At 42.1% G+C, this 72,089-nt stretch overlaps 7 protein-coding genes across 7 annotated transcripts; 1 reads left to right on the top strand and 6 right to left on the bottom strand.

Annotated features, from left to right (window-relative positions):
* Positions 1–7,047: 7,047 nt before the first annotated feature.
* Positions 7,048–7,650, bottom strand: LOC139106703 (uncharacterized). The gene has a single exon (XM_070663641.1). It carries the CDS (start codon positions 7,648–7,650, stop codon positions 7,048–7,050), a length of 603 nt encoding a protein of 200 aa, XP_070519742.1.
* Positions 7,651–22,311: 14,661 nt separating this feature from the next.
* LOC139106701 (uncharacterized) lies at positions 22,312–23,645 on the bottom strand. The gene is made up of 2 exons (XM_070663640.1): positions 23,407–23,645; positions 22,312–22,957 (listed from the first exon to the last, which is right to left on the bottom strand). Exons 1-2 carry the CDS (start codon positions 23,643–23,645, stop codon positions 22,312–22,314), a joined length of 885 nt encoding a protein of 294 aa, XP_070519741.1.
* A 12,343-nt stretch (positions 23,646–35,988) lies between these two features.
* LOC139106700 (uncharacterized) lies at positions 35,989–36,618 on the bottom strand. The gene has a single exon (XM_070663639.1). It carries the CDS (start codon positions 36,616–36,618, stop codon positions 35,989–35,991), a length of 630 nt encoding a protein of 209 aa, XP_070519740.1.
* Positions 36,619–37,140: 522 nt separating this feature from the next.
* On the bottom strand, positions 37,141–38,067 carry LOC139106699 (uncharacterized). Its single transcript, XM_070663638.1, has one exon. The coding sequence runs from the start codon at positions 38,065–38,067 to the stop codon at positions 37,141–37,143; it is 927 nt and encodes a 308-aa protein (XP_070519739.1).
* A 132-nt stretch (positions 38,068–38,199) lies between these two features.
* Positions 38,200–39,492, bottom strand: LOC139106698 (uncharacterized). The gene has a single exon (XM_070663637.1). The coding sequence runs from the start codon at positions 39,490–39,492 to the stop codon at positions 38,200–38,202; it is 1,293 nt and encodes a 430-aa protein (XP_070519738.1).
* A 78-nt stretch (positions 39,493–39,570) lies between these two features.
* On the bottom strand, positions 39,571–40,947 carry LOC139106697 (uncharacterized). The gene has a single exon (XM_070663634.1). The coding sequence runs from the start codon at positions 40,945–40,947 to the stop codon at positions 39,571–39,573; it is 1,377 nt and encodes a 458-aa protein (XP_070519735.1).
* A 2,248-nt stretch (positions 40,948–43,195) lies between these two features.
* Positions 43,196–44,529, top strand: LOC139106696 (uncharacterized). The gene is made up of 2 exons (XM_070663633.1): positions 43,196–43,434; positions 43,884–44,529. Exons 1-2 carry the CDS (start codon positions 43,196–43,198, stop codon positions 44,527–44,529), a joined length of 885 nt encoding a protein of 294 aa, XP_070519734.1.
* The last annotated feature ends 27,560 nt before the right edge of the window (positions 44,530–72,089 follow it).

Raw genomic sequence — 72,089 nt, 5'->3', positions numbered from 1 at the left:
CGGAGTGGCTCATACGGAAACACGCACCCCGACGTCTCCGAAAAGCGGATATTTATTATCAGCCCACCCGAAAAATGGCACACAAAAAAAGAATCAGGCAAAAATAATCAGGCAAATAATTCAATTTCCGGCGCACAACCTTCGTACGCCGGGAGGCTCAACAAACGCAAGACAATAATACAACACAATCGCGCTCAACCAAATTAAAATATATTATAGAGAAAAGAAAAATTCACACATGCAAAATAATATCGATGAATAAATTCAACTTATTAGTACACCCGGTATATAGGGCGGTATGCGCGAGGCAACACAAAGCAGCGCGATAGTTATCAAAACAAAACGCTGATCGTAAATACGGCTTGGAATCTTCCGCGACCGCGAGTCGAAAGCACGCGGCCGGCACACCAAATAAATATTCTTCCGGAATGCGAAGTCTCAAATTTTCCGTCAATTGAGTATTCCGTCTATCCACCGAATTTCCCGTTTGGCGGCCCCACGTTGGGCGCCAAATTTTGTCACGATATTTTCTCTCTTCCGCGAGAAGCGGAATCGCGAGCAAAAAGAAACGGCCGTGCACGGATCGAAAATCCGTGCACCGTCGTGACACGAGGGATAGGGAGGGAGGAGGGGTCGCAGTACCTCGGCCGTATCCCGGCGCGGGACGGCGTAAGCCGATAACGCGATAGTTTTGGGCGCCAGGCACGGGCCCAGCCGTGTCGATTCTATTCACGAATGTTTTGTTCTCTTAATAATTCACGGCAAACTCAAACGGCCGTCACGCGCGGGGGCTAGCTCATCCGAACGGAGAGGGGCGGGGTATCACAGACGGAATTTTTGGCAGATGGAGACGACGACACAAAATCAAGAGGCGGTAGTGCCTCGCGCCAAGTATAGACGCAGCGAGGCACTATCGTTCCTCTATTACGCGAAACGACGTTTTGAGAAATCCGTAGATTACCGGATTTCAATAACGGCTCAACCAATCGCTTTCTTAATAGGCATATTGTATAGATTAGGGTCAATTTATATTGTTACGCCGGGAACGGGTCGGCGAACGTCTCCGCGTTCGCGTCTCTCACACACTCACACACACTAACTCGCGGCGCCTGAGCTCCGCGAAAGAAAGAGACGATTTATAAAAAGGAACGTGAACAATTTAATTAGAGCATGCAAAGATACAGCGACTGCACCGATTCAAGGCACGGGCAGAACTGTCATTTAGTCAATAAATAATCTTCGTTCCCCTGGCAACGGGGAACCGAGACTTCAGAGCGAGCCGGCAGCTTCACGCTGCTCCGTGTACCGGGCGTAACAATATAATAAAAGTCTTTTTATTATTTCGCTGCGTGGTCTATAAATAAAGATATCGCGATGTTAATTTTGGTTACAAGAGTAAAATTATTAAGATTCTCCGTCGTCATTTTTACGTCTCAAAAAATGTCCCTTTCGTTTTCGCGTCGCTAGATGGTGCAGATTGATTTATCGGTTATCGACTCTGTTGATTGACGTGTGAGTTTGACGTGTGAGGTTAGTGATCCGCAGTGATCCGTTAATTAAGGTAAGTGTGACTAATATTATTTAAATGTTATTTATAGTATATATATTATATCAAATATAATTTAAATGTTATTATTAATAATCTTATATTTCAGAGATGGCTGAATCAAGAGATGACAAGATATATAGCGACAGTTAGCGACAAAAAGCTCTTAGAAAAATGTCAGGAGTGTGTGAAAGTAAAAAAGAGCTGCCAAAGAAACACAGGGTGCTAAAGCGAATAAAAATGCCACAATACTATTAGAAGAACTTGATATGAAAAAGACAAGAGAGGAATCGAAAAAGGCGGCTGCTGCGCGAAGACGAGAGAGAAAGAAAAAGAAAAAACTTGAGAAGAAGGAAGAAAAACGTAAACTTCATGAGGAGTACAAGAAAAATGAAACCACTTTTGAGGATAAGGAAGAAAACGGAAAAAAATCAGATGAGGAATGCGATCGAGCAGATGACAGCGAACATGAGGGCGGCGATGAAAGAATGGAGAGTACCATCTCTTGTGAACAGAAGCCGGGAGGATCTTGATAGAGAAGAGGGTGATAGTAGAATAGATGCAAACAGTCAGGGAAGTTACAGTAGCAATGATGTAAAAGCAAGAGAAAAAAAGAAGGAAAAAAGAAAAAGAAGAATAATAATAGTTTGTTCTTTACCTATTTTTAAAATATTAAAATTTAAAATATCAATAATTTTTACAGGTCCTTGAGGCATTCTGCTGATAGAGAAGATTTTTAAGCAACTGGTAATGAAACTTATGTTCCTGGCAAAGGAAAAAAGTCTTATAATAATCAATACGATGGAGATACTTTAAACACGTCATCGAAAGCGAGTAATACCAGCCCCAAACAAAGTGGAAAGCGTGAAGAAGGATGGAAAGAAGTTGTACGTTTAAAATTTAAAATAATATTTTGTTATATATCAATAATTTTTACAGTTAATATTATTTACGGCTATCTAATGTAATTGTGGTTTACAGGGGACAGTCTGATGATTCGGGAAGATTTATGAATTCACCGTTTCGTTCTAAAAAAGTGTCCGTTCCCACAAATGCTATCAGCCGAGTAATAGGCAGAGGTGGCAGTCATATAAATGCTATTCGTGGTGCTACGGGTGCGCACATCGAAGTAGAAAAGCAAAGTAAATGTCAATTGGAAAGAGTCATTACCATTAAGTGAGTAATTATAAATCTATATTAATTGTCTTTTGATGAAATATAAATATATATATATATATATATATATATATATATATATATATATATATATATATATATATTAATATGTAAGTGTTATATTAAAATATATAAACAAGAATATTAGGAGAAAATAATCATGCAGCGTGCTCGAAAATAAATTCCATTAAGTCATAGACCACAGAAAACCCATGCAAAGAAAGTAATCTGAAAAAAAAGTTAGCAATTAAATAACTTTACATCTTCGTAATAAATAAATATACATTATACTTATTAAAAAAAAATTACATTTAACATAAAAATGTATAAAATACTTTTTTAGTCGTACAATCTTACCTGTTCTGTGATGTTATAATTTTCAGTGTAGTCGATTGCTTGTTCTTCTTGTACTACAAAAAAACTGTGTTTGGCTTCGTCACTTGGAGACAAAAATTCTGGATACGTAGCATTATGATTCATGTTCTGAAAATAAAATGATATATTGAAATATAAGTAGAATGTAAAAAATAATAATTATGTTTATGAAAAATAATAGTAAAAAAATATATTATTAATATTTAGATATACACAATATTATTACTTACCTTCTTAATATTACCTATTACTTACCTATAATCTCTTTATAATTAATGTATTCTTACTTAATTATTTTTAAAATCTTATTAACGTTTTCAAACTTTCACTTATTAATTGTATCATACTATCACACTATATGTAACACTATCACACAGTGTCGAATAAAAATTTGACAGTGTACAAAATTAAAGAATTAAATTAATTAAAGTATATACAAATATATGTATAATAACATTAATATAAAAAATATATACAAAGTATAAAATTTTATAAAAATATACATTTTTTTTTTTAATATGTTGGCTTATTTGAATAAAATTAATTGTGAATTTATGTTTAAATATATATGTATATGAATACTCACACATCTAATTTCTCACACTATTTTATGTTAAATGTTTGATAAAATTTAAATTTATAGGCTGTGGCTTTGAAAAAAATAAGAAGCATACCTGTGATAAATGTTGTAAATTGTCGGTCATCATTTCGATAAAATTTTTGAAACGTTGGCAAACGACTTGTGAGATCCTCCCATTTGTTTTTCTTCTTCTTCAGTTTTTGCTGTTGTTTTTTAATAATTTTCCTCTTCTTATATATTGTCTTCTTACATTTACGTAATTCCTTGCAGCATTCTTCATGTTTCTTCTTTATTTCTCTTATTTTTATTTCTTCGGATGTTGGCACAAACCTTTCATTTGCCTCTACATTTTCAGGTGTATTAAATGAAATGCTACTACTACTAGCAGCAATAGTACTAATAGTACTAATAGTAGTATTAGTATTATTAGTACTACTATTTTGAAAACTAATATGCATAGACGGATATGCATTTTCTTTAAAACATCGCCGCGACCTATCAATGAAAATCATGTCGTCTGAAAAATGTAAAGCGCAAATTCTTAGGCCATCTAAGTCTTTGTTAGGTAAACGTGAAACAAACATTTGAAATTTAATATATAACATTAAAATTAAGAATAGAGACAGAAAAAGGAGCTAACACAATGGCTACATTCAGTAGAAAAGCTGCTTTGCAACTGTTGTAAAAATGGTGAATCTAATTAGGTATACGTCTACATTCTGTCAAAGTGAAAATAATATGTCAATCAAATACACCATTTTTACAACAGTTGCAAAGCACCTTATCTGTTAAACATAGCTAATGTTCTTTACGAAATATAACTTACCAATTAATTCATCACGTCTAATCGCTTTTAACCACGTTTCTGCCTTCATTACATCCTTTGGCAGTTTATGTCGTGGTATCAGTTTTTCTGATGTGCATCCTGGCACACAACACGCTCGCACCATCTTGTATACCTGAAATCTAATTTCTCATATTAGAAAAATATTTATTATTTAATATTAGATTAATAATTTACCAAACACAGAATATTACAGCAATATTTCAACATCGTCGCAGATTGCTATAATATTCTGTATTTAATGGGAATATTATAATATATTATATTAATTGTTCTTATAGGGGGGAAAGATTCCGTGCAATAACAAACCGGTGTGCAAAATTTAGGTATAATACTTATAATACTTACCAAAAATATATATATATATATACAGGGTGTCCGAAATATTATTAGCAATATTTAAACTGTGGGTAGGGAATCAGATTTGGAGACGAAAAGTCCTTTACGAATTTGTAAAATTCGTAACCATTATTGAAAAAAAAATTAATTTGTCTAGCGCATGAGCGACAAGGAAGCTACGCGTGAGTAAGCGCGACAGACGACGGCGCCATTTCTAACCATTCGCCTGTCGCGCTCACTCACGCGCAGCTTCCTTGTCGCTCATGCTAGATTTTTTACGAACTTTACAAATTCGTAAAGGATTCCCTCCATATTTAATATTTTATTTTATATATATATATATATATATATATATATATATATATATATATATATATATATATATATATATATATTGTTCAACGAAAATAATTTGTTCAACGAAAGTGCTTCTAATACTCTGAAGTGCTTCTTGGTGCTCCTCTTCCCTCTTTTTGTTACTTTCTGTTTACGTCTGTGACAGTGACAGGATAGTGAAAGTGATAAAAATTGTTTGCATATACAGGACCGTGGATTTAAGGCCACATATAATATATATAATATATATATATATATATATATATATATATATATATATATATATATATATATTATAATTATATGTGGCCTTAAATCCACGGGTCCTATCTGCAAACAATTTTATCACTTTCACTATCCTGTCACTGTGAAAGAAGAGAAGAAGCACCAAGAAGCACTTCAGAGTACTTACTTTCGTTGAACAAATACACTGTTTCAATATGGCGACTGATCGTGCTGCCTCTATCGTATGCTCCCCTGCATTAGAACTTCCGTCGCTCTAAAATGGTAAGAGTGCGCCCACCCTGGTGACAGGAAGCCGTCCCAGCTACTTCGCCACATGCGAACTCTGGCTGGTGACAGGGCTACCGAGGCTGTTCTGCGCGTCAAGTGGCTTGATTTGCTTCCGGCCAGCTCGCAAAGACTTTTACGCATATTTCATGCTTCAACGCTTGACGAACTCGCGACAGCGGCTGACGAAATGATGGATAGTGGCTCTCAAGTTATGTGGTGTGTCCAGTAATAATAATTAAGCACGGTAACTTTAATATATTTATTTCGTATAAGCAGTTCGACGGCTGAACAATCTCTGCGGTCTGGACCGCAGATTTGCAAGCACAAAGCCTGGCCTTCCAGTGAAGGTTAGCCAAGTATAAAGTTACAGAGTTACTGGAAGCACCAAGTGATAAGATATAATTGCGGGGATAAAGTTACTTAGAAATAAGAAGTAAATACATTACAATTCTTTTTCCCTTAAAGTTTATGAAGACGCGGTGAGCGACGCAGATATAATGGAGATGAATCATCTTTAATAATTTGATCCACATGTCTCTTCTGTGTAAGGTTGTCATACTGGACGATATACGTGGAGGGTGACGCTCGCCCAATGATTTGACCCTGGGATCTTTTATCCGATCTAACACCGAAACTATCAATTAAAACTTTATCTCCGATTTTTAAATTAACATTACGCTTTCCAGAATGATTAATAATTTGGGCACGTTGACTATAATCTATATTCTTAATAATATTATCGCTTGGTTTTAGTAAATCAAAACGGGTACGAAGTTCGCGGCCGAGAAGCATAAACGCCGAGCTTCTGCCAGTAGAACAATGACTTATGCTACGATAATCAAATAGGAACTTATCAATAGCAGAGTCTAGCTTTTCTCCCCCTTGTACAATTTTTGTAATCTTGTCTTTAAATGTATGTACAAAGTTTTCAGCCGCACCATTAGTTGCAGGATGATAAGGGGGGGGGGGAGATGTGTGCTTGATCCCGTTATTTTGTAAAAAGTCATAAAATTCTTTACTGCGAAATTGGGGCCCTCCATCTGTTACACAATGCATAGGTAAACCGTGGCGTGCGAATAATGTTTTCAATTCTTAAATTAAACGATAAGCTTTAGTATTTTGTTTAAAATTTATAATATCAGGCCATTTTGAATGAGCATCGATAATAATAAGGTACATATTACCAAAGAAAGGGCCCGCAAAATCACAATGGAAGCGACTCCATTTATTTAATGGCCAAGGCCATGTAGTAAGAGGTGAGTGTGGTGGCTTTTTCTGAAGTGTTGCACAAATTTTACAGTTTTTAATAAGAATTTCAATGTCTGATTCAATTTTAGGTCACCAAACATAAGAACGTGCAAACATTTTAACTTTGACAATGCCTAAGTGTGAGGCATGTAATTCTTTTAAGATTAAATCTTGTAAGGAAACAGGAATGACTGCTCTTAAGCCCCAGAATAAACAATTTTTTTCTACCGAAAATTCTAATCGCTTAGAATAAAAATATTTTTCTGTTTCAGACAAATTAGTAACAGACGGCCAATCGGTTACCACATATTTAATGATTTTAGAAATAACGGGATCTTTTCTGCTTTCTAAGGTTAATAATTTGGCGTCGAGTACTTGGACTCCTTCTTCCAGAAAATTAACGTGCGAAAACTCTGTTTCTAAATCTAAAAATAATAAACGGTTATCTTCGTCATCAATAGGAAGGCGTGAAAGCGCATCGCAGTTTGCATTAGCCTGTGAATTGATATGCTCAATAACGTATCGGAAACCCGAAAGAAAATACGCCCAACGTTGTAGCCTGTTATCAGCTGTTAGAGGAATCCCCTTACGAGGTCCCAGAATGAGATGTAATGCTTTATTATCCGTTCGGAGAATAATCTCCTTGCCAAAGATAAACTGATAAAATCTTTTGAAACCAAATACAATTGCCATTGTCTCTTTATCTAGAATAGCACGATTTAATTCTTTTTGGCAATTTTTGAGACGCGTAAGCAATGGGTTTTTCCGTTCCATCCTTAAACTTATGTGAAAGAATAGCTGAAATACCTTTATCCGAAGCATCACAGGCTAAAACAATCTGTTCATTTGGATTAAAATGAGCTAGAACTTGTGGTGATATTAACTCGTTTTTAAGCCATTCAAGAGCCTTAGTGCAATCTTGAGTCCAATGAAATTCTTTCTGGCTTAATAAATCATAGAGCGGTGCTAATTTAGTAGCTCGGTTATCGATAAATCGCGAATAGAAAGTCACAAGGCCCAAAAATGATGCTAACTCTTTGTGATTTGAAGGCTGCGGAGCATTGATCATAGCTAAAATTTTGGATTTGGCTTTATGAAGCCCATTTTTATCTATAACATAACCCAAAATCTCAATTTGTTTTTGCATTAATTTACATTTATCTTTATTTAACCGTAATCCACAATCTTGGAGTCTTTTGCAGACTTTATCTAAATTTTCTAGATGCTCCGCGTCTGAGCGACCCGTAACGTAAATATTATCTAAATAAGCGATTGTGCCAGGAATACCTCTAAGGCACTCATCCATTTTCCGTTGGACGTCCGGAGGAGCGCGCTAGATTCCTTCTGGAATGTTTCGATATCTTAAAAGCCTTTATGCGTTACAATTGTAAGCAAATTTAAACTTTCATCGGCAACGGGAAACTGCATATAAGCATGCTTAAGATCTAATTCCGAGAATACTACGCCGCCTTGTAAATTTGCAAAAACTTCATCAATTGTGTGGAGCGGATATTTATCAATTACAATGTGAGGGTTTAAAGTAACTTTGAAATCACCACAAATTCTAATATCGCCATTAGCTTTAAAAACCGGAACAATGGGGGTTGCCCATTCACTTATTTCTACCGGCTCCAGATGTTTTAATTTAACTAAACGGTGTAATTCTCTTTCGATTAATGGTCTTAACGCAAGTGGTATGTGGCGACATTTCATAGCAACAGGGTGTGCAGAATCTTTCAATTGAATTACAGTTTTACTTTTATTGTAACTTCCCGGGGTTTCGCTAAATAAATCATGATATTTTTTTGACAAATAATTAAATAGATTGGAAACATCAATTTTGTTTATATGATTATCTTGTGATTTATTTAGATTTAATGGCCACAAACCAAAAGCATTAAGCCACTCTCTTCCGATTAATGCAGGGCCTGTACCTGGCAAGACAAAACAATCTAATACTCTTTTTTCAGTATTTAATTCGACCGTTATATTGGCAAGTTTTCCTAATGGATACAAAGTATTTCCGTTATAAACTTTGAAATTTCGCTTGGTTTTAATTAAATTTATATTTTTGAAATGTTCATTAAATAATTTTTCAGGTAAAATCGTCGCGAATGTGCCTGTATCAATTTCCATTTTTAACTTAATGCCATTAACAACTATTTCTAAAACCATTGGTTCCGCACTATCCTTATTAATTAGATGAACAACGCTTTTAACATTACTTTTAATATTATCATCAATTTTAAGATTATAAAAATTATTACAATGCGATGGAGACTCCTGGTGTGTTGTCGCGATGCCGTCATCCGGTTGCACACATTCTTCTTGAATCCGCTTGACTTGCTGTTGCGGGGAACCTGTAAGACCTTTTTTTCTGCAAACCGTCTTGAGGTGTCCCTTCCGACCACACTCATGGCACGAATAATTCCGGAAACGACATTCCTTGTTAGTGTGATTAAGCTTGCCGCAACAAAAACATACGAGACGTCGGCCTTAAAAATTTTTATTCGGATCACGTTGATTTCCGGGTCAAGAGCACTTTGAATTTTCCTGCCTCTTAAATGAAGAGTTGATATGCTTATTCCATTTATTTTTCTGATAGGCCGGCTGAATCGCGAACATTTCATTTTTTGTAACCCGTTTTTCAAGCACTTGTCGTGATTTCGATGCGTTTTTATCCGCGGCTTCACGTGCAACGGCTTCTTTAAAAGCCGTATCAAAGTCTAATTTTTCCATGCGAAATAAAGCTGCTTTAATATCAAGATTATGGAGGCCACTAACAAACTGGTCACGTAAAGATATTTTAATTTGCTCGAAATCACAATGTGTGGCCAATTTCTTTAAGCGGGCTGCAAAATCCGCCACCGATTCATTTGCTTCTTGTTTAGCAGCATTAAATTTACACCTTTCCATTATTTCTGAGGGTTTAGGCGTTAAGTGAGTTGACATAAGTATAATGAGCTCAACGTAAGATTTAGAAATTAATTTGTCCGGTAAGGTCAATTGTTTAATTAAACTAAAAGCCTCCTCGTCAAGACGAGTCAAAAATTGAGCTGCCTTTTTTTCATCTCTTATGTCCTTTGCAACGAAGTACAATTCTAAACGTTCCAAAAAATTTTCCCAATTGTCCGTTTGTAAGCTAAATTGAAGCTTAATGCCGTCGTTGGACATTGTGTCTTCTTCGTCTAAAACACTTTCTTCTAGCACGGAGACACTGGTTTTCACTACAGGGTTTGAATCGTTAAGTGATTTTCTTGATATTTCCTTTTTCACAAATGTCCTCAATAGCTCACGCAGGCTATCGTACGAACTAAAACTTTCACAAACAATGTTTCTTTTTTTAAGTTCCGCAAGAACTTGGTTTTTATTTAATTGCTGAATCCAAGCCGTTCCTTGTTGGGACATGAAAATACCGTTAACTGAACGTATTAAATGACGGACAATACTGCACCTTGCTGCAGTTTTATATTAAAAAAAAACTGAGAGATCAAAACTGCTTGACGAAACGGCGTAACACGCACGAAAAAAAGTGTTTTAATCCTCGTCGTCAAGTTGGTGTGTCCAGTAATAATAATTAAGCACGGTAACTTTAATATATTTATTTCGTATAAGCAGTTCGACGGCTGAACGATCTCTGCGGTCTGGACCGCAGATTCGCAAGCACAAAGCCTGGCCTTCCAGTGAAGGTTAGCCAAGTATAAAGTTACAGAGTCACTGGAAGCACCAAGTGATAAGATATAATTGCGGGGATAAAGTTACTTAGAAATAAGAAGTAAATACATTACATTATGGCTATCTCTCAGCTACCTAAAAAGATTGTCAAGACCGAGACAATCGCGACACCCGCGCCTGCGACTTTCGAAGCTGTTCCGTCGCCTTCTTCCGCCGCCGATTTAGCTGATGCAACTTCCGCCTGTCGCGTCTCGCTTTCTAAGCTAATCTCGCTGAATCGGAACATTTTTGATTTACTGATGGCCAACCCTTCTTCCGAACGTCGCTCTCGCTCGCGTGAACGCCCGCGATCGCGATCTGTGTCGACACCTCCCAGCACGCGCTCGGATAAAGTGTGCTACTATCATCGGCGCTGGGGAAAGGCCGCGAAAAACTGTCAGCAGCCCTGCGATTTCCAGGCGGCCTCGTTTCCGGTACCCTCGGGAAACTAAGTCTCCCAACGTCGCAGGCGGTCCACGTTGGCAAACCAAATTCTGAAAACCGCCTTCATGTGTTTGATCGTCGCTCGCATTTATACTTTCTGGTGGATTTCGGTTCCGCCATCTCTCTTCTGCCGCGCTCATTTTGTGAAGATTCGCGCCCGTGCGGACTAAAACTTTTTGCGGCAAAACGCGTCGCGAATTGATACCTACGGCCAAAGATAATTAAACCTTAATCTCGGGCTTCGCCGCGATTTTGCGTGGGACTTCACGATAGCCGACATCTCGACGGCTATCCTGGGGGCAGATTTTCTCTCCCACTACGGTCTCATTGTGGATCTCAAGAAGGAACGTCTGCAGGAACCGCTGACTTCACTGTCAGTCGGAGGATCTCAACATCCGGTCTCCTTCTTTAACATTTCGCCGATCTCTCGGAAACAGCTACCGACCGGCTCCATTGCGCGTGATTACGAGAAACTCATTTCCGGCTTCGCTGACCTCACGGCGCCTTTCTCCGTCGTCTTCGTGGACAGCAAAGAAGCGGTGCAGCATCACATCTGCACTCAGGGACCCCCGATTTCTGAACGACCTCGCCGTCTGATCGGCGAGAAATTGGCTGCAGCTCGCAAGGAATTTAACACTCTTCTTGCCAGGGGCATTATCCGTCCCTCGGCCAGCCCTTGGGCAAGCCCTCTGCACCTCGTGCCGTAAAAGTCAGGAGATTGGCGAGCATCGGGGGATTACCGGAAAATCAACTCCGTCACAATACCGGACAGCTACCCGCTGCCTATTATAGAAGACCTGTTGCAAGAGTGTCACAACAGCACTGTCTTCTCCAAGGTGGATCTGCAGCGGGCTTATTATCATGTGCCTGTGACTCCGGAGGATATCCAGAAGACTGCGGTGACAACGACGTTCGGTTTATTCGAGTTCTTGGGTATGCCACTCGGCCTGCGGATTTCATCGCAAACCTTCCAACGTTTGATGAACCGGCTGTTGGGTCACCTGCCTTTCGTCAAGTGCTACTTGAACGACGTTTTGGTTTTCTCCAAAACACACAAACAACATCTTTCCCACTTGAAAGACTTGTTCACGGTTCTCCGCTCTGCTAAACTCTCAATTAATTTTGAGAAATGTCTCTTTGGAAGAGAGAAAATAGATTTTCTTGGTTTCACCATTTCCAACAACGGGTACGAGCCTCCGGAAGCTAAAATTCAGGCGATCAAAGATTTTCCGCGACTAGAATCGCTGGAGCAACTGCGGAGATTCCTGGGAATTCTGAATTTCTACAGGAAATGCATTCCGCATGCCGCGGATCAACAAGCGCCACTCACTGAGCTTCTTAAAGGAACTCCCAAGAAATATAAGAAGCCTATCAGCTGGACTTCATAGTTGGACAAGGCTTTTCAGAAATGCAAGGAGAGCATTTTTCGTGCGTGCAAGCCTTCATTTCTCAACACGGATGCACCTCTTCGTCTCACAACGGATGCTTCAACAACCGCGATCGGATCTTCTCTGGAGCAATTTTCCAGCGGCGCCTGGACACTGCTGGGATTCTTCTCCAGAAAACTCAGCCCCACGGAACGCAACTACAGCACTTACGATCGTGAGCTCCTCTCGATCTTTGCTTCGATCAAATTTTTCCAGCGCTTTCTGGAAGGACGGAAGTTCTCGATCAGAACTGATCGCAAGCCTCTGGTGTACGCAGCAGCGCAACGTTCTGACAAGGCTTCGCCTCGGCAAGTCAGACAACTGGACTTCATACTTCAATTCAACGCGGAAATTTCGCATATCAAGGGAGAACTCAATCCTGTTGCTGACGCCCTTGTACCACGAACTTGTACCATCTCCATGCCTACTCAACTCGATGCTGGTACCATTCAACGAGCTCAGTTCTGCGACGACGAGCTGCACACCATTGAAGAAACTACTTCGCTGAAGCTTCAAGATCTCACCATCGACGGTCACAAGATAGCTTGTGACGTGTACAACGGCATCGTTCGTCCATACTTACCTGAGCCTCTACGAAGAACGGCATTTGATGTGCTACACAACCCGGCACATCCGAGCATACGAGCTACTACGAGACTGCTCGTTTCAAAGTTTTGCTGGCCTAACATCAAAAGAGACGCCTCTCTCTGGGCGCGTTCCTGCGAGGCTTGTCAGCGTTCAAAGATCGGAAAACACAACCGTGCTGCTCTTGAGGAGTTCGATTGCCCGGACAATCGATTCGAGCATGTACATGTTGATCTCATCAAGCTTCCTCTGTGCCAAGATTTTCAGTATTGTCTTACTATTATAGATCGTTTCACCAAGTGGCCCGTGGCCATTCCACTTAGGAATATGACAGCTGATACTGTCGCGGATGCCTTCTTCAACCATTGGATCTGCCAATTCGGAACTCCGCTAACTATTACCTCGGATCAAGAGACACAGTTCGAGTCATCCCTCTTCAGCTCTCTCGCTCAGATCACTGACTCCAAACGGATCAGGACAACGCCCTATCATCCGCAATCCAACGGTATGATTGAACGCTTTCATCGAACCTTGAAGGCAGCCCTGATGTGCAACAATCAGCGGCCTTGGCCAGAAGTCCTCCCGACCGTACTTCTTGGCTTGCGGACTGCTATCAAGAGGGACTTACAAGCTTCTCCATCGGAGATGCTCTTTGGAACAACCTTACGCTTGCCAGGAGAATTCTTCACCTCTCGTTCTCTTACTGCTAATCCCCGTGTCTTTCTTAATAGATTTCAGAATCTCATGCAAAACATCCGCCCGATTCCAGCCTCGGACCATTCATCAAGACACCCGTTTCAATTCCGAGATTTGGAGACCTGCTCTCATGTTTTCAAGAGAGTGGACACCATCCGGCGACCTCTCGAGCCTCCTAACACCGGACCTCATTCGATCGTTTCTCGCCTTAACCCCAAGGTCTTTGTCATCCTTGTCGACGACGTAGAAAAGACGGTCTCAACGGATTGCCTGAAGCCCGCCTTCTCTGACGTCGGCGACGCTGAAAACGAGTCATCCTTCTCAGCTCCGGATTCTGCTGGCTCTGAACCATCTCAGCTCTCTGAAAGTGCATTATCGGCCCCTTCACCACCTTTAAGAACTGTTACTTTCGCTTCTCCCTCGGAGCAGCTCTCTAGGGGCGGAGTGGATGTGGGTGCAGATTTGCCTGCACCCCGGCAGATGACGGGACCGGTATTACCTGCGACCGGCCGTCGTCGCAAGCAATTGCTCGTGCCGCGCACTATCTTCCCCATTGTCTCCCTTACCTAGCAACAGACCGGCTTGGCAACGGGAGCTCTTGCGTCAGCTTCCGCTGACGCAGCGTTGCATCATCTCCTGGATGATGCACCGGGAAGTCCCGTCTTAAAGACAAAGGGCTGATAAGCCACAAAGGAACTTCCTTCGTGCTTTCCTGCTGGCGACGCGTCGGAGCGTCAGTCCAGCACCAGAAGTCGTACCTCGCGCACGCGACTAGTCTTATATCGACTCTTACCATTCTTTAATATTTTGTAATTTTCTTGTAATTTTCTTTTATTGGGTTTAAAATTATATTTTATTATTCTCGAATTCTTGGGTATTTTACTGAGTTTCCTGCGCGCTTCCTAACCCGCGAACTTGTGAGATTCCCAAACACATCTTATTTTTTTCAAATACATTCAACATGTTCGAATAACTAATAGTTTGTCCAATGACTGTGTAGGGGATAGGTGCCATGAAAGAGACAGGTTTTGAATGAGACAAATTGCATTGCAAAATGTCTGTACACATTGCATTTGCAAATTATTTTGTATTTTATTATGTGTCTCTATCTAATTATTTGTTGCAAATGTTACAGCACAATAAAATAAAAAATAATTTGAATATGCAATGTGTACAGACATTTTGCAATGCAATTTGTTCCATTCAAAACCGTCCCTTTCATGGCACCTATCCCCTACTTGTTAGATAATTGTTATCAAACAGATTTACTTATTTGTTTATTTTTACAGGGACAAAGATTCAAGAATGAACAAAAGACCCTTGCGCTTACTCTGTATATAACAATGGGAAAACGTGTCTACACGCGGTTACGCGAAGTATTTTAACATTTACCGGCAATAAAAACTTTGCAGTTGGCGCTCCACAAGATACCTCTTTCCCCGGGGTTGAACACTTTTATTCTGAGACATTTGGAAAAAATTGTTTCCCAAATATTGATGAAGGATAAAGTGTGCATCCTAATGTAGGATGAGATGTCAATAAAATCAAAACTAACATACGATATTTGAAAGAATAGATAATGTGGTTTTGAAGACTGAGGCAACAACCGCATAAGTAAAATTGCCGATCACGCGTTAGTTTTGATGCTTCAGGAGTTGAATACGGGTTGGAAAATGCCGATCTTGTATAGTTTTTGCTCGAAACAAACAAATACATTTCAATTATTACGACGCGTTAAAGAACATATTGAAAAAATTAATGAGGTAGGTTTTCACATTAGTGCTACAGTATGCGACCAAGGATCGTCCAATGTTGCAGCTATTCATGAACTGCTGCAACAAACTGATAAAAAAAGAAATTTGAAAAAAAGGCAATAACGTAAGTAAGAACAAAAAGACATTTTTTAATTATTGTTTAAAGTTAAAATAATATTACATATTTTATTTTACTAATTTTTTGTTCACAAGACAAACATTTGAAATTGAAGAAGAAGAAATTGTGCCATTATTTGATCCACTACACTTAATTAAGAGCGTTCGAAATAATCTTATCACAAAAGATCTTGCGCTTAATTGCCAAGACAAAAATAATATTAATGACAAAGAAGTCGCATCGTGGGAGATTATTAAACTGGCATGGTTGATGGACAGAAAAATAAATGCTATTCGCCCGCAATTGAAGAAACTTCTTTCTCAACATATAATGGAAAAAAAAATTAATAAGATACGTGTAGAAAATGCCACGCAGGTATTAAGTGGGACACTAGCCAGTTACATCGAAACATTAACGAGAACTAAATGTAAGTATAAATACAAAATGTAAAAATATATTAATAAATAAAAGTAAAAATAAAAAGAATATTCTTGTTGCAGGTACTGTAACTGTCGACGGCGAAGATATGAAGATCTCTAATGAAGAAGGCATCGCAACAGCAGAAGCTATTAATTTTTTCAACGATCTCTTCGATTCGGTGAATAGTGATGCGGTCAATATTGATGACAATTTATTACGGGTCCTGTTACGGAAAACAGTGAACACCACGAACTATGGGTAAGCGCTAAACGAAAATTAAAACATATGTTTTACATTGATAAAATTTCCCGCGAATATGTAACAATTCCAACCTTGCGTAATTGGATATTAACTATAGACGGCTTTCAAAAACTTTAGCAAATTTTACACGTAAAATATAAATTTAATAAATTAGTTACCAGTGTTTGCTGTAGATAATATTAAATTTATCTAGATAAAGATTAACATAAAGTACATAAAATTTATCTCTGATGAGATTGAGATAATTTGTTTTAAATTTATCTAGATAATAGATAATATTATAAATCTTTTTATCTAGATGATTTTGAGATATTTTAAAAATAAATACAAAAATTATATATTTATTTATAAGTCTTTATTTTTCAAAAATAAAAGTTTTTCAAACATAATATCTGATAAACGATTTCTACGAGGAGTATAAATTTGTTGCCCACAACTAAAAAGACGCTCAACTGCCGCTGAAGAAGGTAGCGATGTAATATACTTATTAAATATTTTTTTTATATTTGGGTAATTATGAAGAATGTCTAATTCTTTAGATTTGCAATCTAAATATGTAAGGGCTTTGATATTACTGCTAATAACAGGTTGAACTAAATTTTGCGCATTACTTTTTTTATCTATATCACAAAAAAATGTTCGTCACTACTACTAGACGTCGGTTTATCTTCCAAAGAGTTACATGTTAAATGAAAATAATCTGCGTCTTTTAAAAAAAGGTCTTTAGAAGACTCTATGTATTGTTCTGGTATCCAATTTAACTTAAATCTAGGTAAACTTATAGCGGATATAATGTACGGCTTACTACTAGATGAATCAAAATCTATAACATGTTTAAAACGTTTTTCTATAGCTATTAATATTCCATCTACTAATACGTTACAATATAATAAATGTGTACATTTTTTAAGTTTTTGTTGCAGTACAATTATTGTAGGTGCTATTGAACCTAAAAATGCCAGTTTTTCTTCTTGTAACATATCTAAACTTAACGCTAAAGGTGTTATAACTGTTATAAATTTTTCTAAGAAATCGATTTCATCAGGAGTTTTGGAAGCTTCAATGAGTCAAAAAGTGTATTAAGTTTATTTTTATGAATCAGAATTTTTTTTATTGCATTAAACTAAAAATTCCATCTAGTAATAACAGGCACAGGAAACTTACAATTGCATTGTTTGAAACAAATATCTGATGCAAGTGTGCTGCGACTAAGAATATTCCAAAATGCATTTAGTTTTCCAAAAGCAGAGCGATAGATTCTTTTCAAAGTGGTATTATGAGGATTATTCAAAATTTTTTTGCAATCTGTCGTAGCAATAAGATTTAATATATGGAAACAACATGTCAACTGTGGAGGCAGAATTATTTCATTTCCCAATTCATCTGATAAATTATTCATTTTATGTGCACTGTTATTAGTGTTTGAAAATCTTTCAATCTCGTTAATTTCAATATCCGATTCAGATTCTGATTCATCCGCTATTACATTGTTCATATCCTTATTTGCTTCTAGTATAGATCGATTTCGATCATTGTTTTCATATCTTGTAACACCAAAACACCTAAATGTTTTACCAAAATTTGTAGCGTTGTCTGTTATTATGTGAGTAATTTTAGATATATCTAAATTAAATTCTATTAATATATAATGCATAATTAAAGCAATATTTTTATAAGTATTTTAGGTATTGTTGTACGCTGGGTAGGATAGAACGTTGGCTTATTAATAGAAGAACGTATTCTTTTCTATATACAGTATATTTACAGATCTTATCTATGTACACTATGTTTGAGTTCGTTTAAATCGCACCTACTGGTGCTTTTACAAAAGAACGCTTTAGCGCGTTACAATCTGCTTTCGCGATACGAAATGTGGGGTGCGGTGAGCGTAACCCTTATGGGCCCCCACTTGTCATCGCCGAGCAGGATCGGAGGCTGGGCTTCGGAGGATGATGTGGTAGCCCAGGGATCACACTAGACTCCACTTTCGGTGACCACTGGGGCGTGTTGGATAGCCCTCTCAGTGGTACTGGGTCCGCACTGGACTCCTCGCTCTATCCGCACCGGTGGTGTTGGTGGGATAGGCGAGAGTAGCGTGTTAACTTGATTCCACTGGAGACTGGTATAGCGCCAAACGCGTATGTCTCCCGGTGCTAGATAGATCCTCGGTGGCCTCGTTAAGCGTGGAGGCGTGAAGTTAGCCAAAGGTGGTTTCCACTCAAGGAACTGGAAATGCGTATGACGAGGTGGCTTCTTCAGTCCCGGTGGTCGCAGTATCCCCGCTAGCGGCTGCTGCGGCGGGAAGACTTCCACTGATAAGATCTTCGGCGTCCTTGCTTCCTCGACAGGCGGTGATGGAGGGCTGTCGGGAACGGTCTCCGGTGTGAGTATGGACCTCTTTTTTCGGCGACTCCTCCGAGTCCGTTTCTGCGGAGTCCCTGTATCCGGACTCTGACTCTTCACGGCCGGTGGTAGCGGCATACGTCTTCTCTCTCTGCTTCGCGGCAACGATTACTGCCTCGTCTCTCAGTTTGGTGTGCGTCGGCTGAGCACTACTTCGTATACTGCGAAGTGTGCGTCTATTCGAGCACTACTGACTGTATTCAAAAAGCGATCTCCTTATCGGGTAAGGCGATATCGCAAGCTCTCTCGGTGCCGCTTATATAGCGGTCCTTGCCGCATCTGACTTTCGCGAAAGCTTTTCGTCTTTCGCGACGCCTGGCGGCCGCGGCTGTTATCAGTCGGGCCCGGAGCTTTTCTTCTACCGAGCTTTTGGACCTTCCGGCATACGCTTGTGTACGCCGGGCTGCATCTGTCGTGGCGCGCCGAGTGCCAATTTACCGGATTGTCATCTCGGCCGCCACAGGACCCCCTTGCTAGTTTTAGACTCCCGCCTGGAATCGTACGGTGGCCTGTTTCTTCCTGGTGCTGGTCCTTCTTTCCTGTTGCGGTTTTTTTTCCTCGTTGCTGTTCCTGTCTTCCGTCATTAAGTACGGGGCCTTTACTCTGTCCAGGCTGACCGTGGTCTCTCGCGTACCCTGTTGTATCTTCATGGTTTTGTCCGTCCTTTGTAAAACTTTGTACGGTCCTTCATATCTGGGTTGTAGCGCTCCTGTCGGTACCTCTCGCCGGAGGAATACGTGGCTGGTTGATCCTAGGTCTTTTGCTACGAAGGTTTGCCTTTGTCCATGCCTTCGCACCGTGGGACGCAGTCGTTGCATGTTTTTTTTTAACTCTGTTACGAACCTCTCTGTTGCGTCGCTCTATCTTTTAGCTTCCTCTTCTAGGAACTGTCCGGGCAGCCGTAGTCCTTTTCCGTATGTAAGCTCCGCGGGTGTCGCGTCTAGGTTTTCCTTGTACGCTGTTCTCACCCCCATTAGGATGACTGGTAATACCTCGACCCAGTCGGTGGTTTCATGGCATTTGATGGCGGCTTTTAATTGTCTATGCAGCCTTTCTACCATGCCATTTGCTGCGGGATGGTACGCAGTTGTCCTGATGTGCTTCATGCCCGTGATCTTGGCCAGTTCCCTAAACGTCTCGGATTCGAATTGCCTTCCCTGATCCGTTGTAATTCGTTCTGGTACTCCGAATCTTGCGATCCATCCGGTGAATATGTGTCGTGCAATGGTGTCAGCTGTGATGTTTTCCACCGGGATTGCTTCCGCCCATCTTGTGAATCTATCTATTATTGTCAGACAGTATTTATAGCCCCTTGATGTGGGTAATGGACCTACGAGGTCCGTGTGGATGTGCTGGAATCGTCCCGTCGGAGTTTGGAAGTTTCCTACTCCCGTCTTCGTGTGCTTGTTCACTTTGCTCTTCTGACATGCTATACAACTCTTTGTCCATCTCTTGCAGTCTTGCTTCACGTCTGGCCATACGTATCTTTGTGTGACAAGCCGCATAGTTGTCTTGATTCCTGGGTGCGCCAACCCGTGTAGGCTTAGGAATGCTTGTAGGCGATACTTTTGCGTGACAAAAGGTGTACTATTTTCTGTGCTCGTGTCACAGTATAGCACGTTTCCTGTCACTGGCAACTGTTTGGCTTCTAACCTCAGACTTGTTTCTTCATCGTTTCTGTATCTCTCTAACTCTTCGTCCTTTTCCTGATCTTTCGCCAGCTCTTCTAGGTCGACGCTCTTTGTTATCGCTTCGACCCTTGACAATGCGTCTGCTATGACGTTGTCTTCCCTTGGGATGTGACGCAGGTCCGTTGTGAATTGTGCTATGAATTCTAGGTGTCGAGTCTGTCTTGGTGATGTTTTACGTGGATCCTGCGCGAAAGCGAATATCAGTGGTTTGTAGTCTGTTAGTACGGTGATACTTCGCCCTTCGATCATATGCCGGAAATGTTTGACTCCCGCATAGATGGCCATTAGCTCCCTGTCGTACGGGGAGTACTTCCTTTGTGCCGCGGTTAGCTTTCTACTGAAAAAGGCTAGCGGTTGCGTTTGCCCGCCTTTCTCCTGTTGTAGTACCGCTCCGAGTGCAGTGTCCGATGCGTCCGTGACTAGCGTAAGTCTTGCTTGCGCATCTGGATGGACTAACAGTGTGGCCTTCGCTAGGCTGTCCTTACTCTTGTTGAACGCTGTTTTCACGTACTTTGTCCACTGGATTCTCTCGTCTTTCTTTTTCTTTGGGCCCTTGAGTAGTTCGTTGAGTAATGTTTGTTCCTGGGCTGCTCTTGGAATAAACCTCCTATAGAAGTTTAGCATCCCTAAGAACCTTCGTAGCTGCTTCGTTGTTTCGGGTAACTTGTATTCCCGTATGGCTTCTACCTTCTCGGGTAGTGGCTGTATGCCCTGCTCGGACACTTTATATCCCAAGTATTTTACTTCCTTGCTGCCGAACGTACACTTTGCGGTATTTATCTTTACTCCGAAAGTCCGTAGTTTTTCGAATAACTGCTGTAGGTGTCGTTCGTGTTCTTCTGGGGAGTTAGAAGCTACCAGAATGTCGTCGATGTACGCGTGGCAAAATTCCATTCCCCGTATTGCCTCGTCGATAAACCTTTGGAAGGTTTGGGCTGCGTTTTGTAGCCCGAAAGGCATGTATAAGTATTCGAATAGCCCGAAAGGCGTCGTGATTGCCGTCTTCGGAATGTCTTCTTCCCTAATCGGGATTTGATTGTATGCTTTCTCAAGATCAATCGTAGTGAATATTTTCCTCCCGTGCAGGGCTTGCGTGAAATCCTCTATATGTGGTACGGGGTACCGATCAGGTACTGTGCGGTCGTTAAGCCTTCGGTAATCGCCGCATGGCCTCCACTGCGCGGTTTTCTTGGGTACCATATGTAATGGCGCTGCCCAGGGGCTCTTCGACGGTCGGATGATGCCTTCCTCTAGTAGTAGTTGAAACTCTTGTTTTGCTGCCTTCATTTTCTCGGGATCCAACCGTCGCGGCCTGCAGTACTCAGGTGATTCGGGAGAGGTTTGTATATGATGTTCTACTTGCACTTCCGTTTTTCTTTTCAACCCGGGTCGTGTTAACTCGGGGTATCGTTCTAGGATCTCGTGATACCTAGTGCGTTTGGCTACCGTTTTTACGGAAGCTATGCTGTCCAGCTTCTTGATGCCTTTGGCTCGCCAGCCGGTTCTTCCGTCTATTAATACCGCCTTGCGTAGGTCCGGCAGTAGGTGGTAATGTGCAAAAAAATCCGATCCAATGATAGGGGTAGTTACGTCCGCTATGACGAATCTCCATGTAAGAGCTCGACGGAGTCCGAAATCCGGCTGTAGAGTGATCTTCCCGTAGGTGTGAATGGTGGATCCGTTTGCCGCGAACAACTCGTATTGTTCTTTCCGGGCGTGCTGGCATCTTCTCTCCGGGTAGACGCTGATGTCGCTACCTGTGTCAATTAAATATTTAGTTCTACTCTTTCTATCTTGCATGAATAAGCGGCAAGGGTTCGGGCTACCTTCACTGGCCGCCATCAGTGAGAGCCCGATTCGTTTCCCCTTCTCTTCTGCCACTGGCACCCATATTCGCATTTCTGCGCTTCATTTTTAAATTTCTTGTGATAGTAGCAGATAAAATTGTTTCTTCGTTCCCGGACCGGCGTACGGCTTCTATTCCTTATGCTGCTTCTTTTTACCGATGGTCTGCGACCAAACTGTGTGGTCAACGCAGCCACTTGCTTTGTTAATATGACAATCTGCCTTTCTATTTCGTTTCCGTTGGAGGGTACTTGTTGGCTGGTAGCGGCTACCGTTAGCGTATTTCCGCTTATTTCTACAATCTTGTCGGCTTGTTCTGCCACTTCGTCGAGCGGGTCCTTATGCCGGCTGGCCAATACGACTTGTAGTTGTGACAGTAGGCGGCTCAACCATAGCGTTCGTAGCAGCTCTTCTGGTACCGATGCTCCTGCCAGGGCCTTGAGATGTCGTAGAAATTGTGTGGGCTTGCGGTCGCCGAGTTCTTCGTGTTCTAGTAGCTGCCTAATCTTCTGCTCTTGCGATATAGTTAGGCGCTGGATCAGTAGTCTCTTGAGTGCTACTGTCAAGGCCTCTCGCAGGTTTTCGCCCGTCGTGTATTTCGGCGTTTCCCGGATGTAGGTGGGATGCGAATAAAGAAGTGCGCTCGACTCGTTATATTGTTTAAATTAAATATAACTAATTTATTCTCTCAATACTCGAGAGATCTGCACGACCTCCGATGTACAGCGGATCGGCAATTTACAGTTCACGCGCAATCTATTGTGACGACTGACTCGCCCGATCGAGATCGCGGTTTTTATATCCTCGATCGCGGGTCCGGACCTCTCGCGAGATCCTTTGTCTCGACGCTTTTTTTAAACGCGAGTTCGTTACCCTCAGCTACCGTTAGCCTTGGCGGTATGACGTCGTATATAAATATTGTCGAAATTCAACGACCTGCCCGACTGTTTATCGCTTTTGTTAGACGCCGCGACTTTCCGTTTTTACTTTTGTTAGACGCCGCGACTTTCGTTTTTACTCGCGGAGTTTTTAATTTATTATAAATTCTGCCGGTCAGTTACCGCTTTAATTATGCTCAAACAGCTACGTACTTGTTCTCCGCCGGCGGATTCTTGATGAGATCTTTGACTTTTAGTGTATATCTGGCCTCGAGCTGGGACATTGAGCAGGCGTACTTAGTGTTGTCCAAGGTAATTCCACATAGCAGGAACTGGCTTTCCAGTTGAGCGAACCACAGATCGGGCTCGTCCCGTATCATAGCCGGAATCCTCATGCCTACTCGGCTTACTTGTGTCTGATCGGCCGCGCTGGCCGCTATTGAAGTCGTCATGACGCCGTTCTATCCTATCACGTCGGGGTCACCATTTTAGGTATTGTTGTACGCTGGGTAGGATAGAACGTTGGCTTATTAATAGAAGAACGTATTTTTTTCTATATACAGTATATTTACAGATCTTATCTATATACACTATGTTTGAGTTCGTTTAAATCGCACCTACTGGTGCTTTTACAAAAGAACGCTTTAGCGCGTTACAATCTCCTTTCGCGATACGAAATGTGGGGTGCGGTGAGCGTAACCCTTATGGGCCCCCACTTGTCATCGCCGGGCAGGATCGGAGGCTGGGCTTCGGAGGATGATGTCGTAGCCCAGGGATCACATTAGACTCCACTTTCAGTGACCACTGGGGCGTGTTGGATAGCCCTCTCAGTGGTACTGGGTCCGCACTGGACTCCTCGCTCTATCCGCACCGGTGGTGTTGGTGGGATAGGCGAGAGTAGCGTGTTAACTTGATTCCACCGGGGACTGGTATAGCGCCAAACGCGTATGTCTCCCGGTGCTAGATAGGTCCTTGGTGGCCTCGTTAAGCGTGGAGGCGTGAAGTTAGCCAAAGGTGGTTTCCACTCAAGGAACTGGAAATGCGTATGACGAGGTGGCTTCTTCAGTCCCGGTGGTCGCAGTCCCCGCTAGCGGCTGCTGTGGCGGGAAGACTTCCACTGATAAGATCTTCGGCGTCCTTGCTTCCTCGACAAGCGGAGATGGAGGGCTGTCGGGAACGGTCTCCGGTGTGAGTATGGACCTCTTTTTTCGGCGACTCCTCCGAGTCCGTTTCTGCGGAGTCCCTGTATCCAGACTCTGACTCTTCACGGCCGGTGGTAGCGGCATACGTCTTCTCTCTCTGCTTCGCGGCAACGATTACTGCCTCGTCTCTCAGTTCGGTGTGCGTCGGCTGAGCACTACTTCGTATACTGCGAAGTGTGCGTCTATTCGAGCACTACTGACTGTATTCAAAAAGCGATCTCCTTATCGGGTAAGGCGATATCGCAAGCTCCCTCGGTGCCGCTTATATAGCGGTCCTTGCCGCATCTGACTCTCGCGAAAGCTTTTCGTCTTTCGCGACGCCTGGCGGCCGCGGCTGTTATCATTCGGGACCGGAGCTTTTCTCCTACCGAGCTTCCGGGCCTTCCGGCATACGCTCGTGTACGCCGGGCTGCATCTGTCGTGGCGCGCCGAGTGCCAATTTACCGGATTGTCATCTCGGTCGCCACAAGTATGATTATACAATATTCTTTTACAAGCTAATGTATAAGAACGTCTTTGCAGTATATCTGAAATAAAGTGAACCGTCATTCCCAAATAACTCTTATTGCGACATGACCAAATATCGGCAGTTAAACAAATATATAGTTGGTTATCTAACAATTTTTTTAATTTACTTTTTTGTGGCATATAAACTATTTATCTCGTTATTTAAAACGCTCTTTCTAGGTAAAATTTTATTATCTTCCTGGTTGTCTATTAGTCCACAAATTAAAGCTTTAAATGATGGTTTGTAAATAGTACTTAGAGGACGCATTTCTTCAATTAAATATGTTAAAATTAAATTATGTATCTAAAAAAAAGAAACTGTTTGGAACGAAATTAAACGCGCTTATTTTTCGTTTCTGTACACCTGTGCGAGAGATCCGCGGTGGCTCGCTTTGTTGTCGAGCTTCGGCACCGAGCGAATATTTAGATCGCTTCGGCCGCCCTTGATCGAGTTATCGCCGGATCGCTCCGGTTTTGGCGAGAATCTTGTTGTCAAGACGGAGCGGTCTGGCGGCCGACCCTGGGCGGCCCGGCGAGCGGAGAGGGTCTCTCGACCGGGAAGAATTTCCCGATCGATCGACGGACCAGCCAGTCGCACCAGCACTCGCGAAAGATCAAGATAATTGTAGCTTATATTGTTATCTTTTTGAACTTTCGCTTCAACTTAGGCTGTCGCTTGCAGCAAAAAGAGAATACGACGCGAAGCCGTCGCGTATCGCGCACCAAAAAACTAATGTAAATAGTCTCGTTGTAAATAAATTGTGCTCGTCTAAATTTAGATTTTCAATTTATTGAATTCCCGACTTATTCTCAATTTCTCGCGTCCGCCAAAAAAAGGGAGAAATCGCTTTTCTCTTCGGTGAAAAGCCGGATTAATTCGCGGAAAGACTGCGCCGATTTCTAGTATTGAACAGAAACAATTTATTTATACAAACTATTTCTATATTAATAATAATAATAATAAATACTAAACATTAAAATATATCAAATATATGTATGTTTAATAGTATGAATAATATGTACCTTTTTTATAGTAATAGGTGATAACTTTCTTTGCAATAAAGTCACAATTTCTTGTTGCATACTTATCTTGAGTTTATTTTTATTTTCTAATCTTTTTAATTTTATTTGTTCCATTAAATAAGGATGCACTCTCTACAAAAAAGCAAGAGAATAATAGTAATTAGATATTAATATTTAATATACACTAAAACAGATTAAATTATAAAAATAGTTACTTACATTATAATGACTGATAAAGTTTCCTGTTGACGTTCTTGAACTACTTATAGTTTTGGGACAATTTTTACATAGTGCTACAATTTTCTGTTTGGTAGAATTTGTTATTTTAAAATACTCTGTTAATATAAATGGTAGCTTGGAGAAAAAGGTAGAAACCAAAGTAGGAGTAGAATCCAAAATAGAAACAGAGGTTGATGCACAGTTTAAATCTTCATTCTCTTTGTTATTCATATTGATATCCATATCGTTAACTTCAGATGAGATTATGAAGTCTGTATTTTGTTCTTGAATAAGAATAATATATTTTAAAATTTTAAACAAATGTAAGTTCACAAGAATAAAATTCATATGTTAAAGAAAAATACGATTAATAACAAGCAATTATTTAACTTAGATGACAAAAATAAATTATTTTTCTTTGCTATATTCTTTAGTTTCATGCTGCATGCAAAAATGTATCAAATAATTATGACTATTATTCAAAATATTTATGCCGGCTAAAGTCAACAATTAACCTAACCAAAAATTTGATCAAGTATCAATAGTATCATGGAAAATAATATACATACCTTTATCAATAAATTTTTGCATTAAATATTTTACCATTATTCACCGGCTACGATAACGATAAACTGTTTAAAATTATTGTTTTGTCGGTGGTGCAAAAACTGTAATTGCATTTAAAAGCTTAGAAGACACGACACGCGACACGTAACTGACGCAACACGATTAAACAAGCAATTTATGTTTGACTCACATGGCCCACATGGCCAGTGATGCCAGGCTGTGGGTTTTTGCAGCACGCCGGTGGTGGGGATGAGCTCCGCACACCAAGCCAGTACGGTAGACAGCACACGAACGTGCCTCTGGCTTGGTGTGCGGAGCTCATCCCCACCACCGGCGTGCTGCAAAAACCCACAGCCTGGCATCACTGCCACACATGGCCCACATAAGGAGGGAATAGCAGAATCAACGGCATTGGTCGATTTAAAATAGCCAACTACAATGCCAATTGACCTAACTGCAAATGACTATGCAACTTTTAGTAAAATTTTGTTTAAAGCAATTGAAACCTAGTTAAAAAAGGCTGAATTCTGCTAAATGTTCTGTAATTATTAATTAAATTGAATTATTATTTTAGATAATTTAAGAAAGATAATGCATTTTCTAATCTAGATTAAAGATGTATACAGTATATTTTATTATTATTTAGATAGAGATAAGATTAATAAATTGTTCTATCTAGATGATTATCTAGATAACTTTATCTAAATAACAGCAAACACTGGTAGTTACTCGGTATTGTAATCAGGATCCACTAGAAAATTTTTTCAGGCAAATTCGTAGTCATGCAGCACGATATAATAATCCGATTCCGCGTAATTTTGAAGAATCGTTTATAACTTTATTAATTGGTAATATGAAATTTATGTCGTTTGCCGGTGGCAACTGTGAGATAAAAAACGATGGACATATGTTATCTTTGTTACAACAATATTTAGATGATTCGCGTATTAACATTTTAAATAATAATGATACAAATAACGAGTTGTTTGATGTTATTTCTGAAACTAACACTTTAGATGAGTCAATTATCGCGTTATTTGAACATCCGGATGTCATAATCTCATTAATATTAAAGCAACTTAATAATTGTTCTCTTTATAAACATAGCGCCAAAAGTAGCGAATTTTCAGTTAGCGCAAGGTTATTTGTAAGTGCAGTTAACAAATTATTACAAAATAGATGTTACTGGCGTAATTTGAGTAAAATGTTATTATCGCATTTCGAAAATTGGAATTATGTATTAAATTGGTTAGAGTGTATAGAACATAAAATCGAATTTTTTAAAACTATGGTTCGCGTAATTGTTGCCTGTAGCATTACATCGTAGTGTGAATACAAAAATAAATTTATTTATTTAGATGATGACAATGTAGATTCAGATATTATAAAAAATGTTAACAATATTACACTTTTGAGACAAAATTTTATACGTAATTCTAATACAGATTTAAAATTAGGAAAAAAACGATTACTGTTAAATTATAAATATTTGGAAAGAAAAAAGAAGTGTTAATATTTATATTCTTGTAAAAATTTTTTGTATTATATGTATATATATTATTATAATGTAAGTTTGTATTTTGTATGTCGAGTGTAAAACACGAATATTTAGTTTAGCCAATCACGTAGGCAGGATTCTTTTACTTCACATCATTATCTGAAGAAGTCATGTTTTCTCTATAATCTATTAGAACCTGAGAAGGCATGCCTTCAGATTGGAATGATGTCAAAGGAAAGATGTAACGTCTTAGCGAAAGCAGGACATGTCACATCTGAAAAAATATGTAGTTGTGTGAATACAGGGATAATTGGCTTTAACCACAAATGTATCATCAGAAAACAACGATGATACACGGTTGAGTACATTATCGTTGAATGTTCATTTAAATGTTCAAATTTATTGCCATAATTTTATATAACATTATCTATAATTGTTAGTTGTGCTATTTGGCTTTTTAATGTGCTTTTTATGTGTGTATACTTGTATATGTATAAGCGTGTATAATTTATATTAAAATTTATTGTGCATGTATAACTACAGTGTTGAGCGGAAACTCATTTGACGCGGGCTTTAAAGCCCTTTAAAACACTTTTTTTGAAATATTGTTCGGACGCCTGTAGACCGAGTTATGAAAGTTTAAAGTTTTGAAGAAAATGCCGCAAAAGAAACAAAAACTAGAAACAAAATATCTCGCGTTCTAGTAGAGCTACAGTGTTGAGCAGAAGCTTATTCGACGCAGGCTTTCAAGTCCTTTAAATCGCTTTCTTTGAAATATGTGCGCGTTCGACGCGGGTTTTCAAGTCTTTTAAAACGCATTTTTAAAAATATTTTTTCGATGTCTTTGGACCGAGTTATCAACGATCAATTTTTGTTATCAAAATGTCAAATATCTCCAAAACTTCAAACTCTCATAACTCGGTCTACAAACGTCTGTACAATATAAAAAGTGTTTTAAAGGGCTTGAGAGCCCGCGTCGAATGAGCTGCTCAACACTGTAGCTTCACTGGAACGCGAGATATTTAGTTTTTAGTTTCTTTTTCTTTGCGGCATTTTTTAAAAAACTTTAAACTTTTATAGCTTGGTTTACAAGCATTGGAAAATATTTTAAAAAAGCGATTTAAAAAGCTTGAAAACTCACGTCAAATGAGCTTTCGCTCAACACTGGAGCTTCACTAGAACGCGAGATACTTAGATTTTAGTTTTTTTTCTTTTTGCGGCATTTTCTTCAAAACTTTAAACTCTCATAACTCGGTCTACAGGCGTCCGAACAATATTTCAAAAAAAGTGTTTTAAAGGGCTGTAACACGGTAATTTCGGATCCGGAAAGCTCGTCGGAAGCCAGGGTACGAGTGAAAGGAACCGAGACGTGGTTAACGTAAAAATAAATGATTTATTATGCTTGATTAAGAACAAAAGAAATAACGTTGAAACGACCTGCTTTCGCGGCGGGTCTCGAATGTCGGGCCAGCGAGCCCGGGACGCTCGTCGGGACGCACGAGTAGGCGATTCGAGTAGGCGAGATCGAGAATGCACCGAGACGGATGTAGTAACAACAAGACTATTTATTAATTAATCACGACGTCCGCTTGGTCAAGCGGCGCCGATGTATATATACAGAGTGGTAACAAGATAAAGATAATAAATGTGCGACGCGGATACAATTCGCTGGTGGGCGCGTCGGCCCTTTCGATCGCGGATCGATGTAACGCGTTCGCGAGGTGTAAATTCGCGGATGGTCGCGGATGCCCCACGTGAGGCGCGGTGGGTGGCGTGGAACCTTGGGCGCGGTTTTCGGCGCGGATCGTAGATCCCGTGATCGGTCCTGGCGGAAGGACCGGCGGTACGCGGGCCGCGGGCGCGGAACAGTGGGCGCGGTTTTCGGCGCGGATCGTAGATCTCGCGATCGAACCTGTCGGACGGACCGGCGGTACGCGGGGCGCGGGTGCGGAACGACGGGCGGGGCCCGCCGTACTATTGATCGCGGTACGGAGGGATCTAGCGCGCGGTATGAAATTTCTATGCGTCGGTGGATTGCGGAGGACGCAATGCGCTTGAGCAGGATGCACCTTGACCGGTGTCGCTAGCCAAGAGTTCTTGGCCGAGGCGGAGATCTCTCCACCCCGTGGATCACGACGGTGCGACGGGATCTTAAATGCGTTTCGAGTCTTTCCGTGCCGCAGACGTAGGATCGAGAGTCCTCGAAGGAGGCGGAGTGCGCTCCACTCCACGAGCTAGTCGTGCGTTCGGTCCGAGTTCGAAACTAGAGGATCGTGAGCGCCAGGATCTCCTGGCCGAGACGAAGATCGCTTCACCCCGTGGTTTCGTGCTCTAGGATCGGATGTTCGCTCGAGAGCGAACGGATCAGGACGGTCCCGCTGAATCCTGGCGTCAACTTTTATAAAGTGACGGCGCAGGGTTGCCGGGGCTCAGCGGGGTACGTGACGTGTCCCGACGCGTGGCGCCGAGGCCCCGGGATGCGGCGCGCTCGGAAACGACGGGCCTCGACGTCGACGGCGCGGTTCGGCGGCGCTCGAGGACGCTCGGCTAAGTCCGCGGATGGACTTAGCCGCGGAACGGCTATGCGTTGCCGTGCTATTCCGGCGTGTATTAAAATATAAAGTTTGCGGCGCACCGCGCCCCGGGTCCCCGCCGGACGGTGTTGTGTCCGGCGGCCGGCCGTTGTTGTGGCCGGAACGGTGCATCGCCGGGTGCACCGTTACAACGTAAAGAAAACAGATAATATAATGGCATAAATGGAACTAAAAGTAAATGAAACAACATTCGCCGGGGGCTGGATTGACGCGGAAAGCAGTCCGGGCCGCTTAGGCCGTATTACGTGTATCAATTCCGTGGGGACGGGATGGCTGTCCGGGCCGTATCGGTCGTACAGTCTCCGCGGTCGCGAGTCGGCGGCGCAGGTTACAAGGTGGGCCGTTCAGGCCGTATCGGTCGTACAGTTTCCGCGGTCGCGAGTCGGCGGCGCAGGTTACAAGGTGGGCCGTTCAGGCCGTATCGATCGGACAGTCTCCGCGGTCGCGAGTCGGCGGCGCAGATCACAAGGTGGGCCGTTCAGGCCGTATCGATCGAACAGTTTCCGCGGTCGCGAGTCGGTGGCGCCGGTTACAAGGTAGGCCGTTCAGGCCGTATCGGTCGGTCAGGCTCCGCGGTCGCGAGTCGGCGGCGTAATTTGCCTACGAGGCTGAATGACAGGGCAGGGTCGGCGAGAGAGAGCGATCCGGGAGCGCCCGGACGAAGGAAGGCTCGGGAGCGCCCGAGTCTCGGAGGTATCGTTATCGAGGACGGCCGGGAGCGCCCGGTCGGAGGATGGCTCGGGAGCGCCCGAGTCTCGGAGGCAACGGTGTCGAGGCAGGCCAGGAGCGCCCGGTCAAAGGAAGGCTCGGGGGCACCCGAGTTTCGGAGGCAACGGTGTCGGAGGCCGGGAGAGCCCGGTCGAGGAAGGCTCGGGAGCGCCCGAGTCTTGCGGAGCGAAGTCGGTTTCGAAATCCGGGTGAGCCCGGTCGAGAAAAACTTGGGAGCGCTCAAGTCCTGGAGGATCGGTTACTGGGGTGCTCCCCAGCGTGGAAAAGGTGCCTTGTCTGTGCTCGAGGCAGCTTATATACCCGTGGGCCCGAGAGTGGGGGGCCCCCACTCCCGAGCGGTCGGGTGGTGGTGCGCGGTGTGGGTGGTTGGGCGGCCCATGTTACGTGTTGTGTAGATCCGCGCTACGCGCCGCGGGCGGTTGGTCGGCCCGCGTAATTTAACTTATGGACGGGACAGCGCAAATCTTAGGCGAACGATGGTAGTCGCGGCGCGGGGTCTAAATGTATTTGCCTGCTCGTGGCTTCAGGCCACAGGGCTTTAAAGCCCGCGTCAAATGAGTTTCCGCTCAACACTGTAGTTATACATGCACAATAAATTTTAATATAAATTATACACGCTTATACATATACAAGTATACACACATAAAAAGCACATTAAAAAGCCAAATAGCACAACTAACAATTATAGATAATGTTATATAAAATTATGGCAATAAATTTGAACATTTAAATGAACATTCAACGATAATGTACTCAACCGTGTATCATCGTTGTTTTCTGATGATACATTTGTGGTTAAAGCCAATTATCCCTGTATTCACACAACTACATATTTTTTCAGATGTGACATGTCCTGCTTTCGCTAAGACGTTACATCTTTCCTTTGACATCATTCCAATCTGAAGGCATGCCTTCTCAGGTTCTAATAGATTATAGAGAAAACATGACTTCTTCAGATAATGATGTGAAGTAAAAGAATCCTGCCTACGTGATTGGCTAAACTAAATATTCGTGTTTTACACTCGACATACAAAATACAAACTTACATTATAATAATATATATACATATAATACAAAAAATTTTTACAAGAATATAAATATTAACACTTCTTTTTTCTTTCCAAATATTTATAATTTAACAGTAATCGTTTTTTTCCTAATTTTAAATCTGTATTAGAATTACGTATAAAATTTTGTCTCAAAAGTGTAATATTGTTAACATTTTTTATAATATCTGAATCTACATTGTCATCATCTAAATAAATAAATTTATTTTTGTATTCACACTACGATGTAATGCTACAGGCAACAATTACGCGAACCATAGTTTTAAAAAATTCGATTTTATGTTCTATACACTCTAACCAATTTAATACATAATTCCAATTTTCGAAATGCGATAATAACATTTTACTCAAATTACGCCAGTAACATCTATTTTGTAATAATTTGTTAACTGCACTTACAAATAACCTTGCGCTAACTGAAAATTCGCTACTTTTGGCGCTATGTTTATAAAGAGAACAATTATTAAGTTGCTTTAATATTAATGAGATTATGACATCCGGATGTTCAAATAACGCGATAATTGACTCATCTAAAGTGTTAGTTTCAGAAATAACATCAAACAACTCGTTATTTGTATCATTATTATTTAAAATGTTAATACGCGAATCATCTAAATATTGTTGTAACAAAGATAACATATGTCCATCGTTTTTTATCTCACAGTTGCCACCGGCAAACGACATAAATTTCATATTACCAATTAATAAAGTTATAAACGATTCTTCAAAATTACGCGGAATCGGATTATTATATCGTGCTGCATGACTACGAATTTGCCTGAAAAAATTTTCTAGTGGATCCTGATTACAATACCGAGTAACTACCAGTGTTTGCTGTTATTTAGATAAAGTTATCTAGATAATCATCTAGATAGAACAATTTATTAATCTTATCTCTATCTAAATAATAATAAAATATACTGTATACATCTTTAATCTAGATTAGAAAATGCATTATCTTTCTTAAATTATCTAAAATAATAATTCAATTTAATTAATAATTACAGAACATTTAGCAGAATTCAGCCTTTTTTAACTAGGTTTCAATTGCTTTAAACAAAATTTTACTAAAAGTTGCATAGTCATTTGCAGTTAGGTCAATTGGCATTGTAGTTGGCTATTTTAAATCGACCAATGCCGTTGATTCTGCTATTCCCTCCTTATGTGGGCCATGTGTGGCAGTGATGCCAGGCTGTGGGTTTTGCAGCACGCCGGTGGTGGGATGAGCTCCGCACACCAAGCCAGAGGCACGTTCGTGTGCTGTCTACCGTACTGGCTTGGTGTGCGGAGCTCATCCCCACCACCGGCGTGCTGCAAAAACCCACAGCCTGGCATCACTGGCCATGTGGGCCATGTGAGTCAAACATAAATTGCTTGTTTAATCGTGTTGCGTCAGTTACGTGTCGCGTGTCGTGTCTTCTAAGCTTTTAAATGCAATTACAGTTTTTGCACCACCGACAAAACAATAATTTTAAACAGTTTATCGTTATCGTAGCCGGTGAATAATGGTAAAATATTTAATGCAAAAATTTATTGATAAAGGTATGTATATTATTTTCCATGATACTATTGATACTTGATCAAATTTTTGGTTAGGTTAATTGTTGACTTTAGCCGGCATAAATATTTTGAATAATAGTCATAATTATTTGATACATTTTTGCATGCAGCATGAAACTAAAGAATATAGCAAAGAAAAATAATTTATTTTTGTCATCTAAGTTAAATAATTGCTTGTTATTAATCGTATTTTTCTTTAACATATGAATTTTATTCTTGTGAACTTACATTTGTTTAAAATTTTAAAATATATTATTCTTATTCAAGAACAAAATACAGACTTCATAATCTCATCTGAAGTTAACGATATGGATATCAATATGAATAACAAAGAGAATGAAGATTTAAACTGTGCATCAACCTCTGTTTCTATTTTGGATTCTACTCCTACTTTGGTTTCTACCTTTTTCTCCAAGCTACCATTTATATTAACAGAGTATTTTAAAATAACAAATTCTACCAAACAGAAAATTGTAGCACTATGTAAAAATTGTCCCAAAACTATAAGTAGTTCAAGAACGTCAACAGGAAACTTTATCAGTCATTATAATGTAAGTAACTATTTTTATAATTTAATCTGTTTTAGTGTATATTAAATATTAATATCTAATTACTATTATTCTCTTGCTTTTTTGTAGAGAGTGCATCCTTATTTAATGGAACAAATAAAATTAAAAAGATTAGAAAATAAAAATAAACTCAAGATAAGTATGCAACAAGAAATTGTGACTTTATTGCAAAGAAAGTTATCACCTATTACTATAAAAAAGGTACATATTATTCATACTATTAAACATACATATATTTGATATATTTTAATGTTTAGTATTTATTATTATTATTATTAATATAGAAATAGTTTGTATAAATAAATTGTTTCTGTTCAATACTAGAAATCGGCGCAGTCTTTCCGCGAATTAATCCGGCTTTTCACCGAAGAGAAAAGCGATTTCCCTTTTTGGCGGACGCGAGAAATTGAGAATAAGTCGGGAATTCAATAAATTGAAAATCTAAATTTAGACGAGCACAATTTATTTACAACGAGACTATTTACATTAGTTTTTTGGTGCGCGATACGCGACGGCTTCGCGTCGTATTCTCTTTTTGCTGCAAGCGACAGCCTAAGTTGAAGCGAAAGTTCAAAAAGATAACAATATAAGCTACAATTATCTTGATCTTTCGCGAGTGCTGGTGCGACTGGCTGGTCCGTCGATCGATCGGGAAATTCTTCCCGGTCGAGAGACCCTCTCCGCTCGCCGGGCCGCCCAGGGTCGGCCGCCAGACCGCTCCGTCTTGACAACAAGATTCTCGCCAAAACCGGAGCGATCCGGCGATAACTCGATCAAGGGCGGCCGAAGCGATCTAAATATTCGCTCGGTGCCGAAGCTCGACAACAAAGCGAGCCACCGCGGATCTCTCGCACAGGTGTACAGAAACGAAAAATAAGCGCGTTTAATTTCGTTCCGAACACCCCGCCCGCCTTTCCCGAACGGGGAATCGGCGCGCGAGCAGCTAAGCGAGGCGTTATAGGAAGGAACAAATTAACATTCCATCGTTTTACAAGACAAAATTCATCAACAAAAAAAAAGAAAAAAATAAACAACTCGATCTCGAGCAAGAGCTCAAATACAATTGCCTCAATCCACGAATTTTTCGCTATCGGGTAATAGTACAAGTTTGTTAACGGGGCGAATTAATTCGTTGGTCGCGGTTCGCACGCGGACGACGCGAATCGGGCCATCGCTACCCGGGATTAGCTCGACGACGCGCGCTAAGGGCCAACGAGTAGGAGGCGTCGCCTCACTCCGGAGCAAGCAGAGACGTCCAACTTAAATTTCCTCGGATTGCTTGGTCCACTTCGGCCGGTGGGCCAACGAGTGCAGGTACTCGCGGGACCAACGGTCCCAGAAATGGTCCTTGATCTGTTGTAAAAGCCGCCAGCGAGACAGGCGACTCGCCGGCTCAGGAGACAGCGACGGCTCCGGGATCGCTAACAAGGGCTCGCCTATCAAGAAATGACCCGGGGTAAGGGCGGTCAAGTCAGCCGGATCATCCGAGAGGGCGGCGAGCGGGCGCGAATTTAGACATGATTCGATTTGCGCGAGGAGAGTTGACATCTCCTCGAAAGTCAACCGATTTTCTCCGATCAATCTTCTCAGATGGTGCTTAGCCGACTTGACCGCGGCTTCCCATAACCCCCCGAAGTTCAGCGCCGCGGGGGGGTTAAATCGCCACCGGATTTTATCGCCGGCCACCAGGTGGGCCATACGCTGCGCTTCCCGATGACTCGCGGCAAACAATTGACGGAGTTGCGCATCCGCGCCCACAAAGTTCGTCCCGCAATTGCTATAGATAGTGTGACAAACGCCCCGACGAGCCATAAGACGACGTAAAGCGGCCACGACCGCGTCGGCCGAATAGTCGGAGGCTACATCCAAGTGAACGGCTCGCGAGCTCATGCAGACAAAAATGACGAGAAAACCTTTACTCGCGTGCTGCCCTCGACCCCTCGCGGACCGGAGCCAGACGGGCCCGGCGTAATCTAAACCCGTATGGAGGAAGGGACGCGAAGGGGTGACTCGGGGAGAGGGAAGGTTTCCCATCAGCGGTTGAGGGGACGATGCGCGCCAACGGACGCAAGTCACGCAACGAAATAATACTCTTTTAACTAAGGATCGCCCCCGAGGAACCCAGAATTCTAAACGGAGGGCGCTCAGGGTCAACTGAACGCCCCCGTGCAAGACGCGGCGATGACAGGCCTCCACCACAAGCCGGGTCAAGTGGGAATCGCACGGCAAGATCACCGGATGCCTGCGATCATACGGAAGAGCGGAGTTCGCCAAGCGGCCGCCCACCCGCAGCAGTCCTCGGTCGTCCTGGAACGGACTGAGCTTATCGAGCCCTCCGCGGGGCGCCACCGGCCGGCCGGACCCCAGCGACGCAAGATCCTCGGAGAAGTGCGAACGCTGCACGGTTCGTATCTAGCGGAGTCGGGCCTCTTTGAGCTCCTCGGCGGTGAGGAACCTCAGCCGGGCGGGCTTCAAGGTCGTCGGCATTTTCCGAGAGCGCCAGCGAAGGCACCACGCAGTGACTCGGCAGAGTCTCCTCAGATCCGAGAAGCGCGTCAACATCTCGTCCTCGGGAGCTCCCGCGTCGCTGGCACGAGATACGTGAGCATAAGTCCGACGCTCGGGCAGGTCAGACGGCTCCGCGGCGCTTCCCGGTGCGGGCCACTCCTCCGGAGCTCGGCACAGCCAGGAGGGACCGGTCCACCAGAGCCCGTGATCCCGCAGCTCGGCCGGAAGGAGGCCCCTTGAAGCGCAATCCGCCGGATTGTCGCGGCCTGGAATGTGCCTCCAAATTGCATCAGGGACCGACGTCTGAATTTCGCTGACTCTGTTGGCGATGTACGTCTTCCATTGGCTTGGATGACCCTGGATCCAGCCCAGCGTTACTGTGGAGTCCGACCAGAGGACCGAAGGTTCTCTTAAACATAAAACTTCGCGCAAATGTGCGGCAAATTTAGCGAGAAGCGCGGAAGCGCACAGTTCAAGTCGGGGCAGCGTAACGGGCTTCAGGGGCGCGACTTTCGTCTTGGCTGCGAGCAGTCGAACCTTGACCTCGCCGGAGGGGGCCGCGGACCTCAAGTACACGATGGCGGCGAAAGCTCGCTCCGACGCATCAGCAAAACCGTGGACGACTGACGTCGTCTCGGCCTCCTCGCAGCCCATCCATCGCGGCACACGAATGTTCTCCAGGATCGACATCTCTGAGTGAAACGACCTCCAGCGAAGAGCGTGCGCCTCCGGGAGGGGCGCATCCCAGTCGACGCCCAAAAGCCAGGTCGACTGGATCCAAATCTTCGCCAAGGAAGTGGCGGGAGCCAGCCAGCCCAACGGATCGAACATACGTGCCGCGAGCGACAACACGGAACGTCGCGAAATAACCTCAAGAAGCAGCCGCGGAGCGGCGAAGGAGAAGTCATCGCGGCATGGGAGCCACCGAAGGCCCAAGGTGAGGTGCCCCTCGGAAGGGAGCCATCAAAGTGGCTCTCGACGTAGCAGGTCCTCGTCGCTGATGCCGTCCAAAATCGCCGGATCGCTGGCCGACCACTTTCGCAGGGGGAATTCGCCCGCCCTGCAGAGTCGTGTAAGCTGCAACCGAATTTCCCGGGCGGCCTCGATGGTCGGCCCCCCGGTGAGGACATCATCCATGTAGGTGTCGTTGATCAAAGCTGCTGCCGCCAACGGCCAAGCAGTACCGTCGTCGTCAGCCAGCTGCCGAAGGGTGCGAATCGCCAGGAACGGGGCGCAGGAGAGCCCGTACGTCACGGTATTCAGCTGGAATTCGCGAATTTCCGACTCCGAATTGCCCCTCCAAAGAATCCGCTGAAAGTCGCGGTCGCGGGAGTCGACCTCGATCTGGCGGTACATTTTCTCAATGTCCGCCGCCACGGCGAATCGATGACGTCGCCACCGCAGAAGTACGTCTGCCAGAGCAGGCAGTAGGTTCGCACCAGTCATGAGAAACTGATTTAAGGATCCAGCAGAAGATCCGAGGGCCGAGCCGTTAAAAACCACCCGCAGCTTCGTGGTAGCGCTAGATTCCCGCAGCACGCCGTGGTGCGGGAGATAACACGGCTGGCTCGTCGCATTGGCGTCGTCGCACGCGGCGGTCATGTGCCCCAGGTTCTCGTACTGTTGCATGAAGTCGCGGTAAGCTTCTTGAAACTTCGTGTCGCGACGAAACTTCCTTTCGGTCTGCTCCAGCATCCGCAACGCCAGCCGCCTGGTACCGGAAAAGTCGGGCAGTGGGAGCCGGAAGGGCAGTCGAACGCGATACCGGCCGTCGGGCGCGCGAGAGTGCGTCTCGCGAAAGTGACGTTCGCACGATTCATCCTCTGCCGACGGGGTCAACCGATCAGCACCCAGCTCTTCCTGCGCCCAGAAGCCTCTCACCAGGCTCATAAGCTCGTCGTCAATCCGGCATTGAAAGGAGCGCGGGGGGTGGGCGTGCAGCGAATCGCCCATCTGACCCGACAATATCCAGCCGAGGCTTGTATTTTGAGCAACCGGATGCGACGGGCCACCTTTCTTCAGACCCGGCAGAATAATCGAAGCAAATACCTCCGCGCCGAATAGGAGGTCTACGGCGTCCGAGGCGGCGTACTCGGGATCGGCCAGCTCCAACCCGAGAAGATGAGGCCACGGTCCGACAGGTGAATCCAGCTTCCCGGCGTAAGCCGTCAACCGGGGAAGCACGAAGGCCTTCACGCGCAGAGCCGGGCCGCTCGTGCGTCGGGAGACGGAGATCTGCACGCAGGAATGCGACATCGCCGCCTTGTTGCCACCGATACCGAAGACCGAGACGGCGGCGGGAGCTCGCTCTATTCTCAGCCGCTGCGCGAGCCGCTACGAAACCATGGAACACTCGGAGCCCTGGTCGATCAGAGCGCGAACAAGGTGCTGCTTACCGAAGCGATCGGCCACCAAAACCCGCGCGGTCGCCAACAATACGGCGGATACTCGCGCGCGCGAACCGCCCGCCGCTTGACTCGTAGCGCACGCCTCCTCCACGCGACACACGTCGTGAACGCTCGAATGGTGGCGCGAGCCGCACGCCGCACAATTTTTTTTCGACTCGCACGCCGAGACCTGATGCTGCCCGAGGCAATTTAGGCACAGTTTGCGATCACGGACCACCGCCAGTTTTTCGGCAGGGCTCTTCCTCCGGTACTCCTCGCAGAAAAGAAGGAAATGATCCCGGGTGCAGAGCGCGCAGCGGCCCGATTTTTTCTCCGGCTTAGCTTCCGTTTTTCGAGCAGCGTGGTTTCGCGTTTGCTTGGCCGCGGCACCGGCCGGTCGCGAGATCGCGTTCTCGGTTTTATTCACGGCGACTGCCTCCAGCGTGTGGAGACAGCGTTTTAAAAACGTCTCCAGAGTCGCGTACTCCGGCGGTGTGTTGGATTCGTTTATTGTTCGTTCCCACTCACGGCGCGTCTGCGGATCGAGCAAATTGACGGCGAGGTGCACGAACAAATCCTCGCTACTCGAAATAGGCCGGCCAATACTCTCGAGAGAATTTACGGTCGAACGCAGCGTGTGGAATAGCTGGCGGAGATCCTCAGCTGATTCGCGTTTCAATTTTGGCACGGCTAGAAAATTGTCGAGATACGCGCGGACGAGATGACGGGGCTTGTCGTAATAGTCCGTGACAAGCTTCCACGACCGTTCAAAGTTCACGTTCGTCACCGGAACGTGACGGATTAGTAATTCGGCCTCACTCTTCAGGGACGTCTTCAAGAAGTGGAGCCGCTCCACTGGCGACAACGTTTTATCGTGGATGACGACCGAAGAAAACAGGTCCCGGAAAGCTGGCCAATCCTCATACCTCCCGGAGAAGGTCGGCACCTGGATTTGCGTTCGCGCAGCTCGGCATGCAGCCTTAGCCCCTTCCGTCTCCTTTGTTCCCGTCTCCTTCTCCTTGGCCTTGTAGGATCGCAAAAGATCCAAGAAGATTGCTCTCTGGTCTAGGAACGCTTCCTCGGCGGTCGCTAATGTTCCTTGCTTGAGATAGTCGAGATCCTCGTCCTTTTTTATAGAACTGAGGATCTTTTGGTGATTGACCTCGAATTTTGACCAGTTGCTTTCAAGGCCACTCAGACGCGCCTCCAACAACTCGAGCGTCGTCTTAGCCGCGCCCGACTTCCGCAGATTGTCGTAGGCCCGACTAATCCGACCAAGCAGTTCGCCCTGGGCGCGAACAAGACCGTCGAGCTCCAAGCTCATTCTCTTTCTCTTCGGCTAACACACGGCACTGCACACAGTCGCTAATTCACGTTCTCGGAATCCGGCTCGAAGAACCAATGTTCAATACTAGAAATCGGCGCAGTTTTTCCGCGAATTAATCCGGCTTTTCACCGAAGAGAAAAGCGATTTCTCCCTTTTTTTGGCGGACGCGAGAAATTGAGAATAAGTCGGGAATTCAATAAACTGAAAATCTAAATTTAGACGAGCACAATTTATTTACAACGAGACTATTTACATTAGTTTTTTGGTGCGCGATACGCGACGGCTTCGCGTCGTATTCTCTTTTTGCTGCAAGCGACAGCCTAAGTTGAAGCGAAAGTTCAAAAAGATAACAATATAAGCTACAATTATCTTGATCTTTCGCGAGTGCTGGTGCGACTGGCTGGTCCGTCGATCGATCGGGAAATTCTTCCCGGTCGAGAGACCCTCTCCGCTCGCCGGGCCGCCCAGGGTCGGCCGCCAGACCGCTCCGTCTTGACAACAAGATTCTCGCCAAAACCGGAGCAATCCGGCGATAACTCGATCAAGGGCGGCCGAAGCGATCTAAATATTCGCTCGGTGCCGAAGCTCGACAACAAAGCGAGCCACCGCGGATCTCTCGCACAGGTGTACAGAAACGAAAAATAAGCGCGTTTAATTTCGTTCCAAACAGTTTCTTTTTTTTAGATACATAATTTAATTTTAACATATTTAATTGAAGAAATGCGTCCTCTAAGTACTATTTACAAACCATCATTTAAAGCTTTAATTTGTGGACTAATAGACAACCAGGAAGATAATAAAATTTTACCTAGAAAGAGCGTTTTAAATAACGAGATAAATAGTTTATATGCCACAAAAAAGTAAATTAAAAAAATTGTTAGATAACCAACTATATATTTGTTTAACTACCGATATTTGGTCATGTCGCAATAAGAGTTATTTGGGAATGACGGTTCACTTTATTTCAGATATACTGCAAAGACGTTCTTATACATTAGCTTGTAAAAGAATATTGTATAATCATACTTGTGGCGACCGAGATGACAATCCGGTAAATTGGCACTCGGCGCGCCACAACAGATGCAGCCCGGCGTACACGAGCGTATGCCGGAAGGCCCGGAAGCTCGGTAGGAGAAAAGCTCCGGTCCCGAATGATAACAGCCGCGGCCGCCAGGCGTCGCGAAAGACGAAAAGCTTTCGCGAGAGTCAGATGCGGCAAGGACCGCTATATAAGCGGCACCGAGGGAGCTTGCGATATCGCCTTACCCGATAAGGAGATCGCTTTTTGAATACAGTCAGTAGTGCTCGAATAGACGCACACTTCGCAGTATACGAAGTAGTGCTCAGCCGACGCACACCGAACTGAGAGACGAGGCAGTAATCGTTGCCGCGAAGCAGAGAGAGAAGACGTATGCCGCTACCACCGGCCGTGAAGAGTCAGAGTCTGGATACAGGGACTCCGCAGAAACGGACTCGGAGGAGTCGCCGAAAAAAGAGGTCCATACTCACACCGGAGACCGTTCCCGACAGCCCTCCATCACCGCTTGTCGAGGAAGCAAGGACGCCGAAGATCTTATCAGTGGAAGTCTTCCCGCCACAGCAGCCGCTAGCGGGGACTGCGACCACCGGGACTGAAGAAGCCACCTCGTCATACGCATTTCCAGTTCCTTGAGTGGAAACCACCTTTGGCTAACTTCACGCCTCCACGCTTAACGAGGCCACCAAGGACCTATCTAGCACCGGGAGACATACGCGTTTGGCGCTATACCAGTCCCCGGTGGAATCAAGTTAACACGCTACTCTCGCCTATCCCACCAACACCACCGGTGCGGATAGAGCGAGGAGTCCAGTGCGGACCCAGTACCACTGAGAGGGCTATCCAACACGCCCCAGTGGTCACTGAAAGTGGAGTCTAGTGTGATCCCTGGGCTACGACATCATCCTCCGAAGCCCAGCCTCCGATCCTGCCCGGCGATGACAAGTGGGGGCCCATAAGGGTTACGCTCACCGCACCCCACATTTCGTATCGCGAAAGGAGATTGTAACGCGCTAAAGCGTTCTTTTGTAAAAGCACCAGTAGGTGCGATTTAAACGAACTCAAACATAGTGTATATAGATAAGATCTGTAAATATACTGTATATAGAAAAAAATACGTTCTTCTATTAATAAGCCAACGTTCTATCCTACCCAGCGTACAACAATACCTAAAATGGTGACCCCGACGTGATAGGATAGAACGGCGTCATGACGACTTCAATAGCGGCCAGCGTGGCCGATCAGACACAAGTAAGCCGAGTAGGCATGAGGATTCCGGCTATGATACGGGACGAGCCCGATCTGTGGTTCGCTCAACTGGAAAGCCAGTTCCTGCTATGTGGAATTACCTTGGACAACACTAAGTACGTCTGCTCAATGTCCCAGCTCGAGGCCAGATATACACTAAAAGTCAAAGATCTCATCAAGAATCCGCCGGCGGAGAACAAGTACGTAGCTGTTTGAGCATAATTAAAGCGGTAACTGACCGGCAGAATTTATAATAAATTAAAAACTCCGCGAGTAAAAACGAAAGTCGCGGCGTCTAACAAAAGTAAAAACGGAAAGTCGCGGCGTCTAACAAAAGCGATAAACAGTCGGGCAGGTCGTTGAATTTCGACAATATTTATATACGACGTCATACCGCCAAGGCTAACGGTAGCTGAGGGTAACGAACTCGCGTTTAAAAAAAGCGTCGAGACAAAGGATCTCGCGAGAGGTCCGGACCCGCGATCGAGGATATAAAAACCGCGATCTCGATCGGGCGAGTCAGTCGTCACAATAGATTGCGCGTGAACTGTAAATTGCCGATCCGCTGTACATCGGAGGTCGTGCAGATCTCTCGAGTATTGAGAGAATAAATTAGTTATATTTAATTTAAACAATATAACGAGTCGAGCGCACTTCTTTATTCGCATCCCACCTACATCCGGGAAACGCCGAAATACACGACGGGCGAAAACCTGCGAGAGGCCTTGACAGTAGCACTCAAGAGACTACTGATCCAGCGCCTAACTATATCGCAAGAGCAGAAGATTAGGCAGCTACTAGAACACGAAGAACTCGGCGACCGCAAGCCCACACAATTTCTACGACATCTCAAGGCCCTGGCAGGAGCATCGGTACCAGAAGAGCTGCTACGAACGCTATGGTTGAGCCGCCTACTGTCACAACTACAAGTCGTATTGGCCAGCCGGCATAAGGACCCGCTCGACGAAGTGGCAGAACAAGCCGACAAGATTGTAGAAATAAGCGGAAATACGCTAACGGTAGCCGCTACCAGCCAACAAGTACCCTCCAACGGAAACGAAATAGAAAGGCAGATTGTCATATTAACAAAGCAAGTGGCTGCGTTGACCACACAGTTTGGTCGCAGACCATCGGTAAAAAGAAGCAGCATAAGGAATAGAAGCCGTACGCCGGTCCGGGAACGAAGAAACAATTTTATCTGCTACTATCACAAGAAATTTAAAAATGAAGCGCAGAAATGCGAATATGGGTGCCAGTGGCAGAAGAGAAGGGGAAACGAATCGGGCTCTCACTGATGGCGGCCAGTGAAGGTAGCCCGAACCCTTGCCGCTTATTCATGCAAGATAGAAAGAGTAGAACTAAATATTTAATTGACACAGGTAGCGACATCAGCGTCTACCCGGAGAGAAGATGCCAGCACGCCCGGAAAGAACAATACGAGTTGTTCGCGGCAAACGGATCCACCATTCACACCTACGGGAAGATCACTCTACAGCCGGATTTCGGACTCCGTCGAGCTCTTACATGGAGATTCGTCATAGCGGACGTAACTACCCCTATCATTGGATCGGATTTTTTTGCACATTACCACCTACTGCCGGACCTACGCAAGGCGGTATTAATAGACGGAAGAACCGGCTGGCGAGCCAAAGGCATCAAGAAGCTGGACAGCATAGCTTCCGTAAAAACGGTAGCCAAACGCACTAGGTATCACGAGATCCTAGAACGATACCCCGAGTTAACACGACCCGGGTTGAAAAGAAAAACGGAAGTGCAAGTAGAACATCATATACAAACCTCTCCCGAATCACCTGAGTACTGCAGGCCGCGACGGTTGGATCCCGAGAAAATGAAGGCAGCAAAACAAGAGTTTCAACTACTACTAGAGGAAGGCATCATCCGACCGTCGAAGAGCCCCTGGGCAGCGCCATTACATATGGTACCCAAGAAAACCGCGCAGTGGAGGCCATGCGGCGATTACCGAAGGCTTAACGACCGCACAGTACCTGATCGGTACCCCGTACCACATATAGAGGATTTCACGCAAGCCCTGCACGGGAGGAAAATATTCACTACGATTGATCTTGAGAAAGCATACAATCAAATCCCGATTAGGGAAGAAGACATTCCGAAGACGGCAATCACGACGCCTTTCGGGCTATTCGAATACTTATACATGCCTTTCGGGCTACAAAACGCAGCCCAAACCTTCCAAAGGTTTATCGACGAGGCAATACGGGGAATGGAATTTTGCCACGCGTACATCGACGACATTCTGGTAGCTTCTAACTCCCCAGAAGAACACGAACGACACCTACAGCAGTTATTCGAAAAACTACGGACTTTCGGAGTAAAGATAAATACCGCAAAGTGTACGTTCGGCAGCAAGGAAGTAAAATACTTGGGATATAAAGTGTCCGAGCAGGGCATACAGCCACTACCCGAGAAGGTAGAAGCCATACGGGAATACAAGTTACCCGAAACAACGAAGCAGCTACGAAGGTTCTTAGGGATGCTAAACTTCTATAGGAGGTTTATTCCAAGAGCAGCCCAGGAACAAACATTACTCAACGAACTACTCAAGGGCCCAAAGAAAAAGAAAGACGAGAGAATCCAGTGGACAAAGTACGTGAAAACAGCGTTCAACAAGAGTAAGGACAGCCTAGCGAAGGCCACACTGTTAGTCCATCCAGATGCGCAAGCAAGACTTACGCTAGTCACGGACGCATCGGACACTGCACTCGGAGCGGTACTACAACAGGAGAAAGGCGGGCAAACGCAACCGCTAGCCTTTTTCAGTAGAAAGCTAACCGCGGCACAAAGGAAGTACTCCCCGTACGACAGGGAGCTAATGGCCATCTATGCGGGAGTCAAACATTTCCGGCATATGATCGAAGGGCGAAGTATCACCGTACTAACAGACTACAAACCACTGATATTCGCTTTCGCGCAGGATCCACGTAAAACATCACCAAGACAGACTCGACACCTAGAATTCATAGCACAATTCACAACGGACCTGCGTCACATCCCAAGGGAAGACAACGTCATAGCAGACGCATTGTCAAGGGTCGAAGCGATAACAAAGAGCGTCGACCTAGAAGAGCTGGCGAAAGATCAGGAAAAGGACGAAGAGTTAGAGAGATACAGAAACGATGAAGAAACAAGTCTGAGGTTAGAAGCCAAACAGTTGCCAGTGACAGGAAACGTGCTATACTGTGACACGAGCACAGAAAATAGTACACCTTTTGTCACGCAAAAGTATCGCCTACAAGCATTCCTAAGCCTACACGGGTTGGCGCACCCAGGAATCAAGACAACTATGCGGCTTGTCACACAAAGATACGTATGGCCAGACGTGAAGCAAGACTGCAAGAGATGGACAAAGAGTTGTATAGCATGTCAGAAGAGCAAAGTGAACAAGCACACGAAGACGGGAGTAGGAAACTTCCAAACTCCGACGGGACGATTCCAGCACATCCACACGGACCTCGTAGGTCCATTACCCACATCAAGGGGCTATAAATACTGTCTGACAATAATAGATAGATTCACAAGATGGGCGGAAGCAATCCCGGTGGAAAACATCACAGCTGACACCATTGCACGACACATATTCACCGGATGGATCGCAAGATTCGGAGTACCAGAACGAATTACAACGGATCAGGGAAGGCAATTCGAATCCGAGACGTTTAGGGAACTGGCCAAGATCACGGGCATGAAGCACATCAGGACAACTGCGTACCATCCCGCAGCAAATGGCATGGTAGAAAGGCTGCATAGACAATTAAAAGCCGCCATCAAATGCCATGAAACCACCGACTGGGTCGAGGTATTACCAGTCATCCTAATGGGGGTGAGAACAGCGTACAAGGAAAACCTAGACGCGACACCCGCGGAGCTTACATACGGAAAAGGACTACGGCTGCCCGGACAGTTCCTAGAAGAGGAAGCTAAAAGATAGAGCGACGCAACAGAGAGGTTCGTAACAGAGTTAAAAAAAAACATGCAACGACTGCGTCCCACGGTGCGAAGGCATGGACAAAGGCAAACCTTCGTAGCAAAAGACCTAGGATCAACCAGCCACGTATTCCTCCGGCGAGAGGTACCGACAGGAGCGCTACAACCCAGATATGAAGGACCGTACAAAGTTTTACAAAGGACGGACAAAACCATGAAGATACAACAGGGTACGCGAGAGACCACGGTCAGCCTGGACAGAGTAAAGGCCCCGTACTTAATGACGGAAGACAGGAACAGCAACGAGGAAAAAAAACCGCAACAGGAAAGAAGGACCAGCACCAGGAAGAAACAGGCCACCGTACGATTCCAGGCGGGAGTCTAAAACTAGCAAGGGGGTCCTGTGGCGGCCGAGATGACAATCCGGTAAATTGGCACTCGGCGCGCCACGACAGATGCAGCCCGGCGTACACAAGCGTATGCCGGAAGGTCCAAAAGCTCGGTAGAAGAAAAGCTCCGGGCCCGACTGATAACAGCCGCGGCCGCCAGGCGTCGCGAAAGACGAAAAGCTTTCGCGAAAGTCAGATGCGGCAAGGACCGCTATATAAGCGGCACCGAGAGAGCTTGCGATATCGCCTTACCCGATAAGGAGATCGCTTTTTGAATACAGTCAGTAGTGCTCGAATAGACGCACACTTCGCAGTATACGAAGTAGTGCTCAGCCGACGCACACCAAACTGAGAGACGAGGCAGTAATCGTTGCCGCGAAGCAGAGAGAGAAGACGTATGCCGCTACCACCGGCCGTGAAGAGTCAGAGTCCGGATACAGGGACTCCGCAGAAACGGACTCGGAGGAGTCGCCGAAAAAAGAGGTCCATACTCACACCGGAGACCGTTCCCGACAGCCCTCCATCACCGCCTGTCGAGGAAGCAAGGACGCCGAAGATCTTATCAGTGGAAGTCTTCCCGCCGCAGCAGCCGCTAGCGGGGATACTGCGACCACCGGGACTGAAGAAGCCACCTCGTCATACGCATTTCCAGTTCCTTGAGTGGAAACCACCTTTGGCTAACTTCACGCCTCCACGCTTAACGAGGCCACCGAGGATCTATCTAGCACCGGGAGACATACGCGTTTGGCGCTATACCAGTCTCCAGTGGAATCAAGTTAACACGCTACTCTCGCCTATCCCACCAACACCACCGGTGCGGATAGAGCGAGGAGTCCAGTGCGGACCCAGTACCACTGAGAGGGCTATCCAACACGCCCCAGTGGTCACCGAAAGTGGAGTCTAGTGTGATCCCTGGGCTACCACATCATCCTCCGAAGCCCAGCCTCCGATCCTGCTCGGCGATGACAAGTGGGGGCCCATAAGGGTTACGCTCACCGCACCCCACATTTCGTATCGCGAAAGCAGATTGTAACGCGCTAAAGCGTTCTTTTGTAAAAGCACCAGTAGGTGCGATTTAAACGAACTCAAACATAGTGTACATAGATAAGATCTGTAAATATACTGTATATAGAAAAGAATACGTTCTTCTATTAATAAGCCAACGTTCTATCCTACCCAGCGTACAACAATACCTAAAATACTTATAAAAATATTGCTTTAATTATGCATTATATATTAATAGAATTTAATTTAGATATATCTAAAATTACTCACATAATAACAGACAACGCTACAAATTTTGGTAAAACATTTAGGTGTTTTGGTGTTACAAGATATGAAAACAATGATCGAAATCGATCTATACTAGAAGCAAATAAGGATATGAACAATGTAATAGCGGATGAATCAGAATCTGAATCGGATATTGAAATTAACGAGATTGAAAGATTTTCAAACACTAATAACAGTGCACATAAAATGAATAATTTATCAGATGAATTGGGAAATGAAATAATTCTGCCTCCACAGTTGACATGTTGTTTCCATATATTAAATCTTATTGCTACGACAGATTGCAAAAAAATTTTGAATAATCCTCATAATACCACTTTGAAAAGAATCTATCGCTCTGCTTTTGGAAAACTAAATGCATTTTGGAATATTCTTAGTCGCAGCACACTTGCATCAGATATTTGTTTCAAACAATGCAATTGTAAGTTTCCTGTGCCTGTTATTACTAGATGGAATTTTTAGTTTAATGCAATAAAAAAAATTCTGATTCATAAAAATAAACTTAATACACTTTTTGACTCATTGAAGCTTCCAAAACTCCTGATGAAATCGATTTCTTAGAAAAATTTATAACAGTTATAACACCTTTAGCGTTAAGTTTAGATATGTTACAAGAAGAAAAACTGGCATTTTTAGGTTCAATAGCACCTACAATAATTGTACTGCAACAAAAACTTAAAAAATGTACACATTTATTATATTGTAACGTATTAGTAGATGGAATATTAATAGCTATAGAAAAACGTTTTAAACATGTTATAGATTTTGATTCATCTAGTAGTAAGCCGTACATTATATCCGCTATAAGTTTACCTAGATTTAAGTTAAATTGGATACCAGAACAATACATAGAGTCTTCTAAAGACCTTTTTTTAAAAGACGCAGATTATTTTCATTTAACATGTAACTCTTTGGAAGATAAACCGACGTCTAGTAGTAGTGACGAACATTTTTTTGTGATATAGATAAAAAAAGTAATGCGCAAAATTTAGTTCAACCTGTTATTAGCAGTAATATCAAAGCCCTTACATATTTAGATTGCAAATCTAAAGAATTAGACATTCTTCATAATTACCCAAATATAAAAAAAATATTTAATAAGTATATTACATCGCTACCTTCTTCAGCGGCAGTTGAGCGTCTTTTTAGTTGTGGGCAACAAATTTATACTCCTCGTAGAAATCGTTTATCAGATATTATGTTTGAAAAACTTTTATTTTTGAAAAATAAAGACTTATAAATAAATATATAATTTTTGTATTTATTTTTAAAATATCTCAAAATCATCTAGATAAAAAGATTTATAATATTATCTATTATCTAGATAAATTTAAAACAAATTATCTCAATCTCATCAGAGATAAATTTTATGTACTTTATGTTAATCTTTATCTAGATAAATTTAATATTATCTACAGCAAACACTGGTAACTAATTTATTAAATTTATATTTTACGTGTAAAATTTGCTAAAGTTTTTGAAAGCCGTCTATAGTTAATATCCAATTACGCAAGGTTGGAATTGTTACATATTCGCGGGAAATTTTATCAATGTAAAACATATGTTTTAATTTTCGTTTAGCGCTTACCCATAGTTCGTGGTGTTCACTGTTTTCCGTAACAGGACCCGTAATAAATTGTCATCAATATTGACCGCATCACTATTCACCGAATCGAAGAGATCGTTGAAAAAATTAATAGCTTCTGCTGTTGCGATGCCTTCTTCATTAGAGATCTTCATATCTTCGCCGTCGACAGTTACAGTACCTGCAACAAGAATATTCTTTTTATTTTTACTTTTATTTATTAATATATTTTTACATTTTGTATTTATACTTACATTTAGTTCTCGTTAATGTTTCGATGTAACTGGCTAGTGTCCCACTTAATACCTGCGTGGCATTTTCTACACGTATCTTATTAATTTTTTTTTCCATTATATGTTGAGAAAGAAGTTTCTTCAATTGCGGGCGAATAGCATTTATTTTTCTGTCCATCAACCATGCCAGTTTAATAATCTCCCACGATGCGACTTCTTTGTCATTAATATTATTTTTGTCTTGGCAATTAAGCGCAAGATCTTTTGTGATAAGATTATTTCGAACGCTCTTAATTAAGTGTAGTGGATCAAATAATGGCACAATTTCTTCTTCTTCAATTTCAAATGTTTGTCTTGTGAACAAAAAATTAGTAAAATAAAATATGTAATATTATTTTAACTTTAAACAATAATTAAAAAATGTCTTTTTGTTCTTACTTACGTTATTGCCTTTTTTTCAAATTTCTTTTTTTATCAGTTTGTTGCAGCAGTTCATGAATAGCTGCAACATTGGACGATCCTTGGTCGCATACTGTAGCACTAATGTGAAAACCTACCTCATTAATTTTTTCAATATGTTCTTTAACGCGTCGTAATAATTGAAATGTATTTGTTTGTTTCGAGCAAAAACTATACAAGATCGGCATTTTCCAACCCGTATTCAACTCCTGAAGCATCAAAACTAACGCGTGATCGGCAATTTTACTTATGCGGTTGTTGCCTCAGTCTTCAAAACCACATTATCTATTCTTTCAAATATCGTATGTTAGTTTTGATTTTATTGACATCTCATCCTACATTAGGATGCACACTTTATCCTTCATCAATATTTGGGAAACAATTTTTTCCAAATGTCTCAGAATAAAAGTGTTCAACCCCGGGGAAAGAGGTATCTTGTGGAGCGCCAACTGCAAAGTTTTTATTGCCGGTAAATGTTAAAATACTTCGCGTAACCGCGTGTAGACACGTTTTCCCATTGTTATATACAGAGTAAGCGCAAGGGTCTTTTGTTCATTCTTGAATCTTTGTCCCTGTAAAAATAAACAAATAAGTAAATCTGTTTGATAACAATTATCTAACAAGTAGGGGATAGGTGCCATGAAAGGGACGGTTTTGAATGGAACAAATTGCATTGCAAAATGTCTGTACACATTGCATATTCAAATTATTTTTTATTTTATTGTGCTGTAACATTTGCAACAAATAATTAGATAGAGACACATAATAAAATACAAAATAATTTGCAAATGCAATGTGTACAGACATTTTGCAATGCAATTTGTCTCATTCAAAACCTGTCTCTTTCATGGCACCTATCCCCTACACAGTCATTGGACAAACTATTAGTTATTCGAACATGTTGAATGTATTTGAAAAAAATAAGATGTGTTTGGGAATCTCACAAGTTCGCGGGTTAGGAAGCGCGCAGGAAACTCAGTAAAATACCCAAGAATTCGAGAATAATAAAATATAATTTTAAACCCAATAAAAGAAAATTACAAGAAAATTACAAAATATTAAAGAATGGTAAGAGTCGATATAAGACTAGTCGCGTGCGCGAGGTACGACTTCTGGTGCTGGACTGACGCTCCGACGCGTCGCCAGCAGGAAAGCACGAAGGAAGTTCCTTTGTGGCTTATCAGCCCTTTGTCTTTAAGACGGGACTTCCCGGTGCATCATCCAGGAGATGATGCAACGCTGCGTCAGCGGAAGCTGACGCAAGAGCTCCCGTTGCCAAGCCGGTCTGTTGCTAGGTAAGGGAGACAATGGGGAAGATAGTGCGCGGCACGAGCAATTGCTTGCGACGACGGCCGGTCGCAGGTAATACCGGTCCCGTCATCTGCCGGGGTGCAGGCAAATCTGCACCCACATCCACTCCGCCCCTAGAGAGCTGCTCCGAGGGAGAAGCGAAAGTAACAGTTCTTAAAGGTGGTGAAGGGGCCGATAATGCACTTTCAGAGAGCTGAGATGGTTCAGAGCCAGCAGAATCCGGAGCTGAGAAGGATGACTCGTTTTCAGCGTCGCCGACGTCAGAGAAGGCGGGCTTCAGGCAATCCGTTGAGACCGTCTTTTCTACGTCGTCGACAAGGATGACAAAGACCTTGGGGTTAAGGCGAGAAACGATCGAATGAGGTCCGGTGTTAGGAGGCTCGAGAGGTCGCCGGATGGTGTCCACTCTCTTGAAAACATGAGAGCAGGTCTCCAAATCTCGGAATTGAAACGGGTGTCTTGATGAATGGTCCGAGGCTGGAATCGGGCGGATGTTTTGCATGAGATTCTGAAATCTATTAAGAAAGACACGGGGATTAGCAGTAAGAGAACGAGAGGTGAAGAATTCTCCTGGCAAGCGTAAGGTTGTTCCAAAGAGCATCTCCGATGGAGAAGCTTGTAAGTCCCTCTTGATAGCAGTCCGCAAGCCAAGAAGTACGGTCGGGAGGACTTCTGGCCAAGGCCGCTGATTGTTGCACATCAGGGCTGCCTTCAAGGTTCGATGAAAGCGTTCAATCATACCGTTGGATTGCGGATGATAGGGCGTTGTCCTGATCCGTTTGGAGTCAGTGATCTGAGCGAGAGAGCTGAAGAGGGATGACTCGAACTGTGTCTCTTGATCCGAGGTAATAGTTAGCGGAGTTCCGAATTGGCAGATCCAATGGTTGAAGAAGGCATCCGCGACAGTATCAGCTGTCATATTCCTAAGTGGAATGGCCACGGGCCACTTGGTGAAACGATCTATAATAGTAAGACAATACTGAAAATCTTGGCACAGAGGAAGCTTGATGAGATCAACATGTACATGCTCGAATCGATTGTCCGGGCAATCGAACTCCTCAAGAGCAGCACGGTTGTGTTTTCCGATCTTTGAACGCTGACAAGCCTCGCAGGAACGCGCCCAGAGAGAGGCGTCTCTTTTGATGTTAGGCCAGCAAAACTTTGAAACGAGCAGTCTCGTAGTAGCTCGTATGCTCGGATGTGCCGGGTTGTGTAGCACATCAAATGCCGTTCTTCGTAGAGGCTCAGGTAAGTATGGACGAACGATGCCGTTGTACACGTCACAAGCTATCTTGTGACCGTCGATGGTGAGATCTTGAAGCTTCAGCGAAGTAGTTTCTTCAATGGTGTGCAGCTCGTCGTCGCAGAACTGAGCTCGTTGAATGGTACCAGCATCGAGTTGAGTAGGCATGGAGATGGTACAAGTTCGTGGTACAAGGGCGTCAGCAACAGGATTGAGTTCTCCCTTGATATGCGAAATTTCCGCGTTGAATTGAAGTATGAAGTCCAGTTGTCTGACTTGCCGAGGCGAAGCCTTGTCAGAACGTTGCGCTGCTGCGTACACCAGAGGCTTGCGATCAGTTCTGATCGAGAACTTCCGTCCTTCCAGAAAGCGCTGGAAAAATTTGATCGAAGCAAAGATCGAGAGGAGCTCACGATCGTAAGTGCTGTAGTTGCGTTCCGTGGGGCTGAGTTTTCTGGAGAAGAATCCCAGCAGTGTCCAGGCGCCGCTGGAAAATTGCTCCAGAGAAGATCCGATCGCGGTTGTTGAAGCATCCGTTGTGAGACGAAGAGGTGCATCCGTGTTGAGAAATGAAGGCTTGCACGCACGAAAAATGCTCTCCTTGCATTTCTGAAAAGCCTTGTCCAACTATGAAGTCCAGCTGATAGGCTTCTTATATTTCTTGGGAGTTCCTTTAAGAAGCTCAGTGAGTGGCGCTTGTTGATCCGCGGCATGCGGAATGCATTTCCTGTAGAAATTCAGAATTCCCAGGAATCTCCGCAGTTGCTCCAGCGATTCTAGTCGCGGAAAATCTTTGATCGCCTGAATTTTAGCTTCCGGAGGCTCGTACCCGTTGTTGGAAATGGTGAAACCAAGAAAATCTATTTTCTCTCTTCCAAAGAGACATTTCTCAAAATTAATTGAGAGTTTAGCAGAGCGGAGAACCGTGAACAAGTCTTTCAAGTGGGAAAGATGTTGTTTGTGTGTTTTGGAGAAAACCAAAACGTCGTTCAAGTAGCACTTGACGAAAGGCAGGTGACCCAACAGCCGGTTCATCAAACGTTGGAAGGTTTGCGATGAAATCCGCAGGCCGAGTGGCATACCCAAGAACTCGAATAAACCGAACGTCGTTGTCACCGCAGTCTTCTGGATATCCTCCGGAGTCACAGGCACATGATAATAAGCCCGCTGCAGATCCACCTTGGAGAAGACAGTGCTGTTGTGACACTCTTGCAACAGGTCTTCTATAATAGGCAGCGGGTAGCTGTCCGGTATTGTGACGGAGTTGATTTTCCGGTAATCCCCCGATGCTCGCCAATCTCCTGACTTTTACGGCACGAGGTGCAGAGGGCTTGCCCAAGGGCTGGCCGAGGGACGGATAATGCCCCTGGCAAGAAGAGTGTTAAATTCCTTGCGAGCTGCAGCCAATTTCTCGCCGATCAGACGGCGAGGTCGTTCAGAAATCGGGGGTCCCTGAGTGCAGATGTGATGCTGCACCGCTTCTTTGCTGTCCACGAAGACGACGGAGAAAGGCGCCGTGAGGTCAGCGAAGCCGGAAATGAGTTTCTCGTAATCACGCGCAATGGAGCCGGTCGGTAGCTGTTTCCGAGAGATCGGCGAAATGTTAAAGAAGGAGACCGGATGTTGAGATCCTCCGACTGACAGTGAAGTCAGCGGTTCCTGCAGACGTTCCTTCTTGAGATCCACAATGAGACCGTAGTGGGAGAGAAAATCTGCCCCCAGGATAGCCGTCGAGATGTCGGCTATCGTGAAGTCCCACGCAAAATCGCGGCGAAGCCCGAGATTAAGGTTTAATTATCTTTGGCCGTAGGTATCAATTCGCGACGCGTTTTGCCGCAAAAAGTTTTAGTCCGCACGGGCGCGAATCTTCACAAAATGAGCGCGGCAGAAGAGAGATGGCGGAACCGAAATCCACCAGAAAGTATAAATGCGAGCGACGATCAAACACATGAAGGCGGTTTTCAGAATTTGGTTTGCCAACGTGGACCGCCTGCGACGTTGGGAGACTTAGTTTCCCGAGGGTACCGGAAACGAGGCCGCCTGGAAATCGCAGGGCTGCTGACAGTTTTTCGCGGCCTTTCCCCAGCGCCGATGATAGTAGCACACTTTATCCGAGCGCGTGCTGGGAGGTGTCGACACAGATCGCGATCGCGGGCGTTCACGCGAGCGAGAGCGACGTTCGGAAGAAGGGTTGGCCATCAGTAAATCAAAAATGTTCCGATTCAGCGAGATTAGCTTAGAAAGCGAGACGCGACAGGCGGAAGTTGCATCAGCTAAATCGGCGGCGGAAGAAGGCGACGGAACAGCTTCGAAAGTCGCAGGCGCGGGTGTCGCGATTGTCTCGGTCTTGACAATCTTTTTAGGTAGCTGAGAGATAGCCATAATGTAATGTATTTACTTCTTATTTCTAAGTAACTTTATCCCCGCAATTATATCTTATCACTTGGTGCTTCCAGTGACTCTGTAACTTTATACTTGGCTAACCTTCACTGGAAGGCCAGGCTTTGTGCTTGCGAATCTGCGGTCCAGACCGCAGAGATCGTTCAGCCGTCGAACTGCTTATACGAAATAAATATATTAAAGTTACCGTGCTTAATTATTATTACTGGACACACCAACTTGACGACGAGGATTAAAACACTTTTTTTCGTGCGTGTTACGCCGTTTCGTCAAGCAGTTTTGATCTCTCAGTTTTTTTTTAATATAAAACTGCAGCAAGGTGCAGTATTGTCCGTCATTTAATACGTTCAGTTAACGGTATTTTCATGTCCCAACAAGGAACGGCTTGGATTCAGCAATTAAATAAAAACCAAGTTCTTGCGGAACTTAAAAAAAGAAACATTGTTTGTGAAAGTTTTAGTTCGTACGATAGCCTGCGTGAGCTATTGAGGACATTTGTGAAAAAGGAAATATCAAGAAAATCACTTAACGATTCAAACCCTGTAGTGAAAACCAGTGTCTCCGTGCTAGAAGAAAGTGTTTTAGACGAAGAAGACACAATGTCCAACGACGGCATTAAGCTTCAATTTAGCTTACAAACGGACAATTGGGAAAATTTTTTGGAACGTTTAGAATTGTACTTCGTTGCAAAGGACATAAGAGATGAAAAAAAGGCAGCTCAATTTTTGACTCGTCTTGACGAGGAGGCTTTTAGTTTAATTAAACAATTGACCTTACCGGACAAATTAATTTCTAAATCTTACGTTGAGCTCATTATACTTATGTCAACTCACTTAACGCCTAAACCCTCAGAAATAATGGAAAGGTGTAAATTTAATGCTGCTAAACAAGAAGCAAATGAATCGGTGGCGGATTTTGCAGCCCGCTTAAAGAAATTGGCCACACATTGTGATTTCGAGCAAATTAAAATATCTTTACGTGACCAGTTTGTTAGTGGCCTCCATAATCTTGATATTAAAGCAGCTTTATTTCGCATGGAAAAATTAGACTTTGATACGGCTTTTAAAGAAGCCGTTGCACGTGAAGCCGCGGATAAAAACGCATCGAAATCACGACAAGTGCTTGAAAAACGGGTTACAAAAAATGAAATGTTCGCGATTCAGCCGGCCTATCAGAAAAATAAATGGAATAAGCATATCAACTCTTCATTTAAGAGGCAGGAAAATTCAAAGTGCTCTTGACCCGGAAATCAACGTGATCCGAATAAAAATTTTTAAGGCCGACGTCTCGTATGTTTTTGTTGCGGCAAGCTTAATCACACTAACAAGGAATGTCGTTTCCGGAATTATTCGTGCCATGAGTGTGGTCGGAAGGGACACCTCAAGACGGTTTGCAGAAAAAAAGGTCTTACAGGTTCCCCGCAACAGCAAGTCAAGCGGATTCAAGAAGAATGTGTGCAACCGGATGACGGCATCGCGACAACACACCAGGAGTCTCCATCGCATTGTAATAATTTTTATAATCTTAAAATTGATGATAATATTAAAAGTAATGTTAAAAGCGTTGTTCATCTAATTAATAAGGATAGTGCGGAACCAATGGTTTTAGAAATAGTTGTTAATGGCATTAAGTTAAAAATGGAAATTGATACAGGCACATTCGCGACGATTTTACCTGAAAAATTATTTAATGAACATTTCAAAAATATAAATTTAATTAAAACCAAGCGAAATTTCAAAGTTTATAACGGAAATACTTTGTATCCATTAGGAAAACTTGCCAATATAACGGTCGAATTAAATACTGAAAAAAGAGTATTAGATTGTTTTGTCTTGCCAGGTACAGGCCCTGCATTAATCGGAAGAGAGTGGCTTAATGCTTTTGGTTTGTGGCCATTAAATCTAAATAAATCACAAGATAATCATATAAACAAAATTGATGTTTCCAATCTATTTAATTATTTGTCAAAAAAATATCATGATTTATTTAGCGAAACCCCGGGAAGTTACAATAAAAGTAAAACTGTAATTCAATTGAAAGATTCTGCACACCCTGTTGCTATGAAATGTCGCCACATACCACTTGCGTTAAGACCATTAATCGAAAGAGAATTACACCGTTTAGTTAAATTAAAACATCTGGAGCCGGTAGAAATAAGTGAATGGGCAACCCCCATTGTTCCGGTTTTTAAAGCTAATGGCGATATTAGAATTTGTGGTGATTTCAAAGTTACTTTAAACCCTCACATTGTAATTGATAAATATCCGCTCCACACAATTGATGAAGTTTTTGCAAATTTACAAGGCGGCGTAGTATTCTCGGAATTAGATCTTAAGCATGCTTATATGCAGTTTCCCGTTGCCGATGAAAGTTTAAATTTGCTTACAATTGTAACGCATAAAGGCTTTTAAGATATCGAAACATTCCAGAAGGAATCTAGCGCGCTCCTCCGGACGTCCAACGGAAAATGGATGAGTGCCTTAGAGGTATTCCTGGCACAATCGCTTATTTAGATAATATTTACGTTACGGGTCGCTCAGACGCGGAGCATCTAGAAAATTTAGATAAAGTCTGCAAAAGACTCCAAGATTGTGGATTACGGTTAAATAAAGATAAATGTAAATTAATGCAAAAACAAATTGAGATTTTGGGTTATGTTATAGATAAAAATGGGCTTCATAAAGCCAAATCCAAAATTTTAGCTATGATCAATGCTCCGCAGCCTTCAAATCACAAAGAGTTAGCATCATTTTTGGGCCTTGTGACTTTCTATTCGCGATTTATCGATAACCGAGCTACTAAATTAGCACCGCTCTATGATTTATTAAGCCAGAAAGAATTTCATTGGACTCAAGATTGCACTAAGGCTCTTGAATGGCTTAAAAACGAGTTAATATCACCACAAGTTCTAGCTCATTTTAATCCAAATGAACAGATTGTTTTAGCCTGTGATGCTTCGGATAAAGGTATTTCAGCTATTCTTTCACATAAGTTTAAGGATGGAACGGAAAAACCCATTGCTTACGCGTCTCAAAAAATTGCCAAAAAAGAATTAAATCGTGCTATTCTAGATAAAGAGACAATGGCAATTGTATTTGGTTTCAAAAGATTTTATCAGTTTATCTTTGGCAAGGAGATTATTCTCCGAACGGATAATAAAGCATTACATCTCATTCTGGGACCTCGTAAGGGGATTCCTCTAACAGCTGATAACAGGCTACAACGTTGGGCGTATTTTCTTTCGGGTTTCCGATACGTTATTGAGCATATCAATTCACAGGCTAATGCAAACTGCGATGCGCTTTCACGCCTTCCTATTGATGACGAAGATAACCGTTTATTATTTTTAGATTTAGAAACAGAGTTTTCGCACGTTAATTTTCTGGAAGAAGGAGTCCAAGTACTCGACGCCAAATTATTAACCTTAGAAAGCAGAAAAGATCCCGTTATTTCTAAAATCATTAAATATGTGGTAACCGATTGGCCGTCTGTTACTAATTTGTCTGAAACAGAAAAATATTTTTATTCTAAGCGATTAGAATTTTCGGTAGAAAAAAATTGTTTATTCTGGGGCTTAAGAGCAGTCATTCCTGTTTCCTTACAAGATTTAATCTTAAAAGAATTACATGCCTCACACTTAGGCATTGTCAAAGTTAAAATGTTTGCACGTTCTTATGTTTGGTGACCTAAAATTGAATCAGACATTGAAATTCTTATTAAAAACTGTAAAATTTGTGCAACACTTCAGAAAAAGCCACCACACTCACCTCTTACTACATGGCCTTGGCCATTAAATAAATGGAGTCGCTTCCATTGTGATTTTGCGGGCCCTTTCTTTGGTAATATGTACCTTATTATTATCGATGCTCATTCAAAATGGCCTGATATTATAAATTTTAAACAAAATACTAAAGCTTATCGTTTAATTTAAGAATTGAAAACATTATTCGCACGCCACGGTTTACCTATGCATTGTGTAACAGATGGAGGGCCCCAATTTCGCAGTAAAGAATTTTATGACTTTTTACAAAATAACGGGATCAAGCACACATCTCCCCCCCCCCTTATCATCCTGCAACTAATGGTGCGGCTGAAAACTTTGTACATACATTTAAAGACAAGATTACAAAAATTGTACAAGGGGGAGAAAAGCTAGACTCTGCTATTGATAAGTTCCTATTTGATTATCGTAGCATAAGTCATTGTTCTACTGGCAGAAGCTCGGCGTTTATGCTTCTCGGCCGCGAACTTCGTACCCGTTTTGATTTACTAAAACCAAGCGATAATATTATTAAGAATATAGATTATAGTCAACGTGCCCAAATTATTAATCATTCTGGAAAGCGTAATGTTAATTTAAAAATCGGAGATAAAGTTTTAATTGATAGTTTCGGTGTTAGATCGGATAAAAGATCCCAGGGTCAAATCATTGGGCGAGCGTCACCCTCCACGTATATCGTCCAGTATGACAACCTTACACAGAAGAGACATGTGGATCAAATTATTAAAGATGATTCATCTCCATTATATCTGCGTCGCTCACCGCGTCTTCATAAACTTTAAGGGAAAAAGAATTGTAATGTATTTACTTCTTATTTCTAAGTAACTTTATCCCCGCAATTATATCTTATCACTTGGTGCTTCCAGTAACTCTGTAACTTTATACTTGGCTAACCTTCACTGGAAGGCCAGGCTTTGTGCTTGCAAATCTGCGGTCCAGACCGCAGAGATTGTTCAGCCGTCGAACTGCTTATACGAAATAAATATATTAAAGTTACCGTGCTTAATTATTATTACTGGACACACCACATAACTTGAGAGCCACTATCCATCATTTCGTCAGCCGCTGTCGCGAGTTCGTCAAGCGTTGAAGCATGAAATATGCGTAAAAGTCTTTGCGAGCTGGCCGGAAGCAAATCAAGCCACTTGACGCGCAGAACAGCCTCGGTAGCCCTGTCACCAGCCAGAGTTCGCATGTGGCGAAGTAGCTGGGACGGCTTCCTGTCACCAGGGTGGGCGCACTCTTACCATTTTAGAGCGACGGAAGTTCTAATGCAGGGGAGCATACGATAGAGGCAGCACGATCAGTCGCCATATTGAAACAGTGTATTTGTTCAACGAAAGTGCTTCTAAGTACTCTGAAGTGCTTCTTGGTGCTCCTCTTCCCGCTCTTTTTGTTACTTTCTGTTTACGTCTGTGACAGTGACAGGATAGTGAAAGTGATAAAAAATTGTTTGCAGATATACAGGACCCGTGGATTTAAGGCCACATATAATTATAATATATATATATATATATATATATATATATATATATATATATATATATATATATATTTTTGGTAAGTATTATAAGTATTATACCTAAATTTTGCACACCGGTTTGTTATTGCACGGAATCTTTCCCCCCTATAAGAACAATTAATATAATATATTATAATATTCCCATTAAATACAGAATATTATAGCAATCTGCGACGATGTTGAAATATTGCTGTAATATTCTGTGTTTGGTAAATTATTAATCTAATATTAAATAATAAATATTTTTCTAATATGAGAAATTAGATTTCAGGTATACAAGATGGTGCGAGCGTGTTGTGTGCCAGGATGCACACCAGAAAAACTGATACCACGACATAAACTGCCAAAGGATGTAATGAAGGCAGAAACGTGGTTAAAAGCGATTAGACGTGATGAATTAATTGGTAAGTTATATTTCGTAAAGAACATTAGCTATGTTTAACAGATAAGGTGCTTTGCAACTGTTGTAAAAATGGTGTATTTGATTGACATATTATTTTCACTTTGACAGAATGTAGACGTATACCTAATTAGATTCACCATTTTTACAACAGTTGCAAAGCAGCTTTTCTGCTGAATGTAGCCATTGTGTTAGCTCCTTTTTCTGTCTCTATTCTTAATTTTAATGTTATATATTAAATTTCAAATGTTTGTTTCACGTTTACCTAACAAAGACTTAGATGGCCTAAGAATTTGCGCTTTACATTTTTCAGACGACATGATTTTCATTGATAGGTCGCGGCGATGTTTTAAAGAAAATGCATATCCGTCTATGCATATTAGTTTTCAAAATAGTAGTACTAATAATACTAATACTACTATTAGTACTATTAGTACTATTGCTGCTAGTAGTAGTAGCATTTCATTTAATACACCTGAAAATGTAGAGGCAAATGAAAGGTTTGTGCCAACATCCGAAGAAATAAAAATAAGAGAAATAAAGAAGAAACATGAAGAATGCTGCAAGGAATTACGTAAATGTAAGAAGACAATATATAAGAAGAGGAAAATTATTAAAAAACAACAGCAAAAACTGAAGAAGAAGAAAAACAAATGGGAGGATCTCACAAGTCGTTTGCCAACGTTTCAAAAATTTTATCGAAATGATGACCGACAATTTACAACATTTATCACAGGTATGCTTCTTATTTTTTTCAAAGCCACAGCCTATAAATTTAAATTTTATCAAACATTTAACATAAAATAGTGTGAGAAATTAGATGTGTGAGTATTCATATACATATATATTTAAACATAAATTCACAATTAATTTTATTCAAATAAGCCAACATATTAAAAAAAAAAATGTATATTTTTATAAAATTTTATACTTTGTATATATTTTTTATATTAATGTTATTATACATATATTTGTATATACTTTAATTAATTTAATTCTTTAATTTTGTACACTGTCAAATTTTTATTCGACACTGTGTGATAGTGTTACATATAGTGTGATAGTATGATACAATTAATAAGTGAAAGTTTGAAAACGTTAATAAGATTTTAAAAATAATTAAGTAAGAATACATTAATTATAAAGAGATTATAGGTAAGTAATAGGTAATATTAAGAAGGTAAGTAATAATATTGTGTATATCTAAATATTAATAATATATTTTTTTACTATTATTTTTCATAAACATAATTATTATTTTTTACATTCTACTTATATTTCAATATATCATTTTATTTTCAGAACATGAATCATAATGCTACGTATCCAGAATTTTTGTCTCCAAGTGACGAAGCCAAACACAGTTTTTTTGTAGTACAAGAAGAACAAGCAATCGACTACACTGAAAATTATAACATCACAGAACAGGTAAGATTGTACGACTAAAAAAGTATTTTATACATTTTTATGTTAAATGTAATTTTTTTTTAATAAGTATAATGTATATTTATTTATTACGAAGATGTAAAGTTATTTAATTGCTAACTTTTTTTTCAGATTACTTTCTTTGCATGGGTTTTTTGTGGTCTATGACTTAATGGAATTTATTTTCGAGCACGCTGCATGATTATTTTCTCCTAATATTCTTGTTTATATATTTTAATATAACACTTACATATTAATATATATATATATATATATATACAGGGTGTCCCAGACATAACGAAGGATACTGGGAGGATAGATAGAATTGATTGAGACAAGTAGAAAAGTTCCGTACCATTTTGCAAAAGTCTCAACCATTATTGAGAAAAAAATTAAAATGTATAAATTGTATAGGCGTAAGAGCGACAAGGAAGCTGCGCGTGAGTGAGCGCGACAGGCGACGGCGCCATTTCTAGCCATTCGCCTGTCGCGCTCACTCACGCGCAGCTTCCTTGTCGCTCTTGCGCCTATACAATTTATACATTTTAATTTTTTTCTCAATAACGGTTGAGAATTTTGCAAAATGGTACGGGACTTTTCTACTTGTCTCAATCAATTCTATCTATCCTTTCTGTATCCTTCGTTATGTCTGGGACACCCTGTATATATATATATATATATATATATATATATATATATATATATATATATATATATATATATACAGGGTGTCCCAGATCAGTGGACGATGCCGAAAATGATAGGTAGATTTAATCGAATTAAAACGAAAAGTCCTGTACCATTTTGAAAAATTCTCAATAGTTTTTAAGAAAAAAATTAATTTATGTACGCGTAAGAGCGACGAGGAAGCGTGGGCTGAGTGAGCGCGACAGACGACGGTGCCATTTCTAGTCATTCGCCTGTCGCGCTCACTCACGCGCAGCTTTCTTGTCGCTCTTACGCTTATAAATTTTATATATTTTAATTTTTTTCTCGAAAACTATTGAGAATTTTTCAAAATGGTAAAGGACTTTTCGTTTTAATTCGATTAAATCTACCTATTATTTACGGCATCGTCCACTGATCTGGGACACCCTGTATATATACATACACACACTTTTACTTTATTTTCCAAATTTATTTTGCTTCATGTGTTTTCTCTTTTACTATGTTTTTTGCAAGATTGCATGTGTCTTTTGTATGCTACTTTTCATTTATTTGTTAATTCAAAAGTTGTATATAATTATATGTTATTACAGGGACGAAGATATAAAAACGAGCAGAAGGCCCTTGCACTGACGTTATATAAAACAATGGGAAAACGTGCATATACGTGCTTACGTGATATTTTTCCAGAGATGCCTGCAATAAAGACTTTGCAATTGGTGCTCCATAATATTCCTTTGTCCTCTGGATTGAATACTTTTATCCTGAGACATTTGGAGAAAGTAGCTTCTCAAATGTCGATGAAGGATAAAGTATGCATTCTGATGTGGGACGAAGTGTCAATAAAACCAAAACTCACGTATGATATCCGAAAGGATATCATATGTGGTTTTGAGGATTGGGGCACCAATCGCACAAGTAATATTGCAGATCACGCGTTAGTATTCATGCTCCGCGGTTTAAATTCGGGTTGGAAGATACCAATTTCTTATAATTTTTGTTCGAAGCAAACGACTACCGGTCAGTTATTACGATGCGTTAAAGATCATATATCTAAAATTATAAATGCAGGTTTTCCCATTGTTGCTACCGTGTGTGACCAAGGGTCTTCAAATGTTGCAGCTATTAATGAGCTGCTGCACCGAACGGATGTATACAGAAATTTAGAACAAAGAAAACAAAGTAAGTAATTATAACTATTTTTACATATTGTTTAAAATAAAAGTAATATGTTTACGTTTTATGTAATCAATTATATGTTTACAGGACAAACCTTCGAGATTGAGAAAAATAAAATTGTCCCATTATTTGATCCATGTCATTTAATTAAAGGAATTCGAAGTAATTTAATTAATAAAGATCTGGCACTCAATACCAAAAATAAAACTAATTTAACAGAACTAGCATCATGGGATGTTATAAAGACGGCATGGATAATGGACAAACAAATAAATATAATTCGGCCACAATTGAAGAAAATTACCAAAAACCACATAATGGAGAATAAAATTAATAAAATGCGTGTAAAATATGCCACGCAGGTATTGAGTGGAACCATGGCTAGTGTCATTGAAACTTTAGCGAGATCTAAATGTAAGTAAAAATATAAAATATATTAAAATGTAAAATGCATAAATATGTTAATAAATTTATAATAAAAAATTCTTTTCTTGCAGGTACTGTTAACATCGACGGGGAAAATGTGGAAATATCTCCCGAAGAAGCAATTGCAACGGCGGAGGCAGTGAATTTTTTCAACAGCTTATTTGACTCAGTGAATAGTGATAAAGTGAACAATGACGATGATGAATTGCGTTGTCCCGTAACACCAAACAGTGGACATCATGAATTTTGGGTGAGTGCGTTAATTAAATTAAAAAGAATGTTTTACGTCGATAACGTATTTCGTCTCGCGAGAACGTATTTCAATTCCAACTTTAAAAAAACTGGATCCTGACGATAGACGGCTTTAAAAAATTGTGGGAAATTGTAAATATTAAATATAAATTTAATAAATTAATCACGCGAAACTGTAATCAGGATCCTTTAGAAAATTTTTTCGCTCGAATTAGGAGTCACGCCGCGCGATATAACAATCCCACCCCACAAAGTTTCGAACAATCTTTTATAGCGTTATTATTAAGTAATAAAAATGTTTTGTTATTTAATGGTAGGAATTGCGAATTAAAAAATGATGATCACATGTTGTTTTCTTTACAAGATTATTTAAATGATTCGAGTATTAAAAATGTTAATAGTAGTGTTTGTGACGAGTTTGATTTAATTTCAGAAACGAATATTGTAGACGAATCAATTATAGCATTAATATTTGAACATCCAAATGTAATTATTTCTTCCATTTTAAAAAAAGTTAATAATTGTACATTTTGTAAGTATAGCGCGAAAAGTAAAGATTTTAAAAGTTGCGCGAGACAAATTGTTAGTGCCGTTAACAAATTAATGCGTACAAAGTGTCACCGGCGTAATTTGTATAAAATATTGTTAACACATTTTGAAGATTGGAATATTATATTAGATTGGTTAGAATGTTTGGAACATAAAGTAGATTTTTTTAATGCAATGGTTCGTGTCATAGTTTTTTATAGTATTACGTCGTGGTGCACTCAAAAGAATAAATTACATGTTTTAGATAATGATAACGTAGATTCGGAAATTATTAGAAATATTAATAATATTAGAACTTTGCGCGGAAATTTTGTACGAAATTCACACAATTCAAAATTGCAAAAAACCCGTATGTTGGCAAATTATAAGTATTCCAATAAAATAAAAAAGTGTTAATAATATGTGTGTAAAATGTACGTTGTGTTTGTGTGTTTTGCGTGTATATATTGCATTCAATTTATGTTCATGTTTTTTTATTACGATTATGCTCATTGTTTTTTAGAGACGCGTAAAATTGTAATGTACAAAATTGTTATGTGTGAATGGGAGTGTGTTTAATGATGCAGTGGCTTGTATATAAAATTAGCGGTATGTAACGCTTTTCATCTTTGAAAGAAAGTGTATATATCGCTAGTTTTTTATACTTTGCATCACATTTTTTAACCACACCGGATATTGATTCATCAAACATAGAATATTTCAGCAATGTATTAAGACAACGTTGTACTATTGTTTCAATGTTACTGCAATTGTTGAAATGATACTGTAATATTCTACTGTTCGATGAAAAACAATTATAAGTTAATTCTTTGTACCTAAACTAGCTGCATTAATTTTAACTAGTTACAAAATTTTCTTTTTTTTCTAAATGTGCAGAAAAATAATCTGTCAGTATAGACTAATGCAGCCAATTCAGCTACAAAGAATAAACATTATACTTATATCCGACAGTCCGCAGTCTGTTATTAAGTGGGACGGAAAAATGTGTTGCAAAGTTTTAAAAATATTGTATAAAGTAATATTAATTTAAGTATTATTATTATATGAGTTAGAAGAAAGGAAGGAAAAAAAATGTTGATTTACATAAACATGTAATATTGCATTATTTAATTAATGAAATGTAAAACCTGTAATAACAACTAATTTTAAAATAAATAATAATTGTAATAATTGAGTTTGTCATTAATATATATTATAATTACAAAGAAAAAAAAATATATATATGTATATATATATAGTAATAATAAGCATGCGCGCGCGCACGCGTTATGGTTTGAATTTCGCGCAACATCATACGTCATCGCTTTTAGTACACTATTTCCGGGAGGCATGCGATAGAGGCGCTGAAAATCGGTCCCCACTTTTTACAAGAGCGAGTTCGCTCACCCTGCCTGTCACCCAGCTTTAGCTGAGTGAGAAGCTTTCGCAGCTGGCGATCCGCGGAATCGCTCAGCCGCTCTAATATAGAAGCCTTAAGGCGATTGTACTTGCCGGAGGCAGGAGGCTTCTTGATGATGTCCGCCACTTCCTGCAGGCTGTCAACGTCGAGCTTGGCCACCACCATATTAAATTTGCTGCTGTCAGAGGCAATACGGTGGATCTGAAAAGTGGCTTCCACCTGGAAGAACCACAGCTCAGGATTGTTCTTCCAGAAGGCCGGCAGTCGGCAGCTGGCCGCCAGCTCCGAGGTCTCCTTCGAATGAGCACCTGGCAATCGCGGTGGCTGAGGCGCCGCATGCGGCGTTGATTGAGCCGCACGAGGGGAAGCCTTGGGCCCGTCGTTGCGAGTCAGGTCGACATAATCGGCCGAGGCAGCCTCGCCTGTCGCGGGCTGATCAGACTCGGCGAAAGACATCTCCTTCGACGGGGTGAGCATGTTGGTCATGATCACACACTCGCGCACCAAATGTTCAGAGTCGAGACAAGTTGTCACTTGGCGACGGATCACTCAAATCACGTCGGGATCACCAATTTGGGAATCTCACAAGTTCGCGGGTTAGGAAGCGCGCAGGGAACTCAGTAAATTACCCAAGAATTCGAGAATAATAAAATATAATTTTAAACCCAATAAAAGAAAATTACAAGAAAATTACAAAATAATAAAGAATGGTAAGAGTCGATATAAGACTAGTCGCGTGCGCGAGGTACGACTTCTGGTGCTGGACTGACGCTCCGACGCGTCGCCAGCAGGAAAGCACGAAGGAAGTTCCTTTGTGGCTTATCAGCCCTTTGTCTTTAAGACGGGACTTCCCGGTGCATCATCCAGGAGATGATGCAACGCTGCGTCAGCGGAAGCTGACGCAAGAGCCCTGCCAAGCCGGTCTGTTGCTAGGCAAGGGAGACAATGGGGAAGATAGTGCGCGGCACGAGCAATTGCTTGCGACGACGGCCGGTCGCAGGTAATACCGGTTCCGTCATCTGCCGGGGTGCAGGCAAATCTGCACCCACATGTGTTTATGTGTATATTTATATAGTTTTACAAAAATATATGTTTTTGTTTACTGTGACCTGGGAACGTTGCACTAACATTTTTTATGCCCACAACAAATATTACCAGCAAATGTGGATTTGTATCGCAATTATGATTTTAAAAAATGACAAGTTAAAAGACAAAATTTGAAAAATTAACTTAATGATTTGCCTTCTTAGCAAATCATTAAATAACAAATGCATTTTGTTGTGCCGATCAAAATTAATATTTTTCTCAGTGTAATATCGAAAGACAGGGTTCTTTATTTTATATTACTCAGATTATCGGATTTTAACAACGGTTAAAATGATCACTTTCTCTAAGTAAGATCATTAATAAGCTTGTAATTTATTTATATAAGAAATGTGTTTTTATTTTTTTACTTATTATACAAGCGGAGATATCAAAATGCATACTTCAAATCGTGAAATACGGATTTCGGGACAGCCATCGAAAAGTGCGCGGAGTCGCCGCTAGGAGGCATCGCTTTCTCGCATTTAAAATACAATTCAGTTGGAATATAAATGGGCCTAGTATGACACTTAACAGTCGAGTTCTCGACTGGTACGTGGCACTCACAAGAATTTCTGGATATTAATTTGATTATTGACAATTCTTTCAAAAAATATTTGTGTTCGGGTGGACTATGATTGAGGTTGTGTGGTATATTTGTGTAAAAGTTTTAAAATTTTCGATCGTACAACGATCGATTTCTTTCAACTGTTTCGTCTGGTAGGAAATTGCTTATTAGACCCGTTAGGAGGTGTTTTGTAGAAGTAACGTGAAATTTATAATTAAAGTCGATATTGAATTGAACATGTATAAATTGATTCTGTTGAGAAAAGGGAATTAAATAATTATTATTTGTCTCATTTCAATTTAGATGTAAACAATTGACAATTTATAATTAAAGTAAAAATAAATTGTGCTAAATTTATTCATCTAATAAATTTGAAAAACCAAAAAAACAAAATTTCAAAACCATAAATTGCTCTTTATCAAAGTCGGGGATGAACCCGCGACTCTGCCAGGAACGCAATGAACAAAAAAGTTTACACCGGCTGTAATTCAGCACAAATCAAATTCGGAACGTGAAGAGAAATTACGCATACGGTTCGCAATAGGGTAAACGCAACGCACACGGAACGCGAGAAAGATACGCAACGCAACGGAAAAGGTACGCAACTTAACGCGAGAAGGATACGCAACGCAACGGAAAAAGATACGCTACTTAACGCGAGAAAGATATACGCACGGAACGCAACGGTACGCGAGAAAGACACACAGCGCACGCAATAGAACGCTGGAAAAAAAAATACTCTGGGCTGCCGGCACGCGGCGATACAATGCCCACCCCCGGTACCCCACCGAGAACGGATCGGATTCCGAACTTTCCTAACACGCGCGCAGGACGTGTCACGACACCCGCGAATTCCTGCTCGAAACTCCTCCCTTTCACCCCGGGGCTCCACGCCACACGCTCACAAATACTCGCCGCACGCCGTCTTCACGTGATGACTGCGACTCGACGTCCCACGTCGTGATGAACACGGCACTCCGCCGATTACAGCTTTTTCCCTCGGTGGCTGAATATACCCAGAGAGCCGGTATGGTCCCACGGCGCGGCGGAATCCGTCGTCGCCGTCCTCAAATCTGCTCCGCTGCGGTACTTGCGCCGGCACCCCGTGCTGGTCACGTGATCGGTGGGTGATCGGCAACTCCTCGCCGAATCTCTCAAAAGAGCTGTAGCACAGGATTGCCAGCCCCTGGCCGGAACCTGTTTATTAAAACATAATTACTTTTTCGGTACCGGGCGACTTCTGGCCCTTCGTCACGAAACGGCACTCACGGTACGGCACGTGATAACCGCATGCTCAACAGCTCGCCGGTCGCTCTCCCTCGTCGTCAGTCCCGCCGGGCGAAAAATTCATGCGAGATTCGCTCGGCGAAATCACTCAAGCCCTTCACGGGCGGAAAATCCATGGAAGAAGTCGACGCCAGCCTTCGCACTACCTCGTCGTCGGTCCCGTCTGCAGAGTTCGGCACCTCGATCTCTGTCGACTAACTCGAGACTCGCGAACGGGCCCGTTGCCAGGCCAACCGCGCCGACGCAATGCTCATTACGGTGTCGGTACCGCCAATTTTCGCGAGTCGGTAAATCGCCAGGTCGGTAAGCCGACAACGAAACCGCGAGATAACGCAGTTTTTCGTTACAAAATGTATTACAATTAGCAGTACGAAATAAGCAGAGTTAATTTTTATAAATTTGTAGCTAATTTGTTGTTAAAAAGTAATTGGCAAAGAAAAAGTTTGTTACTCTTTGCTTTTATTATTATACATTTTTTTAATAATGTCCCAAGTAAAAGAAGATGAAGTTGGTCGCAAAGGAATTTAATCGAGATAACGCTTTGTTGCTTATTTATCGCTAAATATTTGCCAAAGGAAAATAGTAAATTGCTATTTTCTTTTCTTAGTTAACAAATTAATATCTTCTACGTAAACGCTCGTTATTAGGTAACGGTTGTTGCTATCGATTCGGGGTTTCAGATATTTTGTTTAAAACTGAAAAGAAGTCATTTCAATTGTTTAAACAATTTTTTTACAAAAGAAGTCACTCATCGGATTCGGTCGCCGAACGATGTTGCGAGTGACGTAGTATAGTCTTTTCTTTAATATTATCATTTTTGCTAGTTAACAAATGGATATCTCCGAGATCGCGTGTCCGATTTTTATAATTTTTTTTTAACAACGTTACAGCATCGTCCGACGACCGAATCCGATAAGTGACTTTTTTGCAAAAAAATATTTAAACAGTTTAAACTTTTTCGCGATGTAAAATTGCAATACTCAAATTCGGCGATGCATTATATGAAACGAAGAATAAAAATAATTTGTTGATTCGCAAAGCTTGCTATAATTTTCCTGTTATTAGTCAAAATCCTAGATTTAGTACGCGTGTAAAATGCCGCAAAAACGAGGATTATCAATCCGCGGCGTGCGGCGTTGTCTGCTCAACGAGTTGTCGCCTCGTCTCACTCGCCGCGCGCTGATTCCGTCCATCATCTTTAAGATATACACGCCGCTGTCTATTGCGCGCTCACTCAGCCCACGCTTCTTTGCCGCTTTTACGAGTCCATAAATTTAATTTTTTTCTCGAAAATTATTCAGAATTTTTTAAAATGGTAAAGATTTTTTCGTCTTAGTTCAATTAGTTCTATCTAGTATTTTCAACTCTGTCCACTGATCACCCTGTACATTATTAACAAGGGGAGGTCGCGCTTAACGGAACACTGATTTTATTCAAATTCG

This window comes from Cardiocondyla obscurior, linkage group LG11, assembly GCF_019399895.1.
Source record: "Cardiocondyla obscurior isolate alpha-2009 linkage group LG11, Cobs3.1, whole genome shotgun sequence".
NCBI classification, from domain to species: Eukaryota; Metazoa; Arthropoda; class Insecta; order Hymenoptera; family Formicidae; genus Cardiocondyla; species Cardiocondyla obscurior.
The sequence above is the reverse complement of the archived record's forward strand: the minus strand, read 5'-3'. Positions and strand labels throughout refer to the sequence as shown.

Bases quoted from the DNA above. Each gene is read 5' to 3' on its own strand.
- LOC139106703 (XM_070663641.1), bottom strand. From the start codon at position 7,650: ATGGCAATTGTATTTGGTTTCAAAAGATTTTATCAGTTTATCTTTGGC.
- LOC139106701 (XM_070663640.1), bottom strand. From the start codon at position 23,645: ATGACGACTTCAATAGCGGCCAGCGCGGCCGATCAGACACAAGTAAGC. The intron at 22,958-23,406 runs GTACGTAGCTGT...TAACGAGTCGAG, and splicing joins AATCCGCCGGCGGAGAACAA to CGCACTTCTTTATTCGCATC.
- LOC139106700 (XM_070663639.1), bottom strand. From the start codon at position 36,618: ATGAGCTCGCGAGCCGTTCACTTGGATGTAGCCTCCGACTATTCGGCC.
- LOC139106699 (XM_070663638.1), bottom strand. From the start codon at position 38,067: ATGTTCGATCCGTTGGGCTGGCTGGCTCCCGCCACTTCCTTGGCGAAG.
- LOC139106698 (XM_070663637.1), bottom strand. From the start codon at position 39,492: ATGTCGCATTCCTGCGTGCAGATCTCCGTCTCCCGACGCACGAGCGGC.
- LOC139106697 (XM_070663634.1), bottom strand. From the start codon at position 40,947: ATGAGCTTGGAGCTCGACGGTCTTGTTCGCGCCCAGGGCGAACTGCTT.
- LOC139106696 (XM_070663633.1), top strand. From the start codon at position 43,196: ATGACGACTTCAATAGCGGCCAGCGTGGCCGATCAGACACAAGTAAGC. The intron at 43,435-43,883 runs GTACGTAGCTGT...TAACGAGTCGAG, and splicing joins AATCCGCCGGCGGAGAACAA to CGCACTTCTTTATTCGCATC.